Raw genomic sequence first — 61,909 nt, forward strand, 5'->3', positions numbered from 1 at the left:
ATATAATTTGTGTCACCCTATTACGTATACCTCTGGTTTTTTTAAGTCATTTGAGGAAGCTATAAATTACTCATGCCTCAAGTTGATATTAATCCAAAAAAGAGACATATTTGTATCACTTTAAGACTAACACTTTTTTTTTTTTAAAAAAAAGTCTTCTTCATTCTATGGCTATATGAAAGGAGCATTATAAATAATTCATTTAGTTTGGAATAAAATGTCTTAAAATTTTTAAATAAATCTCGTTTAAGTTTTTATTCCATCATCGTTCGGAACAGCAAAATTTCCTTATGCATTTCTTAATAAAGAGACAACTAACTTTTAATTAAGCAAAATATGGCCTTGCATGCTTGTATCATTTCATTAATAAAATAAATCTTTCGAGTTATGGTTTATGGCTTATATTTAAATAAGAGGGTAAAGTTGAATATTCAATCATGATAGGTTATAAGGTGATCTATTTGCCGCAGAGAATTATACTTTTAAAGTTTTATTATCTCTGATAGATCGCTTACTTAATCTAACATGATTAAGGTTTTCAACATATACTACCTATCATTTAGATTTAAACCATATAGAATGTCCATTCTACGGAAGTCAATTTCATACAATCTAAACACATTTCCTTCATATTCTTCTCAATTCATACCAAATAAAATTCCCTTTTTAGCACACTCAAATAAGCCCACACACAATCTCTTTTTGGAAGTTGGTCAACCCTAAATAAAGTCGTTAATTAAAACGCATTTTACAAACAAAATCATTCTCCTCAAAGAAACTCCTATGGTGTCGCTGGTTCTAGTGACTTCCTCAACCTTGATAAATTGACCTCCACCTTGAAAGCAAGATTGCTCAACCTCATTCAAATGACCCTATATGGATCGACTACCTACCTCTCCCAAAAAAAAATATAAACCTTCTTGAAACCTCGTATGAAATTTCGACCATGTATAAATGGACGTTAGTAAGAACTACGTAGGGTTTTGATCCGGGAGTGGATTCAAATCCCACAATGAACGGTACGTAGTGCAACTTTAATGCTCAAACCCACCATATATCGTAAGGTTTAATTCACTTTTATTTTACATTTGAGTGTGATTGACAATGTGGAAATTTTCATGTTTTTATGCATTAGTTTAAGGAAAAGTATGTGAATAATCATAACCAATTAACAACGTATTAGTAAGAGCCTGTTTGTTAGAACAGAGGAAGAGACGAGTTCCAAACGTTCGATCTTCCTAACTTATACCCCGTACCTAGATCTCTGATTTTCCTAAGACCATACTTATATAGTGCCTCATCTAATGGAGTCAATGTCGTTTTCTATTTGAAAACGATCATAAACAAAAAGACCGTCTCTATTCGGGCAAAAATAGAGTGGCGACTCTAATTTTTATTTTTTTTAGTCAAATTATCGACTTACGTGGGATTTGACTTCTAATTTTAATTAGTCAAAAAAAAAATGGGTACTGTTTCGGGGTTTTCTGATGTCCTGCGGGAGAGTTACAATTCCGAGACTGGAACCGGACGCCTGTACCTGCAAAATAACGGAGACTCCTGTGAGCTCCGCCTCCAACGGTCAAGTTAGTACCTGATTAAGGAGTAATTAATGCGGAAATTAAAGTAATAAGGTCTCTCTAGGTGAGAGTGTTTAATGTAGGTAATCTGCTTTGTTAGCGAGATCAGCCGGTTATTAGTGTGTTCCGTAATGTTTTTCGCGTCTCCCCTTAATGAGGATTAAGGGAGGTATTTATAACCTTGGGAAACGTGTCCATCCTAGGTTTAGGTAAACCTAGGGCTGATTGGGCTTCCCTCGGAAGTTGGGCCTGGGTGGCCGGGTTCTCCATTAGGCATGGAGTATGCCACATGTCGTGACATAACAGGTCCAAGGTGGACGAATAAGCGCGTGCCACGTGGCAAGTCCTGACAGTTCCAACAAGGAGACACTTGGCAGGACCTGATTGGTCCACTTGGCGCATTCCGATTGGTGGGAGCAAAATCCCCTAATCATTTGCCCCTCACAGGTGGCACGTGACTGGTCACGTGTTACCTGTGACAGGTGTCGCACAGTAACGGGCGACGACCTGCTACAGGTGTTAGTCGGCGAAAGGACGAGAGATTTTCCCGCCCAAATTTTGAATTCTGGAAGTGACCCTTCGCCTTCTCACTTCGCCTATATAAGGGAGAGTTGCCTTGAGTCATTTTCACACTTTGAGAACTATTTGAGAACATTCGGACCCCTGAACTTGCTCTGACATTTTGGACTTTTTCTGCCTACCGCCTGTTCTGACAAGCCGACTACACAGGATTTTCAGAACTTCATCAACCGTCACTCGTTCAGGTAACTCAGTTCTCTTACTCTTAATTTTCTTTTTATTTTCTGAAATGGCACCACGGAAGCACACGACACGACCTAGGTTAGTGATCAGCCGGTCACCGGGGACGGCTGAATCTAGGACTAGGAGTGCCGCCTGCCCTTTTCCGGACCCATCTTTGCCCTTTATACAAAGTCCGACTGTATCTGTGTCTATGCAGAGCAGGATGGCCAGAACGAAAAAGACAGCTAGGATCTCAAATTCAGACGGCTCCTCCCACAGGGTGCCGATTAGTGAAACATCTGACCAGGCGCCAGATGTTGAAGTGAGACAAGGCGGCCTGGATGCCGGCAATTCTGTGGGGGGAGTCATAGTGACCCCTTCCAATTTAACAGTTAACAAATCTGCTCCTTTTCAAAGAGAGGAGGCGGGCCCCTCCGGGAGAGGGGAGGAGTCGTCCTCTTCAGACTCGTCCGAGGACGATTCCTCGTCAAGCTCTTCTGGCCATGCTTCTTTGGGTACAGAAGAGAAAAACAGCCGCCTGCAAGAGGCGAGACTTTCTCACGCAGTTGAGAAGGGGGACAATTGGGCGGAACCATCCGCCTCTTACCGAGAGCTAAATACCCCCTACTACTGCACGGTACCTCGGGGCCGAATCACAACCATGCAAGAAAAAGTGGAGAGCTTTATTGCAAACCACACCATGGGCCCCGATTTTCTAGTGTTTGTGCCGGATCCAGAAGACACAGTCGTCTGGCCGGCTGGTTCCAGTTATGAAAGCTCCTGCTTTGGCTGCTATGAGGCGGCCATCAAGGCAGGGCTTCGCTTCCCATTACATCTGGCTGTTCACCGGATTTTGGATGGGTATGAGTTGGGGTTATGGCAGTTAGCCCCAAACTCTTGGGTCAACGTACTCGGCTATGTGGCCGGGTGCGAACTGCACGGGGTGGAGCCGAGCTTCGAGGCTTTCGCCCATATGAACTATCTCAGCCGGACCCCTAAGACAGGCGGTACCGGCTGGTATCAATTGACAAGCCACAGGGGCTACCTCATGACAAGAGGTAAAGCAAACAAGTGGAAGGACTGGCGGAGCACCTTCCTCATCATTGAGAGTTCTGACATTGAGCAGAACAAGCGCTTCAATAGGTGGAACAGGAATCCGCCTCTTCTTGCAGGCGGCCGTAGCATGCCGCCTGTTCCCCCCAAGGCTAAGAAAGAGATCCTTGACAAAGGACTCTTTAAAGTAGAGTCGAGGGTCGACTCTACTTCAGGGGTACGAGAGCAAGTACCCCTGCACTGCGTCCCGAGCTTCAAGTGGCTCTATGACGAGTACTTTTTGGCCGCCTGTGGCCTCAGCAGTCGGTGCTCAAGAGGTAGTCGGCCTGTCGAATACTCTGTTGTTTCATACATTTGTTGTTTATCTTTTATTAACTTTGCTGTTTGTTTTTGCAGCTGACGCCATGAGCAAAATCACCGCCTCCAAGACTGCGGCGGCCATGTTGCGGGCCTCTATTATGCAACAAGCTTCAACCGACTCCCCCAAGAAGGGGGCACCCTTGGTGAGCTCCGAACCTTTCACCCTCTTTTTGGAGTGTTTATGCATATACTGACTTTTTTCTTCTTTTTTAGACGGGTGCTCCAAGAGCTTCATCTTCTCAACAGCCGGACCCCAAGGCCCGGAAGACGACTGTTGGGAGCTCTCCTGGTTCTGCCAGGAAACAGGTGGCGGCTGAGAAACAGCCGGCCACTTCCTCTAAAACTCCAACTGGGCCGCCTAGAGGTATGAAGTTGTCCTTGTAAATTTTAGACTTGCTACCTTTGTTACTAAGTCTAATCCGTTTGTTTATGCTTGATGCAGCCGGCCCCCAGGAGCCTGACTTGGTAGAGATGGCCAAGTCTATGATCAGGGCAGTTCCTCTAGCTGAAAGGGAGGCGGTCAGGGGTGTCGGCACCCTTGACCTTGACGGGATTGCAGGGGTCCTTGCTGAGGTATACTTAGCATATTTTTGAGTATTTAAATTTCTGGACGCCTGTTTTCTTTTTTGTTTGGAAACTGACGTCTCCTGGTTCTGCCAGGAAACAGGTGGCGGCTGAGAAACAGCCGGCCACTTCCTCTAAAACTCCAACTGGGCCGCCTAGAGGTATGAAGTTGTCCTTGTAAATTTTAGACTTGCTACCTTTGTTACTAAGTCTAATCCGTTTGTTTATGCTTGATGCAGCCGGCCCCCAGGAGCCTGACTTGGTAGAGATGGCCAAGTCTATGATCAGGGCAGTTCCTCTAGCTGAAAGGGAGGCGGTCAGGGGTGTCGGCACCCTTGACCTTGACGGGATTGCAGGGGTCCTTGCTGAGGTATACTTAGCATATTTTTGAGTATTTAAATTTCTGGACGCCTGTTTTCTTTTTTGTTTGGAAACTGACGCCTGTTTTTTTTTTTTTTGTACTTAGGCCCTGCTCCGAGTTAACGGCCTTCGCAAGCCGCTTGATCGGAAGAACAAAGAGGTAAAGGCTGCAAAAGCTATGGCCGCCTCTGACTGTGATAAGGCAATGTTTCAAATTGCCCAAAATGAAGTACTGACCATTGATATTCTTTATTATCAGGCGCAGGCTACCGCCGCTGTTCGGGCTCAGTTAGAGGCGGCCCAGAAGAAGAATGACGAGCTGGAGGCGACCATCACAAATCTCAAGGCCGAGCTGAAACCTATTCGCCTGAAAATGTACTCTTACGAAGCCATGGAGAAATCCTTGGCCAGCGTAAAGGAACGCCTGGTGACCCAGGAGAAGAGTCTTACCCAAGAGCTCTCGGAAAAGGCCGAGTAAGAGAAGAAAGAGCTGGTCCGGGAGATGATGGAAGACTCCGCTCAAATCCAGCGCATGACCTGGGGCCGCCTCTTCCCCAGTGCCGACTTTGCCTCTTGGGAAAGAACGTACCGCCAGTGTTCGGATACATATAATCAAGAGATCCTGGCGGCTGCTGAAGAAGAGGCGTTGGGGGAAGCGTTGGAGGAGGAGGAGCCGGTAGTGGCGCTTGTGCCGCTTGGGGGTAAGGCATCAAAAAAGGATGCAGCTGAAGCCGAGTCCAGCAAGAAGAGTGCTGACCAGGCGGCAACTGCTAATACTGAACTGCCCCCTTCTTAAGCTTTATGTATTCTTTCCACGGCCTGCGTGCCGTTTGCTTTGTATTTACCCGGCCAGGGGGCCGGGGCTTTGAATATTTTGCTGGTCTTTAATGATCGGCTTATTTTTAATGAATTTTTGTTTTGCTTCAAATTTGTCTAAGTATACCATATCTAATATCCAATTGTTTACTAGACCGACTGTTTTACATGGCCGAACGTTGCAGACAGGTACAGATAGTTAGTACGCCGCCTATGCCCCTGGACGACTGGTTGTCTGTTTCCAGGATAGACGATCAGTCGGCCATTTATCCAATCGGTATTCGAACTATTTTGTCTGGATCCTTTTTAGGCAGGCGGGCCTGTCATTTTGTAATTTTAACCAAGTAGGAAAGTGGTCTGACCAAGTAAATAAAGTATTACCTAGTCGTCAAGGAATTGAGTAGTAGAGAAAACAAGCGGCGGGTACCGGTTGTTTCCCTTTATTGCCAATGTTTGTTGGCTTTTAACTCATAATTTGTTAACCTAGCAGGAGTAGTGGTTGAGAGCCCCTGTTTGCTAAAAACAGGCGGACGACTCATACCTTTTAGGCTCCATACCAAGTTTGAGTGACTATAAGTTAACATAGGAGTTACTTAGTCTTCGTCACAATCTAGATTGAGTAGTAGAGGTACCAGGCGGCGGAGGCCGGCTGATCCCCTTGATTTGCCAATGTTTGTTGGCTATTAACTCAATAGGTTACCTAGTAGGAATAGGGGTTTGAGTGCCCCTGTTTGCCAAAAAACAGGCGGTCTACTCAAACCTTTTAGGTTCCATACCAAATTTGAGGGAGTGACTATGAGTTAACGTTGGAGTTACTCAGTCGCCGTCACTCTTGCTTGAGAAGTAGAGGTACCAGGCGGCGTAGGCCGGCTAGACCCCTTGATTCGCCAATGTTTGTTGGCTATTAACTCAATAGGTACCCCCTGCATTTATCCCAAGTAATACAGGCGGTCATCTGACTCAGATGTCAACTGCTACCACTGGTTTGGTTAGTGATAGAGTTATCCTTGTCTCAAAAACGGCTACGTGGTTGCCCTTGGGGACAGTCGTATAGGTGCCGTGTAATTAGTTTATAGAACAATGTTCCACCCAAAAGGGAGCTGCTCTCTGCGACGAATTTCATCCGAATGGATGCCGTCGGACGCCTGCTATGATGTTGGGACAGGTCGTATTAGTTTTGTAGATTTGATCAGTTGGCTTGGCGCCTGGTCTGATCATTCGGCCTGTGGCCTTGGTAAGTTCTTGGTGAACGTAGGTGCTAAGTAAAAGGAGGGTAGCCGCCTGTTAGGCACAGGGTCGGCCAGGCCCTAATCTTTTTAGCCAAGTATTGTGAGTAAAATACTCAATGGAGAGTAGCCGACTGTAAAGGTACAGACGGCATGCCCCTCTGAAGATAGAGTGAAAAACTCAATGGAGAGTAGCCGACTGTTTGTTAGTAAGCGTGCCCCTCTTAGTACAAATTGAATAGCAAGTGCACTTTTATTAAGTAGCTCTTGACTATTTACATCATTCAAAAGAAATATTTCTTAAGATTATCTATATTCCAAGTTCGAGGCAACGGTTGTCCGTCTGGTGTCTCCAGACGGTAGGTACCGTTCCTGACTTCCTCATAGATTCGGTAGGGTCCTTCCCAGTTGGGAGTTAGTTTTCCAGACTCATTAGCCCTACCAACTGCTTCCATTTTTCTAAGTACAAAGTCCCCTAATTTGAGTGGACGCCTGTGTACTTTTTTGTTGTATGATCTAGTCATTCTCAGGCGATAGATCTCATGGCGCAAGACAGCATTGCCCCTCTTTTCAGGAAGTGAGTCTAATGCCAGGCGCATGGCTTCCCAGTTTGCCTCTTCGTCATATAGCATCACTCGAAGAGTCGGCTCGTAGTGTTCTATTGGAAGAACAACTTCCGCACCGTAAGTTAGGAGGAATGGAGTTTCTCCAGTCGCCCCTTTTTCAGTCGTCTTAATGGCCCAGAGAACATGTGGTAGTTCATCCGCCCATAGGCCGCCTGCTCGTTCAATCTTTTTCTTGAGACCGTCTGAGATGATTTTATTAAAGGCTTCTACCTGGCCGTTTGCTTGTGGACGGCCGACAGATGCAAAGTAGTTCGCAATTCCTTGATCACCCAACCAGCTTTTGAGAACAGGCGTCTCAAAGTGGGGACCATTATCAAAAACCATAGACATGGGAACCCCGAACCGAGTGATGACGTTTTTCCAAATGAATGAAATTACATCTTTCGTCTTGATTCCCTTTACGGCCTCCGCCTCTACCCATTTAGTGAAGTAGTCGACGGCAACAAGTATGTACCTCCTTCCGCCTGTAGCAGGCGTATATGGACCCAGAATGTCCATGCCCCACTTAGCAAACGGTAGTGGGCTGTGAATGGTAGTGAGGTCAGTAGCCGGACGGTGAATTAGTTTGCCAAACCTTTGGCACTTGTCACATTTTTTCACCATCTCCATTGCATCTGCTTCCAAAGTAGGCCAAAAGTAGCCCTGCCGCCTTGCCCTTTGAGCAAGCATCCTACCACCTATATGAGAAGCACAGTAACCAGAGTGAAGATCATCTGGAGTAACACACTTTAAGAAGGGTTGAAGGTACCCCCCTCTTGTGAAGTTCTCCCTTTATCATTTCAAAACAGGTGGCTCGTTTTTTCAGTGCTGCCGCCTGTTGAGGATCATCCGGCAGTGTACCGTTTGTCAGATATGCCCTGATTGAATCCATCCAGGTTGAGCTTTTGTCTAGGATTCCAATAGGGTTTTCCTCGATGCTTCTCTTCTCCATTACTTCCCAAAAAACAGTTCGAGGAGTATCAGAGGAGGCGGATGATGCTAATTTTGACAGTGCATCCGCCTGGTTGTTTTCTGATCTCGGCACTTGGATCAGATGGAAATCCTCAAGGGAGCCGATTGCTTGTCGGACCGCCTGTAAATACTTGATCATGGCCGGATGGGTTGCTTCGTATTCGCCATTGTACTGACTCACTATCAATTGTGAATCGGAACAGGCGTCTATTTTTCTTGCCCCTGCCGCCTTGCACATGCGGATCCCGGCTAGTAAAGCTTCATATTCTGCCTCATTGTTTGAAGCCTGAAAACTGAAGCGTAGAGCATACTCGAACCTGTCGCCCTCTGGCGACTGACATATGACGCCTGCTCCACAACCATTTGAAGTAGAGCTTTCGTCCACATATACCTTCCATACTTGGTCTGGAACTTGAGAGTCAGGAGGACGAGTCATCTATACAATAAAGTCAGCAAAGGCTTGCCCCTTCACTGCTTTTCTAGGCTCGAAAGTAACTTCGAGGCTCTGTATTTCTATGGCCCATTTGATCATTCGGCCTGACGACTCCATGATGGTCAGCGGCCGCTTGATAGGTTGGTCTGTATACACGACGACTGTATGTGCCAAGAAGCAGGGCTTCAATTTTTTAACAGCCATGAAGAGTGCAAGACCAAATTTCTCCACTAGGGGATACCTTAACTCGGCATTTTTCAGTACGTGACTGACAAAGTAGACCGGGAGCTGACAGCCGTCCCTTTCAGCAAGGAGAACAGCGCTTAACGCATGATCAGAGACGGCCAGGTACATGTAGAGAACCTCTTTGGGCAAAGGGCTGACCAGCCTCGGCAAGGAATGCAAGTGAACTTTTAATTTCTGGAAGGCGGCCTCAGCATCCGGCCCCCATTCAAACCTTGCCTTTTTCTTAATTGCCTGGAAAAAGTATAGGCATTTGTCGCCTGATCGGCTTAGAAATCTTCCCAAGGCCGCCAGACAACCTGTTAACTTCTGAACCTCTCGGATGGTACGAGGCGACTGCATGTCAATGACCGCCTGCACCTTCTCAGGGTTCGCTTCTATTCCTCTCTGATTGATAAGGAATCCGAGAAATTTCCCAGACTCAACTCCAAATACACATTTCTTGGGATTGAGCATGACATGGTGCCGCCTGAGTGTGGCGAAAGTTTCTCGGAGGTCCGACAGATGATCTTTCTGAAGTTTAGTCTTGACAATCATATCATCAATATATGCCTCGACGTTTCTCCCAATCTGATCAAAGAACACAGTGTTTATCATTCGTTGGAAGGTAGCCGGGGCATTCTTAAGACCAAACGGCATGACCGTGTAACAGTATAACCCCTGATCAGTGACGAAGGCCGTCTTCTCCTGATCTTTCTTCCATAAGGGAATTTGATGGAAACCAGAATAGGCGTCCATGAAACTCATCAAGGCATGGCCGGCTGTTGAGTCGACCAGGTTATCAATTTTAGGCAGAGGGTAACTGTCTTTGGGGCACGCCTTGTTTAAGTCTGTGTAGTCTACACACATTCGCCAGGTGCCATTCGGCTTTTTAACAAGCACCACATTTGCAACCCAGTCTGGGAAGTAACATTGCCGAATGAACCCTGCATCAAGTAATTTTTTAACTTCGGCAGCTGCCGCCTGACTTCTTTCTTCGCCATGGTTCCGCTTCTTTTGCCGTACCGGCTTCTTTTTCGGATCCACGGCGAGTTTATGTACCGCCAGATCAGGACTAATGCCTGGCATTTCATGGACTTCAAATGCAAAGATGTCCTTGTATTCTTTCAATAGGTTGTGAAAGTCGTCACCAAGGTTTCTCAGAGCAGTCGTCCCAACTTTGACTGTTCGGTCAGGACGTGAGTCGTCTAAGATCAGGTCCACATGCTCACCAGCCGGCTGAGGGCGGAACTCATCCGGCCGCTCCTCTGCCAATGATTGCTATTTTCTTGCTTTTCTTGCGGACTCTGTCTGGGATGCCTTTCTCTTTTTGCCGCCTGCTTCTTGAACAGGCGCACTCTCCTTGACAGTGTCAAGGTCTGTTTTTTCACCGCTTGACCCAGTAGCCATAACAGTGGGCTTGACATCCGAGAGATAGCACTCTCGGGCCATCCTCTGATCTCCCCTTAGGGAGCCGACTGTTCCATTATCCCTCTCAAACTTGAGCAACATAAGAGATGGGATTATAACAGCCTTGGAATTATTCAGGGTAGGTCGACCCAGAATCATGTTGTAGGCCGAGAGTTCCTCTACTACCAGGAACCGGACTACCATGTGTCGTCCTTCCCCTTTTTCGCCCAGGCGAATGGGTAAATCTACTCGTCCCAGTGGGTGGACGACTCCTCCTCCAAACCCTACTAAAGGGTGGGAGGCCGGATGTATGCAGTCAGTCTGATATTTCAGTTTCGACAGACATTTGCTGCTGATGAGATCTGAGGAGCTCTCGGTATCTATGAGGATTCGGCCAACTCTCTGGTTGGCCACTTTACATTCAATAACGAGAGGGTCGTCATGCGGCCCCCTTACCCCTCCTAGATCCTCTTCAGTGATGACAATCTCAGGAAATGTATATTTGGACGGCCGTTCTTGGTGAACGGAATTTACATCTAACCGCCTTATATTATCTTTGTTGCCCCTAATAGTGGGGCCGCCTCCTGAGAAGCCGCCTGCAAATGGTGTAGACGACTGCATCATCTGTATCGGAGCTGTCGGCCTGTTGATTCTTTTTGGCCGACAGCTTTTTTGAGGAAGTGTTCCCCGTAGATTTCTTGACATAAGTGTCAAGATCACCTTGCTCAGCCAGGCGGTCTAGGTACCGCAAAAGACTGATGCAGTCATTGGTGTGATGACCAACATCATCATGATAAGCACAGATTTTATCTTAGTTCCGGTTGGTTGCAGAACCCTTCATGGGGACCGGCTTCTCAATTGAGATCCGTCCCTTGATTTCTTTTAGGATAAACTGGTTATCCTTGTTAAACGCATACTTTGGGGAGTATGGTTTGAATTCTTTTTTCTTTTTCTGGGCCGGCTGTTTAGAGGAATCAGCCGCCCAGACCTCTTTTCTTTTCTCATCTTTGTTTGACGACTGTTTCTGTCGTCCTTCTCTTTTGTCGAACCTTTTCCCGTCCGACTGTTTTATCGTACAAAGATCAGTCGCCTGTATATAGGCTTCTGCTTCAATCAAGGCCTCTTGAAGAGTCGCCACCCTTTTTCGAACCAAATCAAATTTGAAGGTAGACCCGTCTTTGAGACCTCTAAAAAAGTCGGTATAAGCTACCTCATCCGATAACCCTTGAATCTGTATTCTCATCAGGTTAAACCGCCTGATGTAAGAACGAAGCCCCTCCTTCTCGCCCTGCTGAATTGTTCCCAAATCAAGGGTCGTTTTCTTCGCAGGGATGTTCATGGCGAAGTTGGAGGCAAATAAGTAAGCAAGCGCCCTGAAGCTATTAACACAACCAGTCGGCAGGTTGCCGAACCATCGCTGTGCGATTCCTTTGAGAGTCGCTGGGAAACACTTGCACCAGGTGGGATCATCCAACCCTTGAAGGTACATCAGGTTGGTGAATGCCATCAGATGGTCTTTTGGGTTAGTAGTGCCGTCATAGGCGCCTACTAGTACATTTTTCACTTTGGCCGGCTGAGCGGCTTCAGTAATTTCCTTGGAAAAGGCCGACGGCTGTTCACCAAGTCTAAGCAACCGTAGCTGCCAGTCCATAGGTTGGACGTTTTTTGCTGTAGGTCCACCAAATGGAGGTGGCTGCATAAAATACTGTTGTTGCGGCACAAATGGTAAGTTTGGTACCGCCTGGGCACTATGAAAGCCGGACTGACGGGAGGTGCCGCCTGACTGACTCTCATGGTACGACTGAGTATGCCTCATCGAGGCATTTCGCAAACTGTCTTGAAAGTTTGAAGTAGAAGCCGACTCTGACAATCGGTCACTCTTCTTCTGCTCTAGCAGTAGCCGAGCATCTGTGAATGTTTGCTTCGACCCGTCCGCCTGAATATGACGAACCGGTTTCCTATTTCCTGTAGGATAACGGAATTTTGTGAAATCAAGGGCAGGTGGCTCCCGCTTCCTAGATTTAGGATGAGGAGTCGCCTCTCGCCCTTGAACTGGTTTCCTCTTCAGTGAAGTGGAGGGTTTCTTGGCCGACTGCTCCTTGACTGGAGCAGTCGACTTCTTGTTGATCAACTCTTGAATCTCTCCCTTGAAGTCCCTCATGAAGATCATGAGTTCGTTCCTTGTGATGGGAGCAGACCCATCAGTCGGCTGTTGCCGAACAGGCGGTGCGCCTGCTGGCTCGCTTCCTGTTTGAAGATGCTCCCGTTCCCTCCTTTCGGTATGACGGGTACGTCGGGCCCTTAGGGTCCCGTCTGAAGCTGTATGAGTTTCAACTTCAAATTCACTTTCGGTGTCATGGTCCGACTGAACTTGAGGGTCGTCTAGGGGACGCCTCTCTTCAGGAGTCGGTACAGACTTGGATGCCATCTCTGAAGTACTCTCCCCACAGACGGCGCCAAATGTTTCGGGGTTTTCTGATGTCCTGCGGGAGAGTTACAATTCCGAGACTGGAACCGGACGCCTGTACCTGCAAAATAACGGAGACTCCTGTGAGCTCCGCCTCCAACGGTCAAGTTAGTACCTGATTAAGGAGTAATTAATGCGGAAATTAAAGTAATAAGGTCTCTCTAGGTGAGAGTGTTTAATGTAGGTAATCTGCTTTGTTAGCGAGATCAGCCGGTTATTAGTGTGTTCCGTAATGTTTTTCGCGTCTCCCCTTAATGAGGATTAAGGGAGGTATTTATAACCTTGGGAAACGTGTCCATCCTAGGTTTAGGTAAACCTAGGGTTGATTGGGCTTCCCTCGGAAGTTGGGCCTGGGTGGTCGGGTTCTCCATTAGGCATGGAGTATGCCACATGTCGTGACATAACAGGTCCAAGGTGGACGAATAAGCGCGTGCCACGTGGCAAGTCCTGACAGTTCCAACAAGGAGACACTTGGCAGGACCTGATTGGTCCACTTGGCGCATTCCGATTGGTGGGAGCAAAATCCCCTAATCAGGTACCACAATGTCCGGAAGCTCTATACTTGAACTTCAAAGTAGGTCAATAGTTCGACCATGTTGTTGGGTTTTGATGAGTCCGAATCATCGCGAAAAATAAAACCCGAGCCAAGATCAAACTCACAATTAATATAATCAAAAGACATAATTAACAAGAATTAAGGAAAGACGAACTTACCTTTGAAGCGTGCTTCGCTCGTTCACCAAGCTCTTACTTAAGAAAGCTTAAGTCTCACAACGGGCAATAACCTCCTACGATATCCGCCTACAACACGACCCCGACTAGGTCTATTACTTGGAGGTAAGCCAAGTCTGACCAAAATACTTGAGTAATTATGAGTTTAAAGGTTTTCTCAATGGAGATGCCTTTTCTAACTCTTACTCAAGTGAGTTTTCCCATACCCCAAGTTGGGTATTTATAGGGAAACTCATGAGTGAAATATTCTCTCCCATGAATGTGGGAGAGTTGGTAAAATTAATATTCTTATTTTATTTTTAAATCAAAAACAAAAGAAAATAGCCAAAAACTGATTAGTCAACAAGTGACACAATTATAGGAGGGGTTAGGTAAGGACCACAAGGAAAGGGGGGGACCAAACTTGATCCCCAAGGCTTCCCAAAAATCGCCCCTAACTATGCTCGACACTAATGAGGCGTTGCCACGTGGCAGGCCAAGCCTCGACACCCAAGCTGCTTTGCTGGCGCTTGGTGCGTTGGGCTGGGCCTATTATTGGTCGTTTGGTTCTTGCGGCATGGTTGCTGCCTTGCAACGAGCATGCTTGCGTGCTAGCCAAACAAGCTTGCTTGCTGCTAGGCGTGTCACGCCATGCCACATATCTCCTTTGTTGGCCCTGCGCGTTAGTGCATTGCTAGCTTGATGTTGCTGCTGCTTGCGCATGCATGCTAACTATGCTTGCTAGCCATGTGTCAGCTGCAGTGCTAGCAATGGTGCGCTAGCATGCATCAGCCAGCCTTTGCTCGGCTTGGTGCGCATTCTAGCCACCTTGGCTATACCAAGTGCCCTAGCACCCGGTTTACTCGGGGCATTCCGATGATAGGGGTATTTTGGTAAATTTTTGATTAATTAGTAATTTAACCGTCTCGTCTTTTATTATTTCGAATCGACTTCCGACGCTCCTAGCTTGATTTTCAACGTCTAAATATAAATTACTCGAGTGACTCATTAATTCCTTCCGAATTAATTCGTCGTGTCGGATCGTTAGCTGCTTGGGTGTGACTCGAAGGGGTCTGTCAAGTTTAAGCTGTAATATTAATTATACATTAATATTACCGATCGAAAGCGGCATCCACCTAGCCATTCCGATCACTTGACCTTACTGAATAATTAAATTTCTAATAATTCTGAACCCTTGACTGGAATAATACACTTGTTCGAAGGACACCATTCCTATCACATGCATCATTCATGCATATCCAAGTGACTGACCGAGCATCACTATGCTCCTATAGCCCATGAAACTGCGCTATCCAATCAATCTTACTTGCTAGTCCATTTATTGAAATCACTTGTGTCCACTTTAATGATTTCGAAATAGAAACTTAAATAAAATATGAATTTTGTTCACCTGTAGGGTTTTATTCACCAGGACATCAACCTGATGAGCCCATCAACTCATAATTAGTTTGGATAATTTATTTATTTTCCAAAACCATAATTAATACAAGGAATAAAATTTTTGTTTATAAACATAATTCTGCAAATATATACATTCTTTATGTAATATGTTATCCAATCAATCTTACACGCTTTTATTGAAATCATTTTTGTCCACTTTAATGATTTCGAACTAGGAACTTAAATAACATATGAATTTTGTTCACCTGTGGGGTTTCATTCACCAGGTCATCAACCTGATGAGCCCATCAACTCATAATTATTTTGGACATTTTGTTTAATTTCCAAAATCATAATTAAATAAGAGAAATAAATTTTTTGTTTATAAACATAATTCTGCAAATATATACATTCTTTATGTAATATGTTTTCTCAAAACATATACAACTTAAATAATATAATTTTGCTATAATCCAAGACTTTAACATGACTCTCATACTTTAGTCTGTGGAAAGGGTTTAATAAATGATATTCTCATTCATAATAAAACTCTGCATATCATGACATCCCGCTTGTCATTGATCTCATAAATGAGGTGATATCTCATATCTATTTGTTTGGATTTTGTGAAGTAACCCTGGCTCTCTTGTTTTGGAAAAGGTATCCTTTTAGTCATAGGATACTTTGATCCAAACTTCCTCCTTGACTACTCTTACTGTAGCTAAATACACATATTACAACATTCTGCTTTGAACTCTTCAAGCTTACTGTACTTCTCCATTCAAACACAAAATGTATCTAGATCAACATCTAAAGTCATCTTGCCTATTTGGAAACTTGCATCCGTATAACCTTTTGACAACTTGTTCACTTTTGCTACCATAAATTAGAAACATACCTTTAGTGCTTCTCAACTACTCAAGGATTTGTTCTTGGTAACTTTCAGTATGCTTATGAACTTTCTTAAAACCTGCTACACATGCACAAGTCATATGTAACACCTTGCTTTGTACATTTCATGGCACATATAATGGATCCTAGAAACTCTGGAATGGAATCGTCTCTGCAATCACCTCTCCCCCTTCGTTTCCACCACTATGGGCCTCTCCCTGGCCCAAAACAAGTCCATTCCAATGGGCCAGACCTTGGATGAGAGTCAGAGGCTCCTGGGCCAAACTACTGCTGTATTTGTTAAGAAAATAATGCAAATTTTCTATTTAATCAAATTTGAGGGAGAAATAAATTACATAAACAAAATGTCTATTTATACCAAAGTGCAAAAAACACAACCCCTCTTTTCTCTGAGTTATTTTTCTTCTCTCAGATTTTATCTTGAAATTATTACCTACAAATGAAGGAAATGCTCAATTTATAGTTTTCCTAAAACAACCTAAGCCATTTAAAATTTAGCCTGCAATATTTATTACCATTAGTTATTTTTCCCTATATTTGGAAACACCTTTAATTTTCAATGGTAATGCATGGTTATTTAATAACCATTTTTTTTATGTTTCTTAATTATCTGCCAACAATCTCCCACTTGAAAACTGATTTCAATCTGTCTTCACACCAAGGAGTAGAACCTCAACTAGTCTTCTGTCGTTTTAAGACCAACTGATGTTGAGCACAATTTCAACTTGTCAATCGTCACTATTTTCGTTAACATGTCTGCTGGATTCTTACTGCCAAGAATCTTTTTAAGAGTTAACACTTCATCTTCTAGAAGAGACCTGATAAAGTGATAACGAATACCGATGTGCTTTGTTCTTGAGTGAAACGCCGAATTCTTTGCTAAATGTATAGCACTCTGACTATCGCTATACAAAATATTATTCACTTGTTTGAACCCCAGCTCATCTAACAAACCTTGAAGCCATATCATCTCTTTACTAGCTTCGATCACTGCCACATACTCAGCTTCTGTAGTGGATAAAGCAACAATCTTTTGTAGTTGGGACATCCAACTTACGGCTGTATTTCCAACTGTAAATACATAACCCGTTGTGCTCTTTCTATTATCGACTTCACCGCCAAAGTCTGCATCAACGTAACCTTGTATTTTCAATTCACCTTTACCAAAGTACAAACACTTATTAATTGTACCTCGTAAATACCTCAAAATATATTTAACAGCTTCCCAATGGACTTTTCCTGGATTGGACATAAACCTGCTTACAACTCCCACTGCATGTCCAATATCTGGTCTTGTACAAACCATTGCATACATCAAACTTCCAATAGCCGAGGCATAAGGAACCTTGGCCATATATTCTTTATCTTCATCTGTCTGAGGGGCCATATATTCTTTATCTTCATCTGTCTGAGGGGACTGATCCTTTGTCAACAATACAACAGGATAGAAATCAGAGAGACCTTGCCACCATCATTAGCTTTAACACAGGTTTTAACAACCAACTTAAAAAAAACTAAAAGAACGTTATTTGTAATACAACAAATAATATGAAAAGCATTAGGATAATTTGTCAATTACTACCGCGAATTAATATCACTTTGTAAATTACTACCACAAATTAAAAAAGTTGTGAATTACTACCGCAAATTTTTTTAAGATATTGCGATTACTACCAAACCCCCATTAAACCCAACTATGACGTCATTATAACTCTTTAACAAAGGTGGTTGAAGATAATGTGATGGTGGTGGGTTGGTGGTAATATATTATTAAGGTATTTATTTAATGTTTGATTAATTTTATGGAAAAAGATATATGCAGCCCTAAGGGCTACATATAAGAAGCTAAAAATGAAAAGGAAAGACAATAAATAACCATTTATTACACCGATTTACTCGTGAATTGTCGATAAATTCCCAATTTAATACTAAAAAAGGAAGCGTATTAAATGCTTATATGCAGCCCTAAAGGCTGCATATAGCATTAACCATTTCAAGTAAACTACATTTACATTTCAAGTTTCTTCTCAATGAGTTATGACTTATGATTATAGCTATGAAATAATTATTATACTCCCTCCGTAATTATTGGCAACATTTTCTAGAAATGGGTGTAACAAAAAAATTGCATCAATTACCTCACTTTCCATTTTTGGTAAAAAAAAGTAAAAAATTTATATAGAAGTCATTACTTTTTAATTTAAATCATAGATTATGACTCCATAATTCATCATCAAACATTAACCCCACATTGTTAAGAAAATAATCTGCCCCCTAATTACTTTGATTACCACCAACCACCACCTTTCCAAGACCAACCGTTGGTCACCAACCAAATCACCACCGTTAAAGCTAGATTACCACCCTCACTGCCACCACAACTAAATCACCATCATAGGCCTCTACCACCTTCATCACCACAACTACCGATCTCAACCAAGCACCACCTTCTATTTCGCCGCCATCTCCCTTGCAACAACCAACAACCATTAAGGGGTGGTGGTGGGTGTAACTGGTGTTCATGGTAGTACATGTGCCTGTGAATTTTGCTTTATATCTTTAAGCCTTTGTAATTTTGTTAATTACTTTGCATTGAATATGTACTTTATTATATTTTACTATAATACTCCCTCCGTCCCCTTTTGACAGTCCCTTATGGACATTTTTCACGGGAATTAATAAACACAAATAAAAATAGTTAAAATACATTGAAAAGGTAAATTGACATTGGGTATGCAAAAGAGTAGAGAGATAAAGTATAAAAATACATGGGAAAACAAAATTTACATGGGAAACTTAAATTTGCACAAATATTGTTGCAAATTGGAGGAAATTTTGGTAAAAAAATTAATATTAATGATTGTTGGAAAAAACAAATGAGGTGAACATTTTGGGATTAAAATTTGTCCATAAGGGACTATCAAAAGGGGACGGAGGGAGTAATTTATACTAAGTAGTCAACCTTTAGTTAATGGTGAGTTAAGTAGTTGGAATATATATTAACCTTAGGTCCTTAATTGTAAAAATTAAAATATGAGGTACTTAAAAGTGAAAATTTTAAAACTTTAGGTCATTAATTTATCCTTAACTCCCATATGCTCTCTAATGTTGTTCCCATTTCCCAAATTGGTATTTCCATTAAGGTGCTCCCACATAGAATCTTTCTAAAATTAACTTGCTAATTCATTGGTTGAAATTAAGTTAAGTCTTTTAATATGCACAGCAACATGTGGCTTCTTTACATTGAATTCCCTTTTTATTTTTTATATACTTTGGTAAGATAAATTATTTAATACGTAACCTAAGTATCTATATTATTTAAACGCATACTTTCTTTAAGTTCACTTTTCTCAATTCTCTCCTCGGTTTCAAATGAGAACAACATTTAGATCCAAGGGAGTATATTTTTGAAAAGTGTATTTCAAGATGAATCTAACAAGATTCTACATGAACAAGTGTTACATCTAATATAGATACTAATAAAACAACAAACAACTGATGTCCGGTGCTTACGTGGCGGCTTCTTATTAAAAAAATTCCCACCAAAAGCACTGATGATACCATAAATCAATCAATCAATCAGAGTCTTAGTCCCATAAGTGGGGTCGGCTAACATCAACCAAAAGTGATTATTCTCGAAAGTCATCCACATAGATTTTCCTCCTCCACCCCTACGATCGAGAGCCTCATTCTCTTGCAAATCCATACCTTTCTAACTCCTTCCCACCAAGTCATTTTCGATCTCCGCACCGATGCCCCTAGGCTCCGTTTTTACATGCCCAAACCAACGTAAGCGGTTTTCCCTTAATTTGCTTGCAATATCAGCAACACAAAATTTCCTACAGATAACTTCAACTTCATTTTTGATTCTATCCCGTAGAGTGTTCCCGCACATCCACGCATCTCAGTGACCTCTACCTTTTGAATATGCTCCTTGGAGGCCCAACATTCTGGACCATAGAGCAATACTAGTCTTATAGTAGTCCTATAGAATTTTCCCTTCAACTTTAGAGGGATGCTTCGATCGCACAACACTCCCGTGGCCGCTCTCCATTTAAGCCACCCTGACTTAATCATGTGAGCCACATCTTGGTCAATATCACCATTCCTTTAGATGATTGGCCAAATATACTTAAAGCATTCACTCATAGCCAGATCATTTGCCCCCCGGGCTAATTCCTATGTTACTATATATCTTATCTTTAAAACTTTAAATTATATTAATATAAGTATTATTAATAATAATATTAATTTTTTTTATCATATGAAGATATTTTTAAAATCTAAAATCTAGATCTATGGGATAAAAACCTAAGTAAAAAACTATATATAAAACTTAAATTTATAAGAATTATATCCTATCTTACTCTTAATATAAAAATTAACGGTTAAGAAAATCAAATGACATAACAACTATCCTATCTTACTATCACTTTAAAACTTATTTAATATATTATTATACAAACACTAATTATATTTATCTAAAAATTAAATTAATGTATTATCATATATTTATCTAAATACCATGAATTATTTGTTCCATAATACAAAATCATCTTTGACCATTATTTTTATTAAACACAAATAATTTTGTTAAAATCGTACATCACACGGGATTAATCTAGTAGTTCGCTATTTAATTCGCCTTTTTGGTTCGCAATTCGGCCAAAATTCGTTCGCGGGCAATTGAGAGAACTATGTAACAGTGTCATGAATATATATTTAGGGTTTAAGTTTACGTGAACATATGTAAATATAGGGATTCATGGACAAGGTGGAGTGGATAAGTTTTGTAAAAAGTTAAGTAAAACAGCTAGCAAAAAATGAAGGGAGTAAATATTCAACAACACTTTTTTAGAATCTTAAAAGTCATTATACACGGCATTATGGAGAACTAGAAAGAGCTTGAGTGCTTGACATAATTTCCAAATCAAACATATTTAATATAATGATATTAATTAATTGATCTTAAATGGATGTTTAATGTTCATGGGTGTCTTTGAGGACAAATAGATGTTGTTGAGAGATGATTCCACCTACGGGGTGTTTTCGAGAAAGGGGGCTTCACTTAAGGGTGTTTTTGGACAAAATTTCCTATTATCTAATAAGATGAATGATTGTTTACTCTTCATTTTCATCACATCTATCTATTGTACAATAGTATATCCTTTATATATGTGGAAAAATATCAAAGTAACTAGTTGGACACTGAAAAGATGGTTGAAAATATACCTGTCTCTAATGGAGCCATAACCTCCTCTGGAGCAACAAGAAGTAAAGCAGCTAACTGTTTCAATTTTCCATTCTGAAGAAGATTCCAAGCAAGGTAATTAACCGACTCATTCAAGCAAGCAAGCAACCGTACAGAGTCCAAATGTCGTTTCTAAGTAGAAAACAGAACCCATTAAATTGGTCACACATCAACACATTGCCAACAAACATATATGAGTCACAGATTGTCAAGTTCAGTGATATGATGTGATAAAAGCAATACAACTACATAACACACCGGTTCCCACATGCAAAGTAATATTATAAGTTTGTAGATGGAGTCGCCTATACGCCATGAGTCCAGAGGCAAATGCAATCCACGCCTACCACAGGAAGAGGAAAAAGGGTCAGGGATGATCATTTGTGACACAATAAACCAGAAGGTGGGGATGAAATAAAACAACTGAAGTAGATGGCTAATTAGAAGTTTCTACCTGGAACTATCAATACTTGCAAGTGCAAGGTAAAGTGGGGTCCCATATTCATCAGCAAATACCGCTGTACACTCTGTGTTCAAATCTACAGTTGCACCTTTCTCGAGCATGATCTTAATGATATCAGGGTCAGGAAAGAAATAAGCAACTAGGTGAATACTTATTGCAGCAAAACCACCTTCTGGTGCAAGGGGTGGTTCGCATATGCGCCCATTGACCAATGCAGTCAAGCAGTTTTTCGCTTTACTCATCGAACAATGTACCACCAAAGGTGCTTGCAGTGCTTCTGGATTGTTATCTAGGAGCTTCACAAAACCTCTAACGTCATCTCGTTTAAGTAGTTGACTCATTTCAAAAAGAAGCCTCTGAAACTTTTCATCCCTTCCATTGTCATCCATCTTCAAGCAGGAAAGAGAAACCAAATGTAACAGCAATAATAAAATAAAAACAAAAAGGATTGAACCCATTTAATACATCTGATAATTTCAGCACTGCATGAAGAGAAACTTGGGCTGTTGTGCATTTAAATTTTAAGCAATATGCCACTCATATATAGATTAGGTTTGTTATTATTCCCTAACAGATAGCAGATGTTGTCTACAGATTTATTGATGTAGCATATAGAAACAAATTTATTTTTTTACTCAAAATGAAAAATTAAAAAAAAAAAAAAAAAAAAAAAAAAGAAAGAAAAGGAAAAATTTACAATTACATATTATGCTTCAATATACTCAATACAACATTTGCTAAAATATTAAATGAAGTAAAAGTTACATTTGTAATAGTGAGTGTTTAAAATTTACAATTACTTCTAGTTAGTTGATAAATAGTATACAAAGATCATAAACATTCTCCACCAAATCCATTATCATTATTAATAGTTAGAACATAGAAAATTTGACAGAAAAGACTCAACCTTTATTAACTAAGAGGGCAGAGTACATCTGACTAATGAGTGGAAGAATTAGACCCTACTACTCCTACTCAGTGGCGGACCTGGCCTTGTGCTTGGTGGGTCAAGTGACTCACCAGGGCCCAAAAAAAAATCTAAGGTTTTTTTTAAAAATATATGGGGTTTGATGGAGTAGATAAAGCTCAGAAGTTGCTTTAATGGAGGAGAGAGAAAATGTCAGGAAAGGGAAACAGAGTAGGAAATCGGGTCTTCAATTGATCTCTCGTAATTTTTCTGCCACCTCTGTCTCTTGTTGTACCTCACTCTCGTCTTCAATGGGGTCTGCATGAGGAAATCGGCACACATGAATGAATTTAATTCAATACATAAGGAAGGAAGTCTTTTCTTACTATTAGTTCTTACAGAGGGTACTAAACAGTTCTGCAGAGGAGAGGGAAAGAAAGAGAAAGGAGAGAGGAGAGAGAAGAAGAAAGAGTGGCGTGGATTGAGATTTGAGAATAGGAAAGGGGGGGTGTCTTCTGTATGTGGCTTTTGGACTTTTTAGATTTAGGTTTTTTTTTTTATTTATTTATTTCCCTTATCAACCAAACGAGTTATTACTTCATCCTGCTGTTTTGTGTCCTCTTGTTGCCTTCGATTCTAGTCATGCTTGCTTAATGCTTATCAACAACACTTCTGTTTTGTGTCCTCTTGTTGAAGATCATATGCATTTTGCCCTATTTCTTACATTGTTGTTGTTTTTGCGAGTGTTTCGACCTAAGTTTCGTATATTTAGTTGGTTGCATATACTTAATATTTAGTTCTTTAATGTTATATAGCTTATGAGAAAGAGGGTACAAGAACAGAGGATATATGCTTTCTGGTTTTTGGATGTATTTTTTAGTACTATTATTTGGTAAAAAATTTTTTTACATATTTGGTTATCAATTGTGACTCACCAGTCGGAAATTCCTGAGTCCGCCACTGCTCCTACTTGACCCTTTTTATCCAATTTACACGAAAGAAGAACAATACTATGACTTATGAGTGGAAGAATTAGACCAACTACAACTAGCATTAGGTTTAGTGGCTCACAACGAATTCAACAACATCAAAACTAAATTCATGCATTTGAATAAATTTCAGCAACCCAATAATAACATTTAATAAAACATGAAATCGCAATTTAGCAAGACAGAATTACAGAAACATTCAAAAAAAAAAAAATGAAATCAGAAGCATAAAATTGATAAAGTGAAAATACGAATTGTATGAAATTGGAGTTCTCTAACCTGGCTTGAAAAGGAGTGACAACTCGGAAAGAGAGGCTCGCCGCAGCCTAAGTCCACCGCCGAGAAACAAAGTCAAAGTTGAAAACCCTTATTTTATTTTTTTAAGTTGAGGTGGGACACAAGTTATGCTATTTTAATATTTACTAGGTTAAGAGTACTCGTATTGATGCTAAAACCCTAGCCTCCTCTCTTTCTTCTCTCTCTAAACTCTAGCCTTCATTGTTAATTTTGTAGGGGCTTTTATCGGATTTCACCGGTAGAAATCCCCAATCTTTATTTTCTTTTAAGTTTTTTGTCTCTAAGGTTACAATAATAATGTCTCCCTCGAAAGAAAGGGTCTATCTCCTTCGAAAGACAATGTTTTTTCGATCTCCTTTGAAAGACAAGGTTTTTCGGACTCCTTCGAAAGACAAGGTTTTATTTGGGTTTAATTTGGTCTTTGGTTGTGCGGGGCTACAATAATAATGTTGTGCATTTAAATTTTAAGCAATATGCCACTCATATATAGATTAGGTTTGTTATTATTCCCTAACAGATAGCAGATGTTGTCTACAGATTTATTGATGTAGCATATAGAAACAAATTTATTTTTTTACTCAAAATGAAAAATTAAAAAAAAAAAAAAAAGAAAGAAAAGGAAAAATTAAAAAAAAAGTCAAAGTTGAAAACCCTTATTTTATTTTTTTAAGTTGAGGTGGGACACAAGTTATGCTATTTTAATATTTACTAGGTTAAGAGTACTCGTATTGATGCTAAAACCCTAGCCTCCTCTCTTTCTTCTCTCTCTAAACTCTAACCTTCATTGTTAATTTTGTAGGGGCTTTCATCGGATTTCACCGGTAGAAATCCCCAATCTTTATTTTCTTTTAAGTTTTTTGTCTCTAAGGTTACAATAATAATGTCTCCCTCGAAAGAAAGGGTCTATCTCCTTCGAAAGACAATGTTTTTTCGATCTCCTTTGAAAGACAAGGTTTTTCGGACTCCTTCGAAAGACAAGGTTTTATTTGGGTTTAATTTGGTCTTTGGTTGTGCGGGGCTACGATTGATTATGGCTCGAATTCGGGTTACGGAATTAGCACAAGAATTAACTTTCTCACAAAATTGCGAAGCGACGTTGAATCCACTCAAAAAGTTGTATGAGACAACAAATCGAGATTGTGCCGAATTGTTATATTTATGTTTTTGGATTCTTAGCCCTTCCCCGATTAATTCTTGTTTGATTTTGATATATTCGTTTTCATTATCGTTAATTGTCAATTGTAAATGTCGTATGGCTTTATTTAATGAAATTTAATGTCCTTTAAGACTTCTTTCGAAAAAAAAAATTACTAGGTTAAATCCCGTGCCATGCACGGTAATAATTAAACTTTATAACAAAAATTATAAAGAATGATGTTAATTTAACAATAATTTACCAAAAAAAAAATATTTGTAACAACATAATAGTCTTTTTAAATTATTTTTTTTTGGTAAATTATTGTTAAATTAACATCATTCTTTATAATTTTTGTTATAAAGTTTAATTATATTAAGGATATTGATGGTTAAAGTTGTGTCTCGACAAATGTGCAAATCCAATTATAACATATAAAAAAAACAAAGGAGTATAATGTAATAAAATAATTTTGTTTGGTTGTTCTTATAAACGTTATGCATAATTTTAAGATTTATACAAAGTATTGATACCAAAATATTTTTTTCTATTTTTAATTAAAATAAATTTTAAGTTGGAGGAAAAAAATTGATGATATTATACTGTAATAATCTTGGATAATGATGTACGAAGTATTTCAATACCTTAATTTTAATCTATGTTACTGTAGTTGTAACTAAAAGATTTTTAGTAAATAAAATATGTGTTAAAAAATAATTAAAAAAAATTATTGAGTATGATTGGATTAAATGTGTTGTCAAAATGGAAATAAGTATTGTTGTAGGTTAAAAATTGAAAGTTATACAAATTTGGGGAAAAAAAAAGAAAGAAAAAAAAGTGGGAAATTTTTTAATGACATCATGACAAGTGTCATTTTATGTAATACCCCTCATGATTGCTTTAAAAGGATTTGATATGCTACTCATATCAACAAGGTGCATCTTCTTTTTAGGGAGCTCATTTGCTAAGATACTCCATAGTTAAGCGTGTTTACGAGTAGTCTTGGGATGGGTGACCTCCTGAAAGGACTTGTGTTGGTTTGTGAGGGCCAACGTGAGGACAGTTATTGGCCCTTGATGCGCATTTCGTGGCAATAGGCCTCTCCCTAATTTGTTTGGGTTAATTGATTTTTAAATTTTGCGGCGGATTGGGTTAGTCAACTATGGGTTAATTTGGAATCAAAATTTACTCTTCTAGTGGCGATCCCGAAGGATCTTGATGCTATTTTATTGGAAGACCTGAGTGGTGTGATGCGGAGCAGGATAGTGCTGGCAGGAACGTTTAGCTAGTTTTGCTTTCTTTATTTGTGCTTTTTTATTTCTTTTGTTGGGGCTTTGCCCTCACCTTCACCAAGAAAAATATATATTTATTTTTAAGGTTTTTCTAACATATATCTCGAGTTTGGGGGAGGGGGGGAGGGGTTAACTCGTATCTACCTTTTTGGAACCATTCGAGTTGCACCATGCACCTCTCTATTTTAGTTTTTCAATCAGTTATACCCTTTCCCTAGTTCGTCTGTTAACACTTGTGTATGGTGTTGACGATGTTAACTTTTAAATAAGGAGTTAATTTTTTAAAATATTTGAGTTGCAAATATTGAACCAACCATTTGAACATACTTTTAGTGTGCACAATAATTTTTTTTTTATTTTAGTTTTTCGAGTGAAAAGTTAACACCATTAACAGTTTACGGTTAGATTAGAGGAATGGTATAATTGATAAAAAAAAAAAAAAAAAAAACTAAAATTGAAGGGTACAAATGAGTTGGTTCAAAAAAACTGGATACGGCTTAGAAAACCCAAAATTCGAAAGACATCTAAAGAAAACCCTTATTTTAATATTTTTTTTTTAAAAAATAAATTTTAAAAGCCAAAACTACCCTTGGTGGCAGTGTTGAGCCTCACGCATGTCCTAGGAAACTTCCCCATATAGTCAAGCCGCACCTAAAAAGTCAAGCCACCCCCGAGGTGGCGAGGTGTTTCCGTACCTATATTGTTTCAAGAACGGGGGACATCAGCCATTAGGTGTCCCGTGCAACTTATTAGACCCACCCACCAACATTAGACATCTATCAATCTATTATATACTATTATCAAAACACAATGGCCATCTTTGCAAGCCGCCACATGGCTTTCCCATAATTACCGATGACATGACAACATTTCATTCCAACGTGACATGACAAGAGACTACAATTGTAGACCTACACTGTTACCCATGTGCTAGACTATCCAATCAAACCATTAATCTAATGATGCAAATATTACGAGCCAACTTCAATTCTTTTACAAGTGCCATCATTCTAACACTAACAAACTTCCAAAACTAGTAGAGAAAGTTACAATAAACAAACATTGGATAGCATTACACTTCAAAATTAATGTAAAAAGGAGGACGAACTAAACATAGATTTAAGTACAAGTGTTTGCCTCACTTAATAAGACGCCTACCTCATAAATTTGCGATTGACCATGAGGGTTGAAGCACGATCATAACAGTGCAAGTAATCACAGCCAATTAGTTTAGTATACGAACCATTCAAATGGATAACATTTAAAAAATCAAACAAACTTTGGCTCCCAAATCCAAAATTTGGCTCCTCCAATGGAGCTCAAACTTCCTTTCATCACCTTCACCGTTTTCCACCGCCCTAACCGGCGATTCTCTCTCCTCCACCGCCATCATAACCACCGTAAACTCTCCTGCCAACTTTCTCTCTCCTCCAACTCCGACGAGCTTCAACGCAAAACCCTAGAAACTCTGGAATGGAATCGTCTCTGCAATCACCTCTCCCCCTTCGTTTCCACCACTATGGGCCTCTCCCTGGCCCAAAACGGGTCCATTCCAATGGGCCGGACCTTGGATGAGAGCCAGAGGCTCCTGGCCCAAACTACTGCTGCATTGGGCCTCCACTCTCCTCTGGACTTCTCTGGTGTTGATGATGTTTCTGCGGTTGTGGAGATGGCCGCTTCCGGTGAGCTGCTTTCGATCGGAGAGCTTTGTTCGGTTAAGCGGACATTGCGGTCGGCGAAACGGTTGTTTGAGCAGTTGCTGGAGATTTCTACTGATGATGATGGGAGGTTAGTAAGTTGAGTTTTTATTTATTTATTGAGTTTAGTGTTGATGATATTGTGAGTAAATTTGCAAGTATTGATTGTTGGTGATTTTTATTGTTCTTGTATTAGTTTTGCTTTGATATTGCTAATGGTAATTCATTTAATTGGGTTATTGGAATCGCTTTGTTCGAAATTGAAGGGAAAATTTGAGCTCCAATTTATTAAACATTTTTTGTTTATCAAATGCCAAATTTGTAATTTTTCAGGGTAAACCGCTAACACTAGGAGTGATTTTAGGGTAAAACCGCTAATGGTGTTAGTGTATCTACCTATAAATAGCGCAAAATTAACCCACTTGATAAACAATGGCTATTTATCAAGATGATAAACTTGTATTTTTTCATATATGATGCAATCAAAGGTTTAATTTAAGAAATTAGTAATGTTTAAATTAGGAATGTTTCAGTAAGGCTGTCTCTAGCTGGGAAAAAGATGAGTTTTGAGGAATGAGTTTATTATTTGAGTAGTTTTCGAAAACATCTTCCCCTCAGGCCCCAATCAAACCGAATAGTTGTCACATTGTATGTGAATGTACTCCTCCATCCCGAATAGTTGTTACATTGTCTGTGGAAGATGAAACGTTTTATCAGATTTTTCTTGAATAAAGAATACATGACTTAGAATTTTCTGCTGAAGAGTAGGTCCTATCTTAGTTTCAATAGCTTGTTGTTTCCGCATGCAATGATCTTGTTTTGTTTTCGTGCCTTCTTAAGAGTTTGTTTTGCTTTCTTCCGTGGATGGTCTTGCTGAAGGGACTTTTTTTTATTTTTTTATTTTGAAAAAGTGATCCGCTAGCATTCATTATGTTAAGTAATAGATTAGTGTAGGGGAAAAGGCTCTTTAGTATTGCATTGCTGACTTATAGAATTAGCTCGAGGAATAAGGCAAAGACTTAGTTAGAATAGAGAAAGTGAAGATTAAAAGGATATTGCTATGTATTGAGAAGATTAAGCATGGAAGTAATCAGAAGGTGGCTGAGCCTTATAATACTTTGATCAGCTTGTAGTTGGGAGTGTCCAGTCATTAAAAGGCCTGAGATTGTAGCAACATTGTTAATGAATTAGTTGCATCAAAACCACAATCAACTATGAATTTCCGTTTTATTACTCCTTACAATTATGTGTAGAAATTATTTTCAAATCGGCTCTTGTTGGATTCATATTAATGTATATATTCAAAATATTAACTTGTAAAAATTTTAGTTAAGTAAAGATATCAATAGTCAAAAGCATGTCTTGGAGATTGTGTCAAGGCAAATGTTAAGCTTATTGTGAAACGAAAGGAGTAATGAGAATTCCAATTATTCTCTCTTGGCTTCCTTCTCCATAATTATATTTTATTACATTGTCCTTAACTAGTCCATAGGAGTTTACTTAGATTCATCTGTTGAAACAGGAGCTATCCTTTGCTTGAAATTCTCCAAAATTGCAATTTCCTGGTTGAATTGGAGCAGAAGATGGAATATTGTGTAGACTGTAAACTTTCAGTAGTGCTAGATAGAGCCAGTGATGACTTGAAGTTCATTAGGTCAGAAAGGAAGAAGAACATGGATGCCTTAGATTCTCTTTTAAGAAGTGTTTCACATAAAGTATTTCAAGCTGGAGGTATTGACAAAGCAGTGGTCACAAATCGTAGATCTAGGATGTGTGTTGGTATCAAAGCCTCTCATAGATCTTTGCTTCCCGGTGGAGTTGTTTTAGATATTAGTAGCTCTGGAGCAACATACTTCATGGAACCTAAAGAGGCAGTGGACTTGAACAACATGGAAGTCTGGCTGGCCAATTCTGAAAAGGATGAAGAACGAGCTATTTTAAGTATGCTTGCTTCTGAACTTGGAAAGTCAGCAGCAGCTGTCAATGATTTGTTAGATAAAATCCGAGAGATTGATCTTGCAGTTGCAAGAGCTGGTTATGCTAATTGGTTAGATGCAAAATGTCCTGTTTTATATTCAGTTACTAATGATGATGCTTTCTTGGTAGATGTTGTAGGGATTAGACATCCCTTGCTACTTGAACCATGTATGGGTAGCTTGAAGGATATATCAGGACCCAAGTCAGGGAATTCAGAGAACTTAAATGAGGAAGCTGGTATAAAATTCTTCAAAGAGCTGCCTGATGAAGTGTACAAGCTTCCTGTTCCAATAGACATTAGAATTGGACATAAAACCAATGTGGTGATCATCTCAGGGCCAAACGCAGGTGGGAAAACTGCTTCCATGAAAACTCTAGGACTTGTGTCCCTAATGTCAAAGGCTGGCCTGTATTTGCCAGCTAAAAGTATTCCCAAGCTTCCTTGGTTTGATTTAGTTCTGGCAGATATAGGAGATCATCAGGTAGGATTTTCTCTCTTCTATGTCAGCTGATTTGTCACAAGTATTGCTACATTCATTCTAAACTCTTCCTTATCCCCCTTTTTCTGATTGAAGTCCTTGGAACAAAGCCTTTCTACTTTTAGTGGCCACATTTTGCGAATTGGCAAGATTTTGGAGGTGGCTTCAAAAGATTCACTTGTCCTAATTGACGAAATTGGGAGTGGGACTGATCCTTCGGAAGGAGTAGCACTTTCTTCCAGCATCTTACAGTTTCTAAAAGATAGAGTGAGTTTAGCTGTTGTAACCACCCATTATGCTGATTTAAGCCGCCTAAAGGACATGGACGATCGATTTGAGAATGCAGCTATGGAGTTTTCACTGGACACTCTACAGCCTACCTTTCAGGTCTTATGGGGATCTTCTGGTGAATCAAACGCCTTGAGAATTGCTAGGAGAATTGGCTTTGATGATAAGATTATTGATCATGCAGAAAGCTGGCTTGAGAGGTTGATGCCAGAAAAGCAGGCACAGAGAAAAGGTCTGCTATATCAGTCTTTATTAGAGGAGAGAAATAGGATGGGTGAACGGGCTAGACTAGCTGCATCCCTTCATTCTGACGTAATGGATCTTTATCATGAGGTAAGAAATTTGAGATCAGCTCTGTTAACCTTTTATGAATCATATGTTAAGTGACTTAAGTCCAACTCCTATTTGCTTAAATGTGTAGACTACAGAAGCTGTTAACTGGGGTTTACTCTTTTGGTTGAATTTGGTGATATAATTTGGGTTGGGTGCTGGGGTCCGAAACATCATTGGATGATGTGGGTAGATGAGTCGTCTTTTGATAGCTAATGATTTGTATATTGCATAAGTTGCTGACCACTGGTAACTTTCGAACATTTCTTTTTGGCAAATGGATGCATCTACATTCTTCGGAACGAACTAGATTTGCAATGAATTACTTGAATCTTTCAATTCAATCCTACCAATAGCACGATATTAATTGGAGAACAAATTTATGGCAGTGTTGGACTTAGTGATTTTATGGATAATTTTGATACCATTTTGGTCCAAAATGAAGTAAAATGTTCCATATACATGTTAGAGTCTGGGTAACAAGTATGGATAATTATGAAGGGAGTACGATTAAACATAGTCAATTAAACTATTAATCTATTCAAGCCCCTTTTACAAACCAAATCAATTGAAAACTAACTATTATTGCTGTTACACAAATTTTCTTTCACTTTATTTTCCACACAGAGTTATTCCATAATACTACGAGCGCTTTTGACAAACATGCTGTATTTCAAGAGGAGGATGATCTGATGCATACCATTAGCAGTCTATAACAATTTCTATTCTTTGTATTAGTTTTTAATAAAAAGATGTTTTTTTCCCTAAACCTAAAAACATGCGCATTAAAGGATTTTAATTTATATGTTTAATTTTCAAATCAATCTATAAATCAAAGCCTTAATCCCATAGTGTAATAAAAAAACATTAATCTAATAAATTCTATGTAGTACTCGTGTCAAATATGTGAACAAACTACTGTTTTTTTCTTCTGTTTTTTTGCATAATTTAAGCTTAAAGTCTTTTGTGCTTTCTGCTAAATCAAAAGAGGAACTTTATTTAAACTCCATTCTACTGTCTGAATGTTTTTCTTGAATTTATGAAGATTGAAGCTGAAACTCAAGATCTTGAATGGCGTGAGAAGGCTCTGATTGCAAAGGAGACCCAACAAGTTGAAGAAGAACTCGATCTTGTGAAATCAAAGTTAGAAGCTGTGGTCCAGGAGTTTGAGAATCAATTAATAATTGCTGATATTGATCAGTATGGATCTCTTGTGAAAAAGGCTGAATCAACAATTGGAACTTTGGTAGAAAGTCATCGTCCTATGTTGGATAGGGTTTCTGAAGATTTGGAAGTTATGCATACACCTCAACCTGGTGAGCAGGTCCTTGTGAAACGTTTAGGAGGTAAGCTAGCTTCTGTGGTTGAGGTGTCTGAAGATGATGAAACTGTTCTCATCCAGCATGGAAAAGTAAGATTCCGTGTGGATAAAAGTGGTATCCAACCAACTGTAGGTATTGCAGCTGACGCACGCTCTTTTGTGAAGAAGCAGGTACTATGCATTCTTATGACATTTGCTGTCTCTCTGAAATACTCTAACATTTACAAGTATTATATTCTGTTTGACCAAAGAATCGATATGGATCCTGTGTAAAGAATAGCAAATGAATGCACTTCTTTTCAGGCGAAAATGGAATTGTGCATCAATTATGATGTTTAGCCATCTCAACTCTTGAATATCATTGGAAAGTTATAAAGATTTCTCTTTTATATGAATTATGTTGTTTTATATGAATTGAAATTGAATGCAAAAAAGAGGGAGGCTATTTATCTATTTTTTTTCCATGCATCTTTGACCCTTATGTAGATTTCATGGTTTTTGTCTTTTCTTATTTTCTTTTAGTACTTTTTTTTAATGCTTTTTATTTTTGTTGTTGTTTTGGCTGGCCTTGTGCATTTTTCATACAAAATACTTGCAATTTCTTTATGTGATATAGTTACATGTATACCCTTTTTTTAAAATTCTTATTAAATAATACTTCTGTTGTTTATGAAAGGAAAGAATAAGAATAGGAAAACACTAATTATATTTGTATTTTTCCCCTCTAGTATTTTTACCAATCTTTATGTATATATGTGGCTATTTAATTTGTCTTTCTCTTGCAAATTACTGATATAAACCTGGCACATACTTCAGGACATCAAAGATAAAAAAAGTTAGGGAAAATAATTGTTCTGTTTGTGTTGGGCTGTTGGCTGTGGTGTCAATTACTTAATTGAGCTGCCTGATCTAGTGATCCAGTATGGATTGTGGATTATCTAGGCTAGTTGGTATTAAATATTGAAATTTTTATTGTTGTGACGTGAAAACAGTTGCTTAAGCTTGTTTATTATCTACTGTTGTCTATATAGGGTCGTATGCCTGGGACATTGAATTATTTAGGTGGTAAGAAGGACGAGGAATTATCTTATGGAGCAGCTGTACAGACTTCAAAGAATACTCTTGATCTTCGAGGCATGAGGGCGGAGGAAGCTTCTCATACGCTCAGTATGGCTATAGCAGCAAGGGAATCTCACTCTCTTCTCTTTATCATACATGGAATGGGCACTGGAATACTCAAAGAATGTGTGATTGAGATGCTGAAGAACCATCCGCGTATTGAGAAATTTGAGCAAGAAAGTCCAATGAACTATGGCTGTACAGTTGCATATATTAAGTAAAATTTTTTGTACATTCACAGCCTATGAAATCAGTCTGATAGAAGTAAAGACTTCAACTGTTTGGCTCACCTTAAGATGGTTCATGTACAGTGAAATCTAATACAATAATATGATCTATATAGGCTTCAATTGAAGCCTTTTCATCAATTTTGTCTTTGGTAATTTCTGTGTGCATAAATGTACAGTAAACAGAATATGCTCTGCCCTATTTTAATTGTGATGTTTTGTTCATACATCCTCTTGTACAACTTTCGCAGCAAGACCAATTGTTATTAGATCTGTAATGTATTTCTGTTAGATGAAATTAATATAACTTTAATGATGGTTTAGTATTTGCTGTTAGGTATCATCGTATCTAACAGGCTTGTTATATTATTATAATTTCAGCGAATTCCAATAGGAGGAAGTTTCAGTGTGGGGGTAGGAGGTGTATCTTTGGTCCTATCTGATGATGCAAAGGGAATAACAGAAGCTTGTGGGAGTTCTGCTCAATAATCCAGCCAGTAAACTGCTAAACTCCTCTGCTTTTAATGTACATGGCTGCCATTTTTAATGGTTTTGATCCCTGTCAGTATTTAGCTTCATGATCGTGCCTGTGTTAAAGTTTTTGTGTTTTTTTTTATTTGACTGATACATAGGCTTCTGCACACAGGCTTCGTCTATTTGAAAGTGCTAGACTGATTATCTTTTTTCATTCACTATGCTAGATGAAAGCAGCTGCTATAGGAACTGATGGAAATACTTAAGATGTTGCAGATCAAGTAAACATGCTCACAAACTTCACTGTATTACTTGTGTGTCGAGTGCTGCAAACTGGGACAGAGCCAGTCATCGAGGGAGATAATTGTAAACTACAGAGAATCTCTGATCTGGTTAGACATTTTTTACTAGCTAAGTATTTTTAATCTAAGATGCAAGAAAATCTGGGAGTTGATAATTAAGGTTAGAAGAACTAAATATTCATAAGATTTGACTAAAACATATAGTCTTCAAATCGCTCAGCAAGTTGCTAGGCTTCTGGGCCCTGGCTTAGGGTCTGTTCACATTTACTGAACTGAGCTGAACTGGACTGATTGTAGCTGAACTGAACTGAATAGAGCTGAAATAAATATTTTATGAGAGAAGGAAATTAGGAGTAGAATTGAACTGAAATTAAGCTGAAGTGAACAGGCCATAAGCCAGGGCCCAGAAGCCTAGCATGCGAATATGCGATGCCATAATATGTTAGTTGGGGAGTTTTCTGAAGATTGTAGTTTTTCAGACAATTTGAGACCTATTTTTAAGCTACCTTACCATAACCAAATTATTTTATTCATCAACTCCGTATCAAGTATCAACATAGGAGGCTTAGTGCTTTAAATCATAAATCATAAAAACAGAGCATGCTGTTTTCTGCTGCTAATTGCTAATTCTAGAGCATATACACCAGATTTGAACCAGCAAGAAACACCTTAGCTGCAAGCTTTATTCTGATGATGGAGCATGAGCTACTGTATCTCTGTTCTGCGCTAAATCACCATGTAAATTGTCCTCATTCCTTCTGTTTGAATGCTGGAAGCCCATGGGTGGCCCCTCTGTAGGTGTAACAGAATCAAACAAATTGTCAAAGTAGGGAGGCTGTAGAGAGAAGCCATCCCCAGCTTGTGTGTAATGGTCTCCATCAAGAAGTTTCCAACCACTGCCCCCTCCCCAGCCCCATCCTTCACCCCCTCCGTATCCAGGATACCCTCCCATGCCGCCACCTCCACTGCCCCAACCACTGCCTCCTCCATAACCACTCCCATAACCACCAGCTCCACCGCCTCCACCACCTCCACCACCCCAGCCACCTTCACCACTCCCCCAACCTTCACCATCTCCATAGCCACCACTACCCCAACCTTGACCACTTCCACTGCCTTCACCAAAACCACCGCTACCCCAACCTTCACCACTTCCACTTCCTCCTCCAGACCCGCTACCCCAGCCTCCGCTTCCACTGCCTTCACCGAAGCCACCACTACCCCAGCCTCCGCTTCCACCGCCTTCACCAAAACCACCACTACCCCAACCTTGACCAGCCCCTCCACCTCCACTTCCCCAACCTTCACCGATTCCACTTCCTCCAAAACCACCACCACCACCCCAACCCTGACCGCTTCCACTTCCTCCAAAACCACCACTACCCCAACCCTGACCGCTTCCACCTCCTCCAAAACCACCACTACCCCAACCCTGACCATTTATAGGCAAACCACCATTGCCCCAACCTTGACCTCCTCCTCTACCAAAAGAAATAATGGGAACATGAAAGCCTGGGAAACGTGCACCAAAACCAGGGATGGCGGGGTTGAAGATGTGCATTCCCAAGTAACCACTTCCTCCTCCTCCTCCTCCACCTCCCCCATTTCCGTAGCCAAAGCCTTTTCTGAAACCATGTCCTGTTTCTAATATCTTTTCAGTAAATGTATCTTTACCATTTGACCTATCGGTATCCTCTTGTAACAGTCTTGCAGCAGAGTAAAGGGAAAGGGATGAGGTGAGTATTAAAACCAACAGAGTAAGTGAAGCCCAATTTGAGGGTGCCATTTTCAGTTAATAGTTCTGCTATGGATTAAGGCCTTAAATAGTTGCAGCAGTAGGCTCATAGCTCAGAGGCTGAACATATCTGTACGTAAATGTACATGTTTTGCAGTTTGTCCTTAAAATCTGGATTCATGCCAGTGGCATGGTGGTAGAAAAGCATCAAGTATCTTCTTGTTGATCATGCTGTTTTTGTCCGAGCAACTTATTTCAATTCAGAAAATCTTGTGTACTTCCATTATTTAACATTTTTATTAAAGACCAAGATATTATTTTAGACATACGATTATTTACATATTGGATTTCATTTTGGACTTTAAAGATTAATTCAAGTCCTTTTCTAGTTCTGTGGTTTATAAGTGTAAGATTTGATGAGTTGTTCACTTAGTTGTTAAATCTATCTTATCAAATTAATGCTGTGCTTCAATCTCATAAGCTGATTATATTATCTAATTTAGTAAACAGTTGTGAGAAAACCACACCAATTTGCATTGTTAGGTACAGCCGTACATTACCATATTTGAACTTCTATATCTTGAATTCTTGATCGTTGATACTCAGTATCTTAATTAATTAGCAGTTCTATATGCCTATACATGAACACAGCCATTATACAAACCACGAAACAAATCCATTTAACCAATACCTTCCTACATGATTCAACCTTACAAGCCAAAATCCTACTCTTTATTGTGTGTTTCTTGGATACATGATGATCATTAGTCATCAGTGACGCCCTGCATCTGTAACATTTATGTCTACAGGGGATGTACTTTGTCCATTTGAGCCGACTCCTGCTACTGTAAAATGCGGAATTTGAAAACTGCTAGCACCTTCATTGCTTATTCCACCACCAACTTTGCACCCGTTCATACCATCACAGGTCATGGGCAGGCATACTACAGGCCCGCCACCTACTCCTGCATTACTCTTACACTGAGTCTTTTCACAATCACAATTACAGTGGCAGTTGCATTCAGCAGCCCTACCACCTACTCCTATACCTCCACCTCCACCACCGCCGTGGTGGGATTGGTGGCCTCTATGGATCTCAGGATTCGGGTTTGGCAAGCCTGCGATTGGCGGGACCGGCAAGGGCCATGTCCATCCTGGTTTTGATACATCTTCATTAGAGGGTAGGTGATTGTTTTTAAGATTCTGCGCCGAAGAAAAATGCAACCAATGGGAGCTTATGAGAAACAAAAATCCCAAGTGTGCATAGCTTTTTAATCCTACCATTGTGCTGTATTATTTAATTTCACATTGACATTATTGATTTTAGGGGTGTTAATATTTATAAAGTATGAAATCCATTTCAAACAAATCGTTTCTTTGCATGAACTTGTTAAAGCTTTGCAAGAAACTGTTAGGTAAGCTGCAATCTTTTGCTTTCTTCAATGTGATTGTTGTTCTTTGTAAAATTCCCCCCCCCCCCTTGTTCTTTAACCTGTTTTAATTGGTTTGTTGATGCTAAGGCCATAAATAGTGTAATTTGTGATTAGAAAAAAAATTATGGAAAATTGTTTTTTCTGCAAGCATAATATGACAATACTAAACTTGGAGGAGTTCCAAGCAATTATTGAGACCAAATGATTGTTATATGTCCTATTATTCTCATAAATTATGGGGTGAAATGCTCAAGAGTAGAATTTGAAATCCTACCTTATTCTTAAAACAAAAGAGCAAAATAACATTACAAGAAACTAGGACAAGCGGTTAAGCTAGTTCGACATTGTTGTTTGGAAAGTAATGATGGAAAATGTAAAATCTACCTATCCCATTTTTGTACTTTATCATGCTTTTTACATAAGTTTATAATTTTTTTAATTTGTTTCAAATTTAGGTAAGATTTTTTCCCGTATTTTACCTCCAACGATATTATCTTACACAACCGGACTCACTTTACGATATTACGCTCTCTTTTCTTGTCATGGTTTATGTGTAATATAATAGGTAACGATAAATGGATGAGGAAGTATAAATCAATGCTTTGTATTGATTTATTACATATACATTATATATTATGAAATATTTGTAATATTTTTTGAAGGACTATGACATGTTTAATTTGTAAATAATGGTTGGTAATAATTTTTTTTTTTTAAGGACTATGACATGTTTGTAAATAATGGTTGGTTATATTTGGCCTTGTCTTCTTGTTTTTACTTTTCTTCTAGATTGGCAAAAAAAAAAAAAAAAACTTCTTTAATTTGCTTAACTGTTTCCAAGGAACAATATATTGCTTTTTCTTAGTTAGAATTTCCCTTTGTGAGTTGTGACCTTTCTTTTACTTCCTTCCAATGCCCAATTGCCCTATCATCAACAACCATCCTTCACGCCTTTTGCATTTTCTATCAAGTTTTTCAATTTAAAGTGACATAGTCCAAACCACCTTGTCCATGATTAAAGTTCCGTTCACTTCACCTTATTATTGCTGAACTTAAATCATTTTTATCAAACTGAAATTTTTTAACTGAACTGAAATTAATTTTTGAATTGAAATTATTTTACTGATTCTCTATTAAATTTCTTTTTTAGAGTTACAGATTTTTGCTGAACTGAATTATTTTTACAGAACTGAAATTAATTTTATTGAACTGAACTTATTTTACTGAAATAAAATTATGTTTACTAAACTGAAATTATTTTTATTGAATATTATTTTTTTAAAGGTGAATTGAACATGACCTAAATAGGGTTAGATTGATTGCCTAATAATTAAGCAACTAATATGGAGGAAAAGTTTATACAACTCTTACTCTACCTCTCCAAAACTAACTCTAATCTTATTTGTTATGACATATTGGTAATGGAATAAATATTGGATATAATGTTATCAAATACTTCCTAAGCTATATGCATTAGATTAGAGTCACTAGACTAAAATTGCAAGAACAATCTTTCACGTATGATCCATATTAAATATTAATTGTGATATTTGTTCCAAGAACAAAATCACCACTTTTTTTTTTTTTTTTGAAAGAAACAAAACCACCACTTAAGTCAAGGAAGTGTTACTTTAGTAGAAATTAATACTTTAATTGAGTTGGTAATTTTCGCTCTTCAACAAAAGGATAAAATTCAACATTTTTATTTTATTTTATTTTATAATAAGAGTAAGGGTGAAATTGATTATATACACTTTTTTTTAGGGCATATACACCTTTTTTTTTTTTTTTTTTTTTTTTTTTAACACTTTATTTAATACTAAGCAAACACGATTTTTATGGCTTCAAAAAAGTTGTCATTTGACCAAATTGAAATTGATGGGTCAATGTGGAGTCAACAACCATGAACCATTTGTTTACTCATTGAGTAGTATAGTACATACTATACCAAAAGCATGAAATAATAGCTTGGAAATTACGCCAAATGCAGAACGCTTACTGGTTGCAGTAATATTGTTTCTTGATATTTTTATATGTTCTACGAAATTTGAAAGCTTAGAAAGATGCAAAATCATGAATATTGAAGTGGGTATTACAATTTAACTGCTTTTTTCAAATTCAATGATCTTTTCTTTTTCCTTCTAAATTATTACTGTATTTTCTGGGCGATTAGAATTTTGTAACTATAAAAAGAAAGTGGGATTTTTTTTTTTTTTTCCTTCTTATTTGTTGGTTTGAAGATTGAAGCCCTAAATTCTGAAGAAAGTCTCCAGAAGTCAAAGAAAGTAAGCATTTTTCTTTTAATTCTTCTGCTTTATTATTCATGCAATTTCTTTTCAGTTTATTAAGTTAGTTGGGGGTAATTAATGTGATATTTAATTGATGATCATCGGTTTTCTGTGATTTTCTTATAATAAATACTGTAAATTTAAAGCTGTCTTAATCTTGTAGATTTTATGGGTATCCTATTTTAGCATTCATTTTTTCATTTTTTGGTATCATTATATATTTCTGTAAATGGGTGTTACCATTTGTGGGTTGGGTTGCATAAATATATAAAAGAATATTATGGTATTACTATTACTGTCAGATCATAATTATATATTGTTGTTGATTGCATAACTTTTGGACTATACAATTGCAAGTATATAACTTGCTGTGATGATTACAACAATTAATTGAGGAATTAATTGGAGAATTTAAAGATTATCAACTGTAGTTGAGCGTATTATAGCAAGGAATATATAGAGTACAGGCAATGCTGGTTTTTGATTTGGTCTATTCTTTGCAATCATATGAACCACATGGCGTTGAGCGATGTAGGAGCATCATTGATGCTCTCAGTGCAAATTACTTATTATGAAGATGAAGAGGGAAAAAAATGGAGGGATTAGGAAGCAAGCCAAATGGAAAATATAACAATTGGTCTTGTATTGAGGCCTTATATCTCATTGCAGTCATGTTATGAGCTTCCTTTTTCGTTGTTTTGGCGTATGACACTCACTAGTAATGGGACTGCTTGAGACCTTAGTTGGCTTTAGTTACCTATTTTTGAAGTGTGTATCTCGTATCAAACTTTTTTTCTAATTCTGGCATATGATAGTGGGGGAATTCTTATTATTTTCTAAGGCAGGTTATAGTAACTTAGTGCTAGCAAACGTGTTGCTCCAACTTTGCCTTGTTTACCTTAGGAGGTATGCTATTTCAGCATTCTATATTTGTAGCTTGCCCCCGCCCTCAGGAGTCTTATTTTCAGTTTGCATATGTTGTGGTAATGCCATGCCTCAGGACATGTTAAAATAAGCCATTGTTGGTTTCGTAAGCTTGTTTGTTGGTAATCAATTGCTCAATTCTACAGTTTTCAGATAGATTCCTGTGCCATTTCTGATCCATTGATATGAAATTGTGCATTACATCTAACAGAATGGCTGTGAATACAGGAGTACTCCGTAAATGTTTCTTTAAATTTTGTTATTGTGCTATGCTAACATTTTTTCTGTGGTTCTGAAGCCTCATCAGAATGGAGGATCCAACAATTACAAAAGAACTGGACAATGAAGACAAGGCATTGAAGAGTCTGCTTGATACTTTTGGTTCTGCATTTTCTCTTGAGGAGATTGCTTCTGCTTTTTGCAAGGCAGGCCGAGATGCTACCTTAGTTGGTGATATATTGTGTGGGATGCAGACAGGTCCATCTGCCGATGCAACCCATGAATCAAATGGATTGATTAATGGTGAAATTTCTTCAGAAACTCCTAATTATAATAACTATGACAAGTCACATGATGCTAATAGGAGCAGCTCTCAAGCGTCGAAGTTGAAAAGAAATCCTACCTCGGTGGGTACAAATTCTAGTTTTTCTGGGAAAGAATATGTTTGGCGCGTTGTTGGATCAAATAGAAGTCCTAATGCAACAAAGCCTGTGAAAGTAGAGATGCGTTCAGTGGCTCCTGTTTCACATGCTAGTGGGAAAAATTGTGTTTGGCGCATTGCCGGATCAAATGGAGCTCTCAATGGGACAGAGCTTTTGAAACTAGAGGCAAATGATTTCTCAGTGCCTGTCAATACTTCTGAAGAACCCTTGCTTTCAAGGGATGCTAATTTGATTTCTTCTGATAGATCCTCATCAGCAAGCGATGTCAGTTCAAATGATGACATTGAGAATTTTCTGTTTGAAATGCTTGGACATGGATCTCAACTGGAAAGAAGTGCTATTCGAGAAGTCTTAGGTAACACTTTTGCTTTCTTTACTTTAGCTATCAATTTTACCCCATGGATGTCTTTGTGCTATTCATGATTATGAGCATAGTACAGTCAACTGATCATTTAATTATGTGGGATTCCGCCAACTTCTATCTTTGTCAATTCTTAAAAACTTTCCTTAGTAAATTAAAAGTGATTGCAGCACCTAAGATTACTTGTGGTACATTGTCTTATAGATTAGAACTTTAGATATCTGTTAATGTCTATGATTTAAATTTATTTTAATTAAAAATAAAAAGTTCTATAATAGCATTTTTGACTCTTCTTGTGCATTACCCTTAAGAAATAAGTTGAGCAATTTTTTATGTGCAACTACTAATTATTTTTAAAATTTGAATGAATGCCAGGTCATTGTGGATATGACATGAAGAAGGTATGATTATGTCTCAACTTATTGATGCTTCTTTTTCCCATCCATATTTATCATTGTGATGCGCACTAATTTTCCATTTCCCATTTTCCTTCGCTTTATGGTCTTAATGACCTATTTGCCTTTTATGTGTGACTGTCAAGAATTTTTTATGTTCTTGAGGATGAAGCTATGGTATATCAACTGTTAGAAAACCAGTTTATTGTTGTCTACCAACCACAAAAGTGAATGCTATGAAATATCTGCAGAGATGTGCATCAAAGCTGAAAAAAGGTTCAATTTAACTTTTTTACGGATAAATATTTTTGAAAATAGGAAAGTTTTGTCAAACTACCTTATACATAGAACTTAATTCAAATAACTATTTTTTTTTCAGATAATTACCTCATCATATTTGCAAAGGTGATTAATAACAGATTCTTTTCGGGTTTATGACAATCCAAAGGGTAGCTAAGTAAAGTGACTAGGTGCTGTCAGCCTGTCATGCCATTGCTAATTAGATGACTAGGTTTCTGCAAGATAAATAGTTGCTGGCCTCAGGGGTGAGAGAGGAAATTCCCTGAAATGCCTAAGTTAGCTGGATTGTGATTAGTGGAAATTGGAGAGAAAGGGGATCAAATTTGTTTTTTGTGTGTGACACATTGGCATTGCACATAACTTGCCTTATGTACGATCCTTAATTGCTATATATAGATTTAAAAAAAGGGGGTGGGTCTTGGATACATGGAAACACAGTATTGGATCTCTGTTGTGGATACATGTGAAGTTTTATGGTGACAATTCAGATGACATGTTATTGTTGTCTTCTCTCATTTGTGAGCTCTCTGACCTGGTATCCAAACAGTTGGAAAAAGGCTTGTGAGTAGTGCATTGGACATTGGTTCTCAAGTTGCTGCCTTGATGGCAATCTGGTTGACTAGTGCAGCAGGTGTGCTTGCAGAACTACTAAATTTTAGAAAGGCATTTCATGTCTCATTGATGAAAATTGTTCTACAAGAGAAGGCTGGAAGGGCTGATATCTCCATTTTCTATTCTATATTTTAATTTTTCTTTTTTACAGGTTTTATTTCCTATTTTTTTTTCTTCTATATGAATTTCCTAAATAAATAATGAACAAAAAAATTCCTGATTGGAGCACAAAAAAGATTTAATCAATTAATCCACGATATTATTTATATCTCAAGCCTTTTGTGGCAGTCTGGCAGAAGTATCTGATTACTTCTGCCCTTTTTTTTTCCCCTTTAATGCCTGTTCCATTGTTACAAATTATATGCATATTAAGTCCTTAACTTTTACATTTTTGTAAAGATAATAACACATGCTTATGTTTGCTTAAAATTTGCAGAGCATGGAGACATTGCTAGCTCTTATGGCTGAAAATATTGACAAAAGGAATCAATGCGAGGTAAATTTATCCATTTGAAATTGTTTTTCCACTCATTTAGGCTGTTGTCTAGATGTAGGGAAGACTTTCAAAAGCAGTTATTCAAGTGTATTGGTCTTTCTGTCAAACATTCACATGTTTTGAAGCATATACTTTTAACAAATTGTTGTCAAAGTTGTACTTGAAATAAATATAGGGAAGGTATTTTCCTTTATGGAGAAGGCTAAAGAGAAAGGAGTGTAAGATGATGAGGAATAGACAGGACTCGTAGAAGTGGCAAGGAAAACGAAAATAATTTTGAGCTAATTTCTTGATTGAAAAATCTATTGCCCAAACAAGTGATATAAAATTTTTGTTGGGAAGTCTAAGGTCCACAATCTTAGCCTCATGGAACATCATCTTCTTTTCTTAACTATAATATTCGAATGGTCCACTGGTTCTGTAAGTTATAAAGAGTGTCCCGTGACCCCAGATGCTGTATTTTTTTTCTTTGTCATGCTTGATATCTCCCCTGGGCTTTTGTTAAGTGTTTAATGTCCTCTGACTCTCTTCATAAGACATAAGATGGTGCAATTAAATTACAAAAACCATCAAGTAAGTTGAATAGCTATTTTGTGACATTAGAAATCATGCCACATTACAGACCCTATTCTCATCAGAAGATGGTAGAGACAAGCCTAAGCTAGTTGATATTTTTATTGATAATTTGCTAGTCACTAATTGGCTTACTGCTAGGTTAGAGCTGATGGTTAACTGTTAAGTGAATTAAGGTGACCAATTAGTTATTTTAGTAGGATGGAAAGTTAAAGGTTACACAAATGTATGGTGTTATTGTGATGTGACATCAGGTATCATTTCATTCAAAGTAGAGGCAAATGGTGAAAGTAAAAAATGCGTGCTTTCTTTTTTATAGTTGCTTTCACTAGGCTTTCTCTGCACTTTGAAGCCTTGCTCACCAAATATATAAGCTTAAATGCACACCTGATAGTCGTAATACCTTGGACCATTTTCAAACTTACCAACTTCTAAAACGAGGTGTCAGATGGTATTGCTTTCAGATTGTCAAGGAAAGTAATTAAATTAAATTCTACATATAGCCAATATAAGCAATATTTGAGGAGCTGTGACAACTTAATATTTTTAGCATATCTCTTTTAGTTTTCATTGCCTACTCACATTTCCTGCTTAGATGAACATGACTATTTAATGTTTGTTTCACTAGTCATTTGTTATGCCTTTTGTTTACTTACAATCTACAGGAAATTAATCTGCAGACGAACTCCAAGGGTCTTTCATTTGAAAATCAAGTGCAAAAGCAAAGGTCTGCAGTAACTTCTACTTCTAATTCTCCTCAGACCCACTCCTTATACTACGAGGAGGAATGAAGTTGCTCTACCTATATCTTTTTCCCTGAACACCAGGAATCTGATTTGGGGCAGTAAATGATCCTAGGCTAAGAGTATGAATTAGTTTTTGGAGAAATAATTCTGCCTTGGGAAGAAGAGGGGTTTTTTTTTTTTTGAGCTTTAGTAACCACTTTTGGTTGTTCTCTGCAGTAATGAGAGTAGGACCATGAGAACCAATTTAATCCCATCAAGGATATCCAGTGATAGTTGTGAGCAAGCAGACTTGATTGTGAGTGCTCCTGTTCTGAAAAATGCTACAAGATCTTGGGCAACCAGAGAAATTGTGACTGAGCCTTTGAATGATGTTGCTGAGGATTGTGAGGTTAAGGCCACAAGTCTTCACTTTAACAATGTGAAAGGTGTTTTCCATATTCTAAACTCTGTATGAAAATCTAATTCTTGGTTATAACTTGCATCAAATAAAGTGTCTGTGTAAAGGAATACATGTTAAATTTGACTGAAAGAATAGAGAAAAACTATATCATTTGGACTCTAATGGTTAAAAAGAATGTTTATTCACCTTATTATAAATCCACAGCCCTTTTAAATAAGCTTTAATAAGGATTAAGGTATTTATTACAAAGAGAAAGAAAATTAAATAAGTAACATGGCATCATTGAAGAATTTATTTTTCAATGCGCACATATAAGACACCAAACAATGACACGTGTGGCCTGATTTTGCTGCTTTTTCCCCTTCGTGGTTAGTCCTTGCCTGCTGCATAGACGTATGTGTTTCTGCTGCGTGTAGATTCATGCATATCTTTGGATTGTGGTATTCATGTGCGGTCGCAGTGCTGTTACTGGACACAACACACAAGAGTGATGATCCAGTGAAGTATGCTTCATGGAACTTCATGGACATGATTTATCACAAAGTGGAAATAGCCAAACATGCTCCATCATTAGAGTTGGGGAGAGTATTTTCTAGCTTTATGTGGTGGTTTATAGAAATTGTAAACAGAGTTGTACCTCATTTGGACTTGGCTTTGCTATCTGATGGAAGATTTAGCATCTCAGTGTATTGTTAACTATGTTAAGAAGCTTTTATTTTGTGTGCTTTGTACCTGACTTGGATGAGCTTTCTTATTTTATCATAATATTCTGTTATGTAGATGATGCCAAAGAGGGTAGCTATTATATCCTTCGCAAAGCTGTAAAAGAGCATCGTGAAACAATGAAGCAGTATTATGAAGCTGTAAGTTTTCTTTTTTTAATTTTGTCCAACCATGAAACCTTCGATAAATTTTGTCTACTTGTCCATGATGAATACCCTTTTTTTAATGGTCGCTGAATGTTGCCACTGACAAGAATTTGTGTTTTCCTGACAGGCTACAGAAGCGTTTGCAAAGGGTGATCGTGGACGGGCGACATTACTGCTGGAAAAGGTTGGAATTCTTTCTTCTTCCAGGTTAAGCTTATCAGTGACATGTTATAAATATGCAACAATGGTTGTGTAATTAATACTAATGCACTTGAGCGTTTTATCAATACTTATTACATTGGTTTGGATTCGACAAGAATTTTTTCACTTTATTGGCAACACTTCCATCAACATGAAACTTAAAAGTTATTGTTATGCATGTTAAAACTAATAAAAAAACACTTATTAACAAGGCATATATAAGTGTTAATGTTCAAGACAATCACTTAAACTGATTGATATTCACTGCTTCTATCTTGAAACTCTTTGCTTTCCTCCTTTTTTCACAAGTGTTTGAAATGCTTATATGTGTCTATTTTTGGCCATGTTGTGATTGCTGTCACTGCAATTGGTTAATTGTCTGGCATTTAATTTGGTTGTTCCAGAATAACTTTATTTTCTCATGGCATCTATTTCTGGATATAGGGACAATTCTTTTACAATAAGGCTCGTGAAGCTGACGAAGAATCTGCTTCAAAAATTTTTGAAACCAGGTGAATTTTGTTAGATAGTTGGATTTTGTTGTGCCTTGGCCCTTTTGTGTAACCTTTTTTTTTTTTTTTTTTTTTCAGTGATGGTAGTGGGGATGGCGAGATGCGAGAAGAAATGTCTCTTGACTTGCAAGATCACGATGCTAAAGAAGCAATACGTCTTGTGAAAATTCACCTTCGTACACTCTCTGGAATTCCTAGTATGTCATCATTTTTTTTCCTATTTTCTTGTCATGACAATACATGTAGGCTGTGGCTATGACCTTGACTGGCCATGTTTTTTGTTTCAGTGGTTAGGGATCTGAAAATTATTATTGGAACTGGTGATCAAGATGCTGAAAAGCGCAAGCGATTGGTATGTCCTGAATTTCCTGATTACTGTTGATCTGCCTCAAATTCTTTGCTTGATTAAAGTTCTCATTATTGCACTGGTTTGTTGAAGGATGCTTTGTGTAGAAGTAGTAATCTTATCATCCCACTTTAAATGCGTCCCTTGTAGCGTATTATGTTGATAAGTATGATAATAGACCCAATGAAGATTACCACTTCAAAAGGAGAAAATACAAGTTAATATCCAATATCAACAAAAATCATGTTTTTTTTTTTTTTTTTTTTTTTTACATCAATGAACTTATCTCTTCAATCTTCAATTATAAACCGTACGTAAGAACCTCAAGTGTAAATAAGGAAGCTGATTAGTATGTTCCAAGTTTCCGACGCCTCAAATAGCGAATAGGACTTTTGTATGCTACCCTCCAATTTTTCCTCTTTTCAGGAGATGAGATTTTTATTCATTCTTGCATGCAATACATTTGAAAGACATTGTTTTGTAGTACACTATTTCTCTTTGTTCACCTATTTTTTACGCAAACTTTCTTAATTTAGTGCTCTTATATATGGCTAGTTCTACTTGGTTTGAATCTGCATTTCATTAGAGAAAAGAAGGCAGTTAAAGCATAACTGCATAAGGTGATATTTTGTCTTTTGTTTGACAGATTTCAAAGCTATTGCAGAGGGAAGCCATTAGATGGATTGAAGATGAGACTTCTAGTGCAATCTTGATACGCTTAGATGAAATCAACCCTAAAAGCCTTAGCTTTGGTCGAAAATAATACGTGAATATTGTACACACGGGTTTTGCTTCATATTGAATTCATCCAAAGACCATTTGTGCTTATATCTTGTTGTTCATGAAGAACCCAATATATGGTCATCGTTCATCTTGAAGGCTATTTTCATGGTTGTTGGTTCTTAAGGTATTTATTGTAAAGAATGTAAACTAATCAATATTTTAAAAGTTATCTATGAAAGGAAAGAAATTACAATTTCAAGTTTTTAGAGCTAAATAACTAATTGAATGAAAGTCAAAAGATATCTACTATAAAGATGTGAGACCAGCATAATTATGCATGTAACAAATGTAATTTTCTTTGTTCATTAGACGATGCAACAATTTCTTGAACAAAAACTTGTGGGCGCGTTGGTGTACAATAATACGGAGTATTAAAGTCATGCACATCAAATATTTTTGTACGAGTAGCTAACAAGACATATATAACTGGATATAGTTAGGCTAAGGTTATGTTTGACAACACATTTCAGATGCGTTAAATGATAATATTACCGAACAATTATCTACTCATGAAAAATAACATTGAAACGAATATAAATATACCCAGTTATAAGTGAATAAAATAATCTTTGAGGAATGAAGGGAGTACCCGTTATTGTTACCCGTTTGTCATTACGTGGTGTATTTATCTCGTGCTGGACTGCTGGGCCGGCATAAATTAGTGCCTTTGCACTACTCTTCCACGTTAGGAAACTTGCTAGTTTCTTCTGTTTTCCTAACAAATCTATCATTGACAAAGCTTAAATATAATTCTTCTTATACACCAACTAATAATTATACGTCCCGTTCAAAAAAATTATACGTAATTATTGCCAATGTATAATGTTAATCATTAATACTTTTTGATTATCCATTAATAAATATTACACATGGGAAATTATATATTGATACGGAGTATTATATTAATCAAGCAACATATACATAATTACATAATAATGATATATAAGAAAATTGTGATCAAGTCAATAATTGAATAATAATGTTAATGAAATGGAGGAAGTGTATTTGAGATTTTGAGGAGTTTCATTACCTACTATTAAACCTGTAACCTTACCACTTACAACATACAACATACAACAATACAAGAAGGGTCAAGGATACAATAACATCACCGTCGCGCCATTATTATACGCAAACTATCGATCACCACGGAAGTTTGCAATGGCTACCGGGACTGTGAAGTGGTTCAGTAATGAAGCGGGTTTTGGATTCATAGGCCCCGACGATGGTGGTGCTGATATCTTCGTTCATGCCTCCGTGAGCCAAGGAAACATGGCCGAGGGTCAGAAGGTCAAGTTCGATGTCCAGGATGGACCTAACGGCCCTGAGGCCTTAAATGTTAAACTGATTTGAGTCAAATAATGAATGTTATTTGGTTATAACTTATAAGGCTGGTAATTGTTCAAACGTCTTCCCTATTTTCCTTTATATTAATTATGCACGTAACTTTTCATATCAAAATACATTGTTGTACAAAGTACTAATATGTAATCCAGTCTATTATTGTCGTTAATGAGTTTAATATCAGCCTCGTGAGTTTTTGTTCTTATGATATAGTGCCCTACAATTATTCTACAAATGAAGCTAACATAAGTGAAAGGCCATATTGCCATTGATACATATAATTAATCAACTATGATAGAGTAAAAATTATAGTATAAAAAGGGATAATAATAACCAGGATAGATATAAATAAATAAATAAACTCTCATTTTGAAGATAAAAGTATATACATTGTCATATGTCAAACATCAATTCATGAATTTCTCTATAACAAGTCAAATTTATTTTACCTTGTAAATCATAATCCCTTCTCTCATTATCCTCTTCTATTATAGAACTTTTTATACACAAGGTGCAAAATGCACTAACATTATTCTTTGCTCATTTAATGATTAAATAAGTTGTAATCATCCTTTAATAATAAAAAAAAGGGTGAACCATCGCACTCGAATGTAGATAACAACTTTTGCTTTTATTAACTTCGACTTAAGCGACGACATATTTATTTTCATTGTCTAGCTATATTTATATTGGCATAATAAGAAAGTTATATATACTAAGGGTCTGTTCTCATAGACTGAACGAACTAAACTAAATTGAATGAACTGAACTGAATATTTTATAAGAGAAGGAAATTAGGAACTGAACTGAGTTGAACTGAACTGAAAATAAACGTATGAGAACAGACCCTAAGTAAACACTCTCAAATTGATGAATTATACTTCGTACAAAGTATCTAGTGTTTTACACAAGTAGTACTTAAATATGAAATATACTTAAAAGATAGCAAAACTGGTAAGAATGTTAATTCACTTCTTATTAGTCTTGTATTACGGATTTACAATGATGTTTCCAATGTATAGTACATGGGAAGATGTTACAAAGATGTTACTGATGTATAGTATATTTCTGATACAGGTGATAAGTGTCATGTGACATACTACGTATATTTTAATACAGTGTAAATATAAATATACGATATAATTTGACCCGTATTATCGCACGGGCAGGACTAATCTAGTTAGAATTAAAATTCTCCGAAATCATCACCCAAATATGACCCAACCCTAAAGCCTAAACTGATAAAGTGAATTGTCAATTGTCCTAGCAAAAAAGAGAAGGTTCTGGAATTGAATACGTGACATTAGTCGAGCATCAAAGCCCATCAAACCAAAAGAAAATCAACGGCAAAGATCGATTGATTCTTCAGGAATTCGGCGTTAACATTGACTCTCAAACAACCCTCACTCACAAGTCACAACAAGTCACACCCACAATTATTCTCTCTTTCTCTTCAAATTTCTGGGTTTATTTTCCCAGAAAACCAAATCTCATCAATCAATCACTTTAATTTGTGATTCTCTCTCATCTTAATCGAAAAGAGAGAGATTGAAGATCATACAACCTAAAAATGGCGAGTGGAAGTGTGAAAAATGCGGGGTCTAAAGCAGAGGTTGATAAGGCGGTGAGCGAGGGTAATCCTGTCATTTTACATTTCTGGGCGACTTGGTGTGAAGCCTCCAAACACATGGACCAAGTTTTCTCTCACCTTTCCACTGATTTTCCTCATGCCCATTTCTTCAGGGTAATTTTTAAAATGTTTAATTTTTGATGATTATATGATGTTGGGTTTTGCTGTATTGTTGTAAATGTGTAAAAAAAACTTGATTTAGTGGTTTATTTTTTGTGGGTTTACTTTACTTGGTTGATTTATTATACTCTGCAAATTGGGTTTTTTGATTGAATCATTTAGTTTTGTGTTGTTTTTGAATTGGTGATTTTCATGTTTCTAATTAGGGTTTAATGACTTTGTCTGTTTTAGCATCAGTATGTTAAAAATCTGATTATTTTGAAATATATTATTGTCATTTTAGGAATTGATGGTAATAGAGTTTAATGGCTTCTTTTTCTTTAACTGTATGATCTTAATAGTGTTGCCCACTTCAATTAGTCATGCTATACATAATACATCCTTTGGTTCTTTCAATGACAGCATCTGTGTCATTAAATTATTGGATTGGTGTTTTGTACGGGGCGGGGGCGGGGGTATTGGATTCAGGGATGCTGAATCTTTCTTGAGGGTGTGATTCTACAGACTTTCGTGATCTTTCGTGTGATGTATGGACTTGAACAGAAGGGTTGGTGGATTGGGAGTTGATCTAGTTTATGTTTAGCTCTCTTCGTCGCAGCTTGGTTAAAAGATTTTATGTTCTTAAGTGGAATGAGTAGTAGGTTGTGCTTGTAGGATTTCAGGTTTCACTGGAGGCTCACGTTAGTGTGCTAGCTGTTCTTGATTTTATCTCCATTTCCCAGTGACCCGGGTTTTACTCTATATAGTCATATGCAATAAGCTCCTATTTGAAGGGCTGAGTTTTTGAAGTTTGTGAAATCTTATGTTGGTTTCCTTGGAAACTCAAGACTTAAATTGCATGTTCAACTCCAGCTCCTCATTTTTCTAGTTTAAGTTGAGTGTAGTCACTGCCTAACACAGTTGTTGACTTGTGGGTAGACTTGTCAAACAGTTTAGCAGGATTGAGTTGGAGGTGGCGAATTATGGGTAGACTTGTCAAACAGTTTAGCAGGATTGAGTTGGAGGTGGCGAATTATGGACCATATTTGTTCTTCACCCAAAGCTTTTGGGTAGTCAGCTATTTCCAACAGCTGAATGGTGGGAATTAAAAGTTTGGATAGATGATTAATAAGATTCTCACGGTATGTGAAGTAGATAGCATCTGGAGGACATAATGCTCAGCCCTTGTATTACCATGTTTTTTTTTTTTTTTTTTTTTTTTTTTTAAATCTATTAATTTCATCGATTGCCATTGTCATTCGTAGTGTACACTTGAAGAAGCAGTTTTAGTTTTTTTTTTTTTTTTCCTTCTCTTTTCTCATGCTTAGCTTGTTTATAAATATGCTGATTTTCATGATTCTTCATAGAAAACACTTTTATCCCCCTTTTTTTAAAACCGCTCCTAGATAGCTGTAATGCTGTATGCCTCTATTTGCTTCTGAAAAGCGTGCTTTATTATTGCAGTACCATATATTTCATTTTTATGTACTTCCTCTGTTCTTTTTTTATCGCAACATTTGACATTTTACACTACACACACACTTTTGATTGTCTTTTACACTATTCAAGTGGGGTCTTTTTAGAATTGGCTTGATATATATGTACTTCAAAATATTAATCTTTTTTTATTTTGGAAAAAGCTAATGAGCGCCCCAGGGCATTAGATAAGAGAATTAAAGTGCAAATATTAGAGTAAAATTAACATTAATTACATCGAACGACGCGTGATTTTGTCATGAATTCCTAACTTAATACCCTTTCAACCAATATAATTATTCCTTATCTAATGCCTCCGGGCGCTCGTTAGCAAGATCCTTTTATTTTTACTAAATATAATTTAAGATAGTAATGGTATAACATGTGCATTGGCAAGTGTGAAAACCCCAATGTACTAATGTAGTGATTAAAAAGAACGGAGGAAGAATGATTCTTTTAGTACCCTCTTTTTCCAGGAAATATGATCTTTTGTATGTGAAAATATTTTGGATGTGTGAGTGATGAACCTTTACATTGGAAAACATGATGAGGTATTTATTCATCTTATTCTGTTTCTGACACTGAAATGATTTCTAAATTTGTGTGAGGGCTTGTTAGTTTTAGATTTGCGTGAGGGCTGATATATGTACACCCCTTTGTAGGTTGAAGCCGAGGAGCAACCAGAGATATCTGAGGCTTTTTCTGTTTCTGCTGTGCCTTACTTCGTCTTTTTTAAGGTAAGCTTATAAGTTGTCTTGAATTTTTTTTTTATCTAACATAGATAACTGTTTCAGCTATCATCATTTGCTATTCTATTGTGATTCCTATGTCTGACACTAAAGTACTGTGATATAACACCTTTATATTAGCTCAATGCCTGTAATGCAGATTCTTCCTAGGGCAGAGTGAGGGAAATCAGACTTAGACTCACCTGTACAATTGCAAATCTCTTGTAGGCTTGTATCCTTAACTTCGCAAGATGGGTGTTTTATTTTTTGATTTTTAATTATACAAAGCAAATTTTGTCCATTTTTTGATGGTAAATTTTCAGTCTTATATTTGGTCAAAATTTCTGGTCATTATAATATGATGGTTAATTTTTTGCAATTAGTTTGTCCAATATGATAATCTTATCTCCTGTTTCATTAGGGTGGCAAGGCTGTCGATACATTGGAGGGAGCAGATCCATCCAGCTTGGCTAACAAAGTTGCCAAAGTTGCTGGATCAGTCAATCCTGATGAACCTGCTGCACCTGCCAGTCTTGGTTTGGCTGCTGGAGCCACTGTCCTAGAAACAGTGAAAGAATTTGCTAAATATGATAGGGAAGTTCCAGTGGGCAATCAGACTGGTCGCAGTGATGATCTTAACAAGAAACTACGGCAGTTGATTAATTCTCATCCAGTTATGCTATTCATGAAAGGAACCCCAGAAGAGCCAAAATGTGGATTCAGCCAGAAAGTTGTTAATATTTTGAATGAAGAGAAACTCCAGTTTGGAAGCTTTGATATCCTAACTGACCAAGAAGTTAGAGATGGGTTGAAGAAATTCTCCAATTGGCCAACATATCCTCAGCTGTACTGCAAAGGTGAACTTATTGGTGGATGTGATATAGTCATTTCTATGCATGAGGGTGATGAGCTGAAATACATTTTCAGTGATCATGAGATAGATTCCACTAATGTCATTGACGAGAAATTATCTGAATCAGGAAGTGGAAAGGGGGGTGTATCAGCATCGACTGGCTTAAGTTCATCTGTTACTTCTCGCCTTGTAAGCCTCATCAACTCGAGTCCTGTTATGGTTTTCATGAAAGGTACACCAGAAGAACCAAAGTGTGGTTTCAGCCGAAAAGTCCTTGACATTCTTGAGCAAGAAAAGGTGGAATATAAGAGTTTTGATGTCTTAACTGATACCGAAGTTCGTCAAGGTCTCAAGGTTCATTCAAATTGGTCCAGCTATCCCCAGCTATACATTAAGGGTGAACTCATTGGTGGGTCAGATGTTGTATTGGAGATGCAGAAAAGTGGTGAGCTCAGGAGGGTTTTGGCTGATAAAGGGGTCATTATTCCTCATGAAACACTTGATGATCGTCTGACTAAATTGGTCAGCAGTTCACCTGTTATGCTTTTCATGAAGGGCACCCCTGATGCTCCTAAATGTGGTTTCAGCTCCAAAGTGGTGAATGCCTTGACAGATGAAGGTGTGACATTTGGATCTTTTGATATTCTGAGTGACGATGCAGTTAGACAGGGGCTGAAGACGTTTTCTAATTGGCCTACTTATCCCCAACTTTACTACAAAGGTGAGCTGATTGGAGGTTGTGATATCATTTTGGAGATGAAGAACAATGGAGAGCTTAAATCAATCTTTTCAGAGTAGGTACTATGATGTGAATTTGCAGGATGTCGAAAATAACATCAGTCAGCAACTTGATTGCACAGTAGTCTTACATATTGATTTATGGCCAAATGTGATTTTTTCTACACCATACAGGTTCAAGAGTTTCGCGGTGTAGTTGACGTTTATGTTTTTGGCTTTTTTAGTCTGAGGTTGCTCTCTTTGTAGTTGTTTGGTGGTGATAGTTTCAAGGGTACGAGTAGATCTGTCATTACATGGAGTATTAGGCTAGAGTTATATGTACAACTGCTTTTCTAGTCTTAAAGTTTTCGCTGTTTTGAGAGAATGGTATCACACACTTTGGGTCGTTTATGAGAAACTAATTACTTACGAGTTGGATTGGATAAATATGCACTGCTTTTGTTTCATAATACTGCCTTTGTTTCTCCATAGATGCAAAATTTTGACTTTGTGCACTTTATGTTAACATTGAGTGCACCTTTTTTTTTTTTTACTCGTAATGTTTTGACTTTAAGTTGAACTTTCTTGTTTTTACTCATAATGTTTTGACTTTAAGTTGATATATACTTTTAATCTTCTTATTTAAAATTAATTATAGATAAACTAAAAATATAAAAGTTGGTAATGTGAAACTATAAATTGAGATGAATTTACCAAGGATTTACATTATTATTACTAGTGTAAATATCCTAACGTTGCAGGTAAAGATCATGTACAATATAGCTGGATTAGTCTAAATGTACTTTTTATGTTATTAAAAAAAATCGATGGTCAAAATGACAACTAGGAAGTGCAACAATTAGCAATGCATTTGTTGTAAAATGAAAGTAAAAATTAACTCTACAATTTACAGTGTGGTCAGCCACGTAATAATATAATACTTCGTACAATATAGCAACATCCTTTAAAAAGCAATATTGTATTCATATGAGTAACCTTTTTTTTTTTTTAATCGGCTATGGTAGCTTTTTTTTTCCATAAAAGTAAGCTCAATTCATTATATGAGCAACATTTGTTTATTCAAGTAATTATTATTATTATTTTAAAAAAAAAACTATTAAAAAAGTAATCCCATTTTTTCCATTACTCAATTACTTGTCTCATAAATATATGACAACTGTAGTGGGTACACACTTCACACCATATAGCTATGCCACACGCCCTCACATAAGAATTTGTTAACTCAATATGTGTTTAGCAGCACAATGTAAATAACAGCTAGTTCTTTTATTATTTTTTTTTTTCTTCTTTCCTATTCTTATAGCAAAATTTTTCCAAACCAAATAAGAAATCTTAAGATAAAAACATACGATGAAGTTATACTTGTGTCAACAATAATAAAGTTAAGTTTATATGGTCAAACTTTGGATTTTGTTGAATACAAATGAATAAACTGCTAAGAGTAACAAACTTGATTTTTATTGATCGATTTAATGGCACATCCTGAAAATATAAAAGGTAAATGGATAATTGTCTTGCGTCTTACAGAGTGATCTAGTTTTCCTTGGTACAGAGTATAGACCTACATAAGATCAGAATAATGGAAAAGTTATGATCACTAGTGTAATTCCTTGCCCGAAAAGTGCTTGTGGCAACTGGGCAAGTCACTGCATCTACATGCTTCTAATGCTGTTAACTATACCTCATCCTTGATGCAGTAGCTGCATAACCCGAACAAATATACGAGCTTCTGTGGACAGTGTGATCATGCGGAACTACAGATTTCCTGCAAAAAATAGCAGTAGTTGTAGAAGGTAATCAAGTGTTCGTTGGTATCGTACTAAGGATACTTTTTGTCTCTTCATTTTCTTTTATTTGATCAACCTTCATCTCCTCCAAAATCCCATCCACATCCTTGCCATGTCGTAGATGGGCTTTAATTAGAGCATGATACATCTGTCTATTCACCGGAACTGCATTTCTCAACAATTTGACAAAGGATGCAACATCTTCAACACTGCCTTCATCACCAATCCAATTAAGAAGATAATAAATGACTTGTCTATTAGGCTTCCAACCCTTATTCTCTACATAAAATGACAAGCCTGCTTTCATGCAGCTGACTGCTTTATGCATCTCACCCTTCTCCTGGTACCTTGCTGCTAATAATCCCCAAGTGTTGGGACTTGAACCCTTTTCTTTCTCTGACACAAGCATAGCCTCTGCTTTCTCGAGCATTCCTTTGTCTAAATATGCTACAGTAACAATATTACGAACCCGAAAATCATAACAATTATCAGATGATTCCCACTCCTTCAGCACTTCCTCAGCTGCTTCTACTGCATTAATCCTCACAAGAGATTCCAACACGTTAATATAATCCCTGTTGATACATCTCTTACAAGCACTCTTCTCCAGTGCCCACAACCTCAAAATATCATCCTTTTTTTCTAGTTTGGCATAGAGAGTAATCAGATGGTTATAGGCAGTGCCGTCTTTCTTATCCACTCTTACCTCTGCCTTTTTCAGGGCATCGATTGCCTTGTCTGTGAGCCCTGCTTTAATGTAAAAATTAGCAGCAACCGCATAGGTGTTCCAGTCTACTGCCATGTGAGGTTGAGTCTCTGCTTCTTTCAAAATATTTGCCACCACTTCAATGTCAGATTTTGCTCCATATGAATTGATGCACAGTCTGTAACTGTAATTATCAGGTAAAACCTTGTTTTCCTTCATTTCAACTAACACCTCTGGAACCTTCTCATATTGCCCTATATTTGTGTATAGGCACATAATGTCATTATAAGTAAGAGCTGTTGATGCAAAACCCATCTCTTTCATCTTCCGTAAATGTGACAAGGACTTGTCAAGTTGTCGCTGTCGCACATAGCAGTTAAGAAGAGCGCCATATGTCTTATCAGTTTGGTCTTGTTCAGATAAGCTATTGAAATAGCTCTCTGCAGACAAAAAACCACGGACTCTGCCAATAAGATCTAACTGCACCGCATGTTCAACTGGTGTAAATTTACAGACGCCTTTCTCGTTCATCCACTCTGAAACCTGCAAAAATGGGTCAATCATAAGCTTAGAACCCTGCTAAAAAACATAAACCCAGTTGACTTCAACATTCATCCTTCCATCATTTTCCGTCTGTCTCATTATCCCTCAAGGGATGTCAAATATTTGCTCTATCAAGGTTTGGCAAATTTTACGTCTTTGCGCCCCTTTAATTGTCCTTTGGAGCCCACCCCAACCCACCAACTTTATTCTCTCTACTTTTTACTTTCATTAAAAGCATGCCAAACCTCAAGTCTTCATTGGGCAACAAAAAGGGATTGAGGGAGTAGTTTGTTATGCACTCAGCTCTTAGGCATTTTATGACATACTTTGAAGCATTCTGCCTAACTCCTACAAGCAAAAACCTATTGTTTGGCCAACAAATCATGCAGCTCAATCATCAAACAAGACAGCAAGATAGTACTGACAAGCAGGACTACTAGTAAATAAAAGTGCATACTGATCCTTATTAGAGCAAAGAAATGTAAGAAATAAGTTTCCAAATTGAATAAAATTCTCAGCATTTATTCCTCTCGTTACTCACAGCACCACATTTATAAGCAACTTTGTCAACATAAGCTAATTTAAAAGCACATACACAAAGCTCTCAGCAACTTATAGTCCAATGAGCAAGTGAACAGCAAGAAAATCCAGTGTCTCACCAATTGCAACACTTGAAGGGTGTTTTGTTCACAAGTGGTTATGAGTTTAGAATAGGGAATAAAAACAAGGTAGTATGATTATGGAACATGATTTAGAATACCATGTGTTTGTTTCAATTCAGGAATGAATCTCTATCTTTTATTTGATGACTGAAATTTAGGTATGCGACAAACCTCACCAGCTCACCTCCATTAGTTTCTTGCCTTCATTTATTGGGGGTTTGAAGCATGGGTTTAAAGATGGCAATTCTCTCAAACAAACACAAAGCATGGAACATATCCATTATAGAGGTCCAAATGCAAGCAACTATATTATTCCATCCAAAGAAAAAGAGGCTTAGAAAATTAAACAAAGGAAGAAATAAGCACATCACTGAGTATAGACTCCAGGCTGGAAGGACTATTTCATCATATTAATTGGCATACATTCATCTATTCTACAAAGATAACTCTAGAATTGAATAGCTTAAACTAATAACCTATAGACTTTTTTTATCCCAAATTACTCTAGTACTTCGTATTAAACTCCACAAATTTCTAAGGCCTACTAGAGCCGAACAAGGTCAATTGATCTAAATAGTTTGCTTCCCACCAATCAAGAGTCAAAACATAAAACTTTAGACCTTGTTTCAAATCAAAGCATCCAGCCAACTACTTATTAACTTATATAGTTAAAATCAAGAATTCAAAAGCATACTAGCTGAGGAAGGGGACAAAATTGTGAGCCTGCAAATGTAGCAGTGGGTTCTCCCTTTCTAAAATTGTATCTCATCATTTAACATAGCCACTACCTCCAATTCAATTTCAAATCGACAAACCCCGATATTACAATCATGCTCATGGACGCGACAAAGTTTTATGCTCGTTATCATCTACTGTAACCTTCCTCCTTTTATCCTTTACCCATTATTGCAAATTCATAATCAAGTCTCTTTTACTCTATACATCTTCACAAGTACCCATTTCAACAAACACCCACAAATCCAGAATCAAATTACATTACATCCCACAAATTATCATGTAGATATATGATCTCAAATATAAAAAGAACAAATTCTTCCACATTCTAATTCAAAATATCATCTCTAAAAAAAATAACATTTCAAAATCTAATTATCAAACATACCCAACATCTAAAAGCTTCCAAATTCAACAAAATTACAACAAAATTCAGCATTATAATCTACCTCGAGAGCTTGAGTAAATCGCTTGCGCTTGCGAAAATCATGGATGATTCGCAACAACTCAGCAACGCTAATCTTCTTGCCTTTATCAACCCAACCATCAAGCTCTGGTTGCACATTGATTCCAGGACTTCCTAAGGGGCTTAACTTTGAATACAATGTCTCCCTAGTTTTCGTATTAGTGTGGTAGTTTCTCTCACCATTGATAACATTTGAGCTCAAAATTAGGGCTTTTTCTGATGAAATTTGAGCTTGATTTAACCTATAAGTCAACCGATTTAGGATCACAAATAGCTTGGAGCTCATTTTTGCTGAAATGGGGGTTTAATTTGGGGAAAATTAGGAAATGGATGAAGAAATTGAAGGTAATTTTTGTAGGGTTTTTGAGGAGGGTTTAAGGAAAAAGGGGGGTTTTGGTTTGAGATTGATTAATGTTGTGAGAAGAAAGTATGGGCTCTAAATGAGTGAATTCTTGTGTTTAGTTTTAGGAAACCGAATGTTGGCCCAAAGAAGTGGATGCATAATTGGTTTTGATTGATTGATTCAATCTCAGTCTAGATTTTATGAAAAGTGGTCTATGTTATTTGAATTTGATAATCCGATTATCCATATTCGATAAATTTTGTGAAAAAATTCCATGATTTTGAACTAAAAGTGAAGTGTTTGGGTGTTATATTTATGTTCGAGTATCGAGAGTTCGACACAGATACATGAGTTGAAATGAAAAGTTCGAGTAACATAAAAAGTGCTTATCAATGTACAACACAAATTGGGATCCTACAACTATCTCTTTCTCTCGTGTTGCTAACTTTTGGGAATCAAAAATTCACAACTCACAATTTCTAAAATTTGGACATTGCTTAAGTAATGAGATTTCTTTTTGTTGCAATATTTTAGGCTTTGATTTTATTCAGTGATTGCAACCAAAATTTGGTGGCTAGTTTGCTACTCTTTGAAGCTCTTGTTACTTAGTACTCTCTTTGTCTCCAATTTTTTTTGTCCCATTACAGATAAATGAGTCAAATTTCAAAAACTTTTGACCTTAAATTCTCATTAATCAATTACTAATAATACATGTGGGTCCTATTAGATTCGTCTCATTGTATATTTTATTAATATCAAATTTTTATGCGTAACCAAATGAAGTATATATATTTCGTACGTTTTAACATGCGTCTTAGAGTTGCTAAAAAGTCAAACGGGGCAAAAAAAAAAAAGGACAGAAGAAGTAATTAGTAGCTTATTCTAAAATTAAAAAACTTGGAACTTTGGAAGTCTAGTCTTTGTGGTATTGTTATTGCGTAATACGAGAAAATGAGAGCTTATTAGGGCCTGTTTACTTCAGCTTAATTTCAGTTCAGTTCAGTTCAGCTCTAATCAGTTCATTTAAGTTCAGCTCCTAATTTCCTTCTCTCATAAATTCATTTAAGCTCTATTCAGTTCAGTTCATTTCAATTCAGTTTAGTTAAGCTTAACTCCAATCAGTTCAGTTCAGCTCAGTTCAGTATATGTGAACATGCCCTTAGTTGCATGCTTTTAAGAAACAACTCATTTATAATTTCTAGTAATATTTTTAAAACTCATAAGAACAACATGTTAACGCTATGTGTCACCCTTCTTTTTCGATATGATTTGGTGTCACATGTGTCATCACCCTTCTCTCAACACATTGAATAGTACTCTATAGTATTGTTTAGTCTTAACACTCTATACTAACATTTATTTACTTGAATTTTTTTTTTTTTCATATATTCTCTATTTAAATTTGACATATATCATATATATTGATGAAAGATGATACGAAGTATAACATTCTTCATATCTATAACCTCTCTATTGTTCAACATATTAATAAAATATGATATAGATTATTATTTATATTATTCAACACTAAACCTTATTAATTAATCACTAAACCTTATTAATTAATTTAGATCAACCTTATAAATTTATGTATGATGAGTCTGGACATTAACTAGTTATTAACATAAAACTCAAAAAGCGCATCAATTCACAAAAAAATCTAAAATTGAAATAAATTTAATAGACAATAAATTAAGAGATAAGTGGAACAACATTTAAACACACAAACTTTACGTGGTTTATAATGACAATTTACATCCATGAACAAGAGAGAAGAGATCAAGA

At 37.5% G+C, this 61,909-nt stretch overlaps 5 protein-coding genes across 6 annotated transcripts; 3 read left to right on the forward strand and 2 right to left on the reverse strand.

Annotated features, from left to right (window-relative positions):
* Nucleotides 1-27,362: 27,362 nt before the first annotated feature.
* Nucleotides 27,363-33,743, forward strand: LOC110693606 (endonuclease MutS2-like). The gene is made up of 5 exons (XM_021870745.1): nt 27,363-27,952; nt 29,384-30,320; nt 30,414-30,938; nt 31,981-32,427; nt 33,288-33,743. Exons 1-5 carry the CDS (start codon nt 27,477-27,479, stop codon nt 33,594-33,596), a joined length of 2,694 nt encoding a protein of 897 aa, XP_021726437.1. The 5' UTR covers nt 27,363-27,476; the 3' UTR covers nt 33,597-33,743.
* A 1,129-nt stretch (nt 33,744-34,872) lies between these two features.
* Nucleotides 34,873-36,405, reverse strand: LOC110693607 (glycine-rich protein DOT1-like). Its single transcript, XM_021870746.1, has one exon. It carries the CDS (start codon nt 36,162-36,164, stop codon nt 35,061-35,063), a length of 1,104 nt encoding a protein of 367 aa, XP_021726438.1. The 5' UTR covers nt 36,165-36,405; the 3' UTR covers nt 34,873-35,060.
* A 2,973-nt stretch (nt 36,406-39,378) lies between these two features.
* LOC110693608 (putative nuclear RNA export factor SDE5) lies at nt 39,379-48,292 on the forward strand. 2 transcript variants are annotated; one of them, XM_021870747.1, is made up of 12 exons: nt 39,379-39,831; nt 41,057-41,775; nt 42,157-42,182; nt 43,525-43,584; nt 44,823-44,884; nt 45,120-45,328; nt 46,084-46,166; nt 46,300-46,356; nt 46,818-46,885; nt 46,964-47,082; nt 47,173-47,237; nt 47,878-48,292. In XM_021870747.1, the coding sequence occupies exons 2-12, from the start codon at nt 41,067-41,069 to the stop codon at nt 47,992-47,994; spliced, it is 1,575 nt and encodes a 524-aa protein (XP_021726439.1). In that variant the 5' UTR covers nt 39,379-39,831; nt 41,057-41,066; the 3' UTR covers nt 47,995-48,292. The 2 variants fall into 2 exon arrangements, with proteins under 2 accessions (XP_021726439.1, XP_021726440.1); XM_021870748.1 differs by having other exon boundaries at nt 44,838-44,884.
* A 2,359-nt stretch (nt 48,293-50,651) lies between these two features.
* Nucleotides 50,652-55,331, forward strand: LOC110693609 (monothiol glutaredoxin-S17-like). Its single transcript, XM_021870749.1, has 3 exons — nt 50,652-51,102; nt 53,226-53,300; nt 53,713-55,331. Exons 1-3 carry the CDS (start codon nt 50,929-50,931, stop codon nt 54,940-54,942), a joined length of 1,479 nt encoding a protein of 492 aa, XP_021726441.1. The 5' UTR covers nt 50,652-50,928; the 3' UTR covers nt 54,943-55,331.
* A 979-nt stretch (nt 55,332-56,310) lies between these two features.
* On the reverse strand, nt 56,311-60,290 carry LOC110693610 (pentatricopeptide repeat-containing protein At4g21705, mitochondrial-like). Its single transcript, XM_021870750.1, has 2 exons — nt 59,765-60,290; nt 56,311-57,918 (listed from the first exon to the last, which is right to left on the reverse strand). The coding sequence occupies exons 1-2, from the start codon at nt 60,065-60,067 to the stop codon at nt 56,680-56,682; spliced, it is 1,542 nt and encodes a 513-aa protein (XP_021726442.1). The 5' UTR covers nt 60,068-60,290; the 3' UTR covers nt 56,311-56,679.
* Nucleotides 60,291-61,909: the final 1,619 nt, after the last annotated feature.

The sequence above is a fragment of the Chenopodium quinoa genome, unplaced genomic scaffold (genome assembly GCF_001683475.1).
Source record: "Chenopodium quinoa cultivar QQ74 unplaced genomic scaffold, ASM168347v1, whole genome shotgun sequence".
NCBI lineage: Eukaryota > Viridiplantae > Streptophyta > Magnoliopsida > Caryophyllales > Amaranthaceae > Chenopodium > Chenopodium quinoa.

What these genes read in the sequence shown, in the direction of transcription:
- LOC110693606 (XM_021870745.1), top strand. Translation starts at nt 27,477, where the DNA reads ATGGAGCTCAAACTTCCTTTCATCACCTTCACCGTTTTCCACCGCCCT. An exon ending in CAGATATAGGAGATCATCAG is followed by an intron (nt 30,321 to 30,413) that starts GTAGGATTTTCT and finishes TTCTGATTGAAG; the next exon opens with TCCTTGGAACAAAGCCTTTC. An exon ending in TAATGGATCTTTATCATGAG is followed by an intron (nt 30,939 to 31,980) that starts GTAAGAAATTTG and finishes GAATTTATGAAG; the next exon opens with ATTGAAGCTGAAACTCAAGA.
- LOC110693607 (XM_021870746.1), bottom strand. Translation starts at nt 36,164, where the DNA reads ATGGCACCCTCAAATTGGGCTTCACTTACTCTGTTGGTTTTAATACTC.
- LOC110693608 (XM_021870747.1), top strand. Translation starts at nt 41,067, where the DNA reads ATGGAGGATCCAACAATTACAAAAGAACTGGACAATGAAGACAAGGCA. An exon ending in GTGGATATGACATGAAGAAG is followed by an intron (nt 42,183 to 43,524) that starts GTATGATTATGT and finishes TAAAATTTGCAG; the next exon opens with AGCATGGAGACATTGCTAGC. An exon ending in ACAAAAGGAATCAATGCGAG is followed by an intron (nt 43,585 to 44,822) that starts GTAAATTTATCC and finishes TACAATCTACAG; the next exon opens with GAAATTAATCTGCAGACGAA.
- LOC110693609 (XM_021870749.1), top strand. Translation starts at nt 50,929, where the DNA reads ATGGCGAGTGGAAGTGTGAAAAATGCGGGGTCTAAAGCAGAGGTTGAT. An exon ending in CTCATGCCCATTTCTTCAGG is followed by an intron (nt 51,103 to 53,225) that starts GTAATTTTTAAA and finishes ACCCCTTTGTAG; the next exon opens with GTTGAAGCCGAGGAGCAACC. An exon ending in CTTACTTCGTCTTTTTTAAG is followed by an intron (nt 53,301 to 53,712) that starts GTAAGCTTATAA and finishes CTGTTTCATTAG; the next exon opens with GGTGGCAAGGCTGTCGATAC.
- LOC110693610 (XM_021870750.1), bottom strand. Translation starts at nt 60,067, where the DNA reads ATGAGCTCCAAGCTATTTGTGATCCTAAATCGGTTGACTTATAGGTTA. An exon ending in GATTTACTCAAGCTCTCGAG is followed by an intron (nt 57,919 to 59,764) that starts GTAGATTATAAT and finishes CCATTTTTGCAG; the next exon opens with GTTTCAGAGTGGATGAACGA.